The 72,089-nt window shown below is 36.8% G+C and overlaps 1 pseudogene; it reads left to right on the top strand.

Moving 5' to 3' along the window:
* Positions 1-28,821: 28,821 nt before the first annotated feature.
* On the top strand, positions 28,822-40,663 carry LOC132212703 (52 kDa repressor of the inhibitor of the protein kinase-like; annotated as a pseudogene).
* The last annotated feature ends 31,426 nt before the right edge of the window (positions 40,664-72,089 follow it).

Raw genomic sequence — 72,089 nt, forward strand, 5'->3', positions numbered from 1 at the left:
TGTGGCCATATTGTGAAGGATTTTATAGTCCAAGTATTTGTATTTATATACTAAATCATTTTTCTTTTCTGTTTTGGTATCTTATGAGATTGCTGAAGGAAACGGTGTCAACAGTGTGACGGGTGGATCTTACAGGGAAGAGAGTAGAGCATGTTGGTTGACGTCAGCCAAGGGAGCTGTGCTAATTGTACAGGGGAGGGTATTGGTTAAAACAGCAAACACAAGTCTGGTGTTATGGAATACAAGACCTGCCTAATAAAATGTACCTTATGATCAAACCTCCACACCCAAGTGGAACTTTTGTGATACACAAAGTAAACAGAGAAATAAACATTAAAAAAAACCCATTAACATTTAACATGAAAAGAAAATTAAACCTGTCTCAAAAGCCCTAGCCTTTTCAGCTCTGGCCAAATGCTCAGACAAGATAGTATATAAATGTGGAAACCATTCGGTTTCTATAATCAAAGGAAGCTATTATCCTCAAAGCAGTAACTTCAGGGAGACATAAGCAGAAGCCTCCCTTTGAGTCACTTACTCCCCAAGAGTGAATAGCCTGGATTTCTGACAGGTATCAGGGAGAGGCTTCCTAAAGTGGGAAAGGACAGTGGGGAGTGAATGGCCTCAGGCTGTGAGAACAGAAGCCTGAGCGTAGAGGCAGAAATTTGTATATTTGCATCAACTTTTAAACTTTTTATCTTCGAAACATAACGTTTGTTCTATGTCTTTGACTTCCTCCCCCTGTTTGTTTGTTTGTTTGTTTGTTTGTTTATTGATTGATTGATTACCAGCACAGATGTGGTGACATTTTGCCTATTCTGTTCTGCTAGAGAAATGTTATGTCAAGTCTCTAGATCACATCCAGAGAGAAGTGGCAAGGTTATAAAATACATAGCCATCCACTCACTTAATTAGAGGTTAATTATATGGTTCCCTCAACCACCAGAGAGAAACATATCCATTGATCCTACCCAAGTGCTAAGTGAGATATTCTTTGAAAGCAGGTAAGACTTACAGGTGATTAACTTACATGACACTAAAGAAGCAGCATATTGCCCTGACTGGTTTGGCTCGGTGGATAGAGCGTTGGCCTGTGGACTGAAGGGTCCCGGGTTTGATTCCCGTCAAGGGCATGTACCTTGGTTGCGGGCACATCCCCAGTGGGGGGTTTGCAGGAGGCAGCTGATCGATGCTTCTCTCTCATTGATGTTTCTAACTCTCTATCCCTCTCCCTTCCTCTCTGTAAAAAATCAATAAAATAATTTTTTTTAAAAAAAGAAGCAGCATGTTATACTCAGCAATGCAAAGATAAATTTGGGTTAAGTAAAATTACACTCATCACTGTATCCCAGGATCCGGCAGAGTGCCTGACACATAGTAGGGACTCATACGTTTCTGTTGTACGAATAAATGAACTAAGTCACAGTATCTAATCTGTTATGAGAATTGATTGATTATACTTAAACATATCTGAAGTGAGTCTTGGCACTACTCTTTTCTAACCTCTCATTAGGTTTAGTCAAATGGCTTCAACATTTCAGTCTAACATTATCTGCCAAGATGAAATTTTATATGGGAATTTAAAGAAATAAAATGTAAAGCAGTACTTTTGTTATTGAAAGAGATTAGGGAACTAAATATGAGCATATTCCTTGCCTTAATTCTGCCACACCAGACATAGGTTTCCCGGGGGTGGGGAAGTAACTTGAAAGCTAATGTTCGAGCAATATCTATTGTAAGTAGATCATCTTCCTTTTGTACTGTCTAATATTTTCAGATTTTCTTATTCACAGATCATAGTCTTAAATTCAGAACCTTCCCTCCACCTTCTCTTATCAGTTTCTTTTAGCTTTACACTTCAGTGAGGACATGAACACATACTTAGTGTTTTCTTCTTTTTTTTTCTTTTTTCTTTATTGATTAAGGTATTACATATGTGTCCTTATCTCTCCATGGCCCCCCACTCCCCCTCTCATGCCCTCACCCCCTAGTGTCTGTGTCCATTGGTTAGGCTTTGAATGCATACAGGTCCTTTGGTTGATCTCTCCCCCTCACCCTCACCCTCCCCTACCTTCCCTCTGAGGTTTGACAGTCTGATCGATGCTTCTCTGTCTCTGTATCTATTTTTGTTCATTAGTTTATGTTGTTCATTATATTCCACAAATGAGTGAGATCATGTGATATTTATCTTTCTCTGACTGGCTTATTTCGCTGAAAATAATGCTCTCCAGTTCCATCCATGCTGTTGCAAATGCTGGAGATCCTTCCTTTTAACAGCAGCGTAGTATTCCATCATGTAGATGTAACACTAATTTTTAATCCACTCATCTGCTGATGGGCACTTAGACTATTTCCAAATCTTAGCTATTGTAAATTGTGCTGCTATGAACATAGGGGTGCATATATCCTTTCTGATTGGTGTTTCTGGTTTCTTGGGATACATTCCTAGAAGTGGGATCACTGGGTCAAATGGGAGTTCCGTTTTTAGTTTTTTGAGGAAACGCCATACTGTTATCCACAGTGGCTGCACCAGTCTGCATTCCCACCAGCAGTGCACAAGGGTTCCTTTTTCTCCACATCCTGCACTTGTCTTTGTTGATTTGTTGATGATAGCCAATCTGACAGGTGTGAGATGGTACCTCACTGTCGTTTTGATTTGCATTTCTCGGATGATTAGTTACTTGGAGCATGTTTTCATATGTCTCTTGGCCTTCTGTCTGCCCTCTTTCGAAAAGTATTTATTTAGGTCCTTTGCCCATTTTTTGATTGAATTATTTATCTTCCTTTTATTAAGTTGTATGAGTTCCCTGTAAATGTTGGAGATTAAACCCTTGTCGGAGATAACATTGGCAAATATGTTCTTCCATGCAGTGGTCTTTCTTGTTGGTTTTTTTTTTTTTATGGTGTCTTTTGCTGTGCAGAAGATTTTTATTTTGATGTAGTCCCATTTGTTTATTTTCTCTTTAGTTTCCATTGCCCTAGGACAGTGATGGCGAACCTTTTGAGCTCAGCATGTCAGCATTTTGAAAAATCCTAACTTAACTCTGGTGCCATGTCACATATAGAAATTTTTTGATATTTGCAACCATAGTAAAACAAAGAATTATATTTTTGATACTTATTTTATATATTTAAATGCCATTTAACAAAGAAAAATCAACTTAAAAAATGAGTTCGCGTTTCACCTCTGACAAGCGTGTCATAGGTTCGCCATCACTGCCCTAGGAGCTGTATCGGTGAAGATATTGCTTCGGCATATGTCTGAGATTTTACTGCCTGGATTCCTCTAATACTTTTATGGTTTCCCATATTATGTTTAAGTCCTTTATCCATTTTGAGTTTATTTTTGTGTATGGTGTAAGTTGGTGGTCTAGTTTCATTTTTTTGCGTGTGTTTTAAATAAACTTCCAACAAGGTGAGTCAATTTGCAAATGAGAAACATAGCTATGGTTTCATTCATCATCCATTATGACAAATAGCTGAGTTCTTACTAATTTATCATCATAATCAATTTTATAGCTTTATTGTACTATACTTGACACAATAAAGTGCCCCTATTTAAAGTGTACAGTTGGATGAGATTTAGCATATGTATTCATCTATGAACCATATGCTAAGGTATATATCCATCACCTTCGTACATTTCCTTGTGATCTCTTATAATCTCCCTTCCTGCCAAACCATGGTCCCCAGGCAAACACTGGTCTGTCTTCAGTCTTTTAAAGTAATTGCTTTTTCTAGAAATTGATATGAATGGGAGGATGCAGTATGCACTATATTTTTGTACAGTTTTTTTCATCACCGTTTTTTTTAAGATTCACCTAACTTGTTTAGTGTAGAAATAGTCTGTTACTTTAAATTATTGAGTAGTGGTGCATTGTATGGCTATAGTATCTAGTATACATGCACTACTTAACAAGGAGGATACCTTCTGAGAAATGCGTAATTAGGAGATTTAGTTGTTGCGTTAACACATAGCTAGGTGTATAATATGCTACCTGGCATAGCCCATTGCTTTTAGACTACATACCTGTACAGCATGTTGTTGTATTGAATACTATAGTCAATTCTAACACAGTGGCAAGTATTTGTGTAACGTATTGTGCTACAATGTTATGACATCTATGAAGTCACAAGGCCCTAGGAATTTTTCAGGTTCATTATAGTCGTAGAGGACTGTTCTCATGTATGTAGTCCATCATTAATTGAAATATCTGTTGTAGGGAACATAGCTATAATCTGTGTCTTTTGTTAAAGTTATCCATGGGTATTTCAGTTTTTGATTATTTAATTATATTCTTTTGCCATTTCAATCCTTATTGTTAATTGCTAGCATATAGATATAAAGTTGATTTTTGTGCATTGATCTTGTATTCTGAAACCTTTATAAACTCACTTATTAGATCTAAGTGTCTGGTAGATTCTTTGGGACTTTTATAAAGATGACCATATTGTCTGAATATAAATATGCTTTTATATCTTTATTTTCAACCTGTGTATTTTTCTTTTTCCTGCCTATTGTCAGTATTTCTTTGTTAAACATGCTACTGATTAAAGTGTTGGTTTTTTTCATGGATTCCCTTTATGATGTTGAGGAAGTATTTTTCTGTTTCTATTTTGCTGAGAATTTTTTTAAAATACATTTTATTGGTTTTTTTACAGAGAGGTAGGGAGAGGGATAGAGAGTTAGAAACATCGATGAGAGAGAAACATCGATTAGCTGCCTCCTGCACACCCCCAACTGGGGGGGTGCCTGCAACCAAGGTACATGCCCTTGACCAGAATCGAACCTGGGACCCTTCAGTCCGTAGACCGACACTCTATCCACTGAGCCAAACCAGTTAGGGCTTGCTGAGAATTTTTATCATGAATGGATATGTTTTTATTAAATACGCTCTTAATGGATCCTTTGTAACAGCTATCCTAAACCCTATTAGACTTGATTCATTTTTTAAAATTTTGTTTTATTGCTTAAAGTATTACAAAGAGTATTACATATGTCTCCTTTTTCCCCCCTTGTCCTTCCCCCGGCTTCCCCTATCCCCCAGTGTCTTGTGTCCATTGGTTATGCTTATATGCATGCATACAAGTCCTTCGGTTGATCTGATGCATTTTATTTTTAAACACATATTCTGTACTTCCCTTTCACTATCTGGAAATGAAACATAAGTTTACATACATGATTAGGAGTCCATAGTGATAATGGAAAGGAGAAATAAAGGGTGAGCAATTAAGAGTGAAATAATTTCATTTATATTATTGATGTTTGGGCTATACTATTATAGTGTAAATAGGAATTTATATTATAAATTCCTAATAAAATAATCAGTTTGCATTTACAATAGAATGTCTCTAATGGGTCAGCTACTAATACAGATTTATCAGATTGCAACTTAAAAAGCATGAGCAGTATTCCCATGTAGGTAATATAATTATACCTAGTGGCATAGAACTATAGGTTAAAATAGTTTTCCTATGTTTAATCTTTTTTAATTTAGGCACAGGTTACTTTGTGGAAAGTCAGTGTATACTCAAAAGGTGAAAAATGCTCTGTGCTCACAGGCCACAGAACATGCCGTGTTACTCAGGTAACAATGTATTTTGATGCCAGGCCAGAAACTCAAAGCCATAGAGGGTATGCAGTCTTCTTTGTTGTGCAAGACTGTCCTGCACATTGCAATACTCTTCTGATCCTCTGGACTAACATGTTCGTGTTGCCCTACATCATTCCGATAACCAAGACGCACTGCCCTCCAGGTTTTCAAATCCTCTCTAGGAGGGCGTACTGTTTCTGTGGATAATCACTGGCAAAAAGTTTAGATAAAAATTACAGTTGAACCTATGGTACTCAATTAGCCTGTTTTAATAGTTTCTTCAAAGTTCAAAATTAACAAATGGCGTTTGGAGAAGATTATTTATAGATATAACACAGTTTGCTATATATTCTCATCTACTATGTTTAGAAAATTATTGTAAATATTTATGTATTAGCCTCATGAGTGTAAGTGAATTATCCCCTTTAGGGATCCTAATAAATTTTTAATAATTTAAAGAAAAGTATGTGTTTTGATACTTAATGTTAAAACAACTGTCTCTTGTGAAGTAATACAAAATTGCCCCAGTACTAGTTGTTTTTGTTTGACAGTAAGAAAGTAGATTTTAAAAATAGCAAAACAGTACTTAGTTTCTTCTCTATAATTAATAGACTGTAATGTTGTAAATGCACATTTTTGAAATATAATTTTAAAATCAAGCTTTTGTTAAATGTGATGAGCTCACATATTCTCTTCATAAACTATCTTTTAAGACATGATTTGTATCTATTCAGAAGTCTGGTCCCATATGCAAACTCAGAATGACCAGGCTCTGTTATATAACTTTCCCCATAAGGGCAATGTGACCTCCCTTTGCTCTCTTCTGGATATTTCTTTTTATTTCTAGGTTGAAAAAATAATTAAGTTTTTAATAGTGAATCATTTAGGGGTTTGTTTGAGTTTGATGATAGATTTTAATAGAATTAACATTTAAATATTAAAAAATCGCACATGATTACAGAATTATACAATATCCTAACATAAAATACATTATTAATTTTTAACTAAAATATGAAGGATTCTTACACCATAGGGACATTAAATACATTTGAGCTTAAAGTGTGGGAATAGATTTTTTTTTTGATTGTCTTAAATTTTACATATGTCTCCTTTTCCCCCAGTTGACCCCCCCTCCCCTCGACCATTCCCACCCCGGGCAAGCCCCCACCACTCCAGTGTCTGTGTCCATTGGTTATGCTAGTAAATCTATCCCAGAGGCCTAAAGCTTCCAAGTGCTAGATTTTGCAGGGAGGTTTACCTTGTAGGAAATAAAATAATAACTTAATATATGTGTATAAACTTTTCAAAGTGAAATTCTAGGGAAACCTAATAGACTGCAAGTATAATAGAATATGCTGGGAAAATGCAATTAAAAACACTGTGGTCGTCAAGTATGCAAATATGCCCATCTGTTGAACAAACCCTTGGGATAACATGGAATTGAAGAAGAGAAGCGAATTATTTTTCAGGCATTCCTGTCAGAAGTCATGCATTTTCAGCCTAACTAAAGAATGGAGCACCTTCAAAAGATTCTTAACTTTCCTTTTGCTGTTCCAGGCAGGTAGTTACTAGAGTCACTGTGATTGAGAACAAATATAGACCCTGATAATCTGGAAGACACTAGAATAATATTACAGGTATAAACCAGTCTACTAACATGGGATGTCCCTACTTATCCATTAAGAGGCATTATTCTGGGGCATTTTTTAAATTGAATTTTCAAGAGCAACAGTTCATTTATTACTTAAGTATACATGTATTGTTGAGATGCATTTGCTGTTATATAATCAGCTAGGGGCCCAGTGTATGAAATTCGTGCATGGGTGTGTGTGTGTCCCTCAGCCCAGCCTGCACCCTCTCCAATCCAGGACCCCTCGAGAGATGTCCGAGGGATGTCCCACAGGGATCTGGCTTAAACGGCCAGTCGGACATCCCTTTCACAATTCAGGACTGTTGGCTCCCAACCACTTGCCTGCCTGCTTGCCTGATTGCCCCTAGCCGCTTCTGCCTGCCAGCCTGATCACCCCCTAGCTACTCCCCTGCCAGCCTGATCGATGCCTAACTGCCCTCCCCTGATGGCCTGGTCACCCACAACTGCCCTTCCCTGCCAGCCTGGTCACCCCTAACTTCCCTCCCTTGCTAGCCTGGTCACCCCAACTGCCCTCCTCTGCTGGCCTGGTCACCCCCAACTGCCCTCCCCTGCTGGCCTGGTTACCCCTAACTTCCCTCCCTTGCCAGCCTGGTCACCCCAACACCCCTCCTCTGCAGGCCTGGTCCCCCCCAACTGCCCTCCCCTGCTGGCCTGATCGCCCACAACTACCCTCCCCTGCTGGCCATCTTTGACCACATGGGGGCGGCCATCTTGTGTGTTGGAGTGATGGCCAATTTGCATATTACTCTTTATTTTATAGGATAAAGTAAGCCACATGTGGATAGGAGGGTTTAATGACAAGTGATTTTTCTCACATATAGGGCATGGTATGAAATGCTAAGAGCTCATGAATGTTGACTACTAGACCCAGCTGGTGTTTGCCTCCTTTGGTAGTTCTCTTTAGTGCCTGCTTTTATTTTTCTGCTGGAGTCCAGAAATAGGCTTAAGTGATATCACCAAGTGTCTTCTGATTTTATATTTCTCCACATGTGAAAGTTAATGGTCAAATGGGATACATTAACCTTCCTTGTCCAACCCATTTTGACATGAGCAACAAGCCATACTTTTTAATTCACTGAATTTCTCCTTGTAAATTAGCACTTACATGGTTATCATTGAAGTAAAACATGTTCACTGTTAAAATAGAGAATACAAGAGAGAAAAAGCAAGAGATAGATAGAAAATTAAAATTATTGATAATCTCAATACAAAATATATATTTTAACTAGTCTATAATATTTAACTCTAAATGCTTTTCTACATATACATGTCTATCCATATATCTATGTCTATTTCTCTCTCTCTCTCTCTCTCTCTCTCTCTCTCTCTCTCTCTCTCTATATATATATATATATATATATATACCTATACACATAATACATATATTTTATTAAAATATTTGAATGATCTAATTGTAACTATTATAATCTTGTTTTCATAAATAGATATCAAAGGATCCATTAAATGAAAGTTTCAGACTTTCAAATGTGAGTTATTTGGTTAAACTCTATATAGAAATCTATAGTGATAATTAAAGTATATTTTAGTTTAACCCTTATTATTGCTAAGAGATAAGCAATCAGTATTTACTCCATTCTCCACTGGACACCATCTTGATCCAAGAAGTACTAGTAAAAGAAAATATTTTGATCATGCATTTATTTAAAGACTAGTTAAGCACAATTTAAATAATTTATCAAAATACTCAGAAAAAAATTTTATTTAACAACAATTATAAGTTTGAAATCCAGTGGAAATTTTCAGTAATTTATGTCTTCAATTAAATTTCTTGAGTGATTGTGTAAAATGTTCCTTGTTTCTTGTTTATAATTTTTGTTACTAAATTTTTTAACAAGTTTGAGAAATTTACAATCTGTAAACATAAAGTCCTCTGAGGACTTAATTCCCTGGCCTAGATCAACAAGCAAAAAATAAAATTACCTGTCAGGTATAATCTGGATGGTGGGAAAAATATATATGTCAAGGCAAAAAAAAAAAAGCTTGGTTGTTTTGGGACCAGCCACATCTCCTGGAACATTCCCACAATATGTGTTCTGGATATCCCTTTGTGTGGTTTTTGTAGGTTCTTTTACAAAATAATTATATAAGACAATTATTTGCAGATTGAGGGGGATTTTCATTTACTTTAGAGTTAATATATTTTCTCAGTGGAAAGTATGCATTGTCTCTAGCAAAGAGACTCGTAGGCAGATGTTACCCAACACATTTAGGTGTTAACAGTTTGGTGCTTTATGAGAACGACACATCCCACAGCAGACATTCAGTGAGGACTGCTGGTCTGGACAAAGCTCCCACTTCATATGTGGTCTTTTTCCTCAAGGAAGTTATTTCTCAGGCCTTTAAAAATAATGATGCATGCTTTCATTCAGTTTCTATTTATTATTATTATTATTATTATTATTATTATTATTATTATTACTAACTAGAGGCCCGTTGCATGGATTGGGGCACTGGTGGGGTCCCTCGGCCTGGCCTGTGCCTTCTCACGATCTGGGATGCATTGGGCAATGTTGGAAAGCAAATTTCGGCCTAATCCCCGCAGGCTTTCCTTCTGCCCCCTTTCCTTTGAGATTCATCAGTCTGTGCATGTTTCCATGCCTGTGGTTTCCACTCCTGTGTTGAGTGTCTGCCCCCTGGTGGTCAGTGCACATCACAGCTACCGGCCGGTTGGTCTGCCAGTCACTTAGGCTTTTATATGTATTACTATTGAAGGATTGAACATTATATTCTCTTTTGACTTTATTGTTATATTTTTAAGTGTTGAAAACTTTCTATGTCTCAGAGTTACCCTGGAAATACAATGATTAGCAAGATAGAAAAAAAAACACTACACTATAGTAGCTTTGCTTTTTTTTATATAGTGACCTCTAAATTTCAAATGTCGAGTGCAGGGGAATTTGAATGAACCTGACAACAAAGGGGTGCTGGGACACTCCCATTTTGTTTGTCCATTAGATGCTGGTTCTACCTCACAGGTTCAGTATACTTCAACAACCTTAACCCATGTGTTACCAGAGTTACGATAACGCGTGCCATTCTTTTTGCTTAGTCTAGTCCAGTACAGAAATCTGTAGTGATGATTAAAGTGAAGTCCCTGCAGTATCAACATCACATAAGGATTTGATAAAAAGGCAAATATTGGGGTCCCACATTAGTCCTACTGAATCCCTGAGGGTGGGGCTTGTAATCTCTATGTTAACAACCTTGCCAAACAAATGATTCTAATGCATGCTGATTTTGAGAACCATTTTTAGCCTGTACTAAAAATTAACATTGCCTTGATCACAATCTATAATGGATTCTAATAACACAGTGGATATTTCCTAATTCTCCAGTCAATTGAACGTTGAGGCTCTAAAGACCTTTATTTCAATGAAGAAATTATGTCGCTACCTACATTATGTTTGCTGCACTGATAATTTTTGCATCAAAAAATCATGTAATATCCACCAGTACTCATTTGTTACAGAGGAAGTATCGAACTCACTCTCATCACACTTACAGTTTGCCTTCTCAGAGTGAGAGATCCATTCAGGGTCTTCCAGAGGCCTGGGAAAGTTACTCCAACCATCTTAAAGTTCCAAGATGGAGGAATCTCTGAATGGGAACCCTGAATTTTACTGAGGTTGCAGAGGGCAGGAGCACTGGGGGACTGGTTGAAAGAGGTGAATGGATTGAGAAGTACAGATTGGTAGTTACAAAATCGTCATGGGAATGTAAAGTACAGGACAGGAAATATAGTCAGTATAGTTGTAATAACTAAGTATGGTGCCAGATGGGAACTGGAAACATCAGGGGGCACACTTTGTTAATTATTTGATTAGCTAACCACTATGCTGTACACCTGAAACTAATACAAAAAATATTGAATAAACTGTAATTGAAAAAATTAAAAAAATAAGTTATAAAAATTAAAAAACAACAATTTAAGTGATCTAAACACTTAAGCAGCAAAACACCTTCTATATTTCACTGGTAATAATAGTTAATCTCTAAGTACAAAATAACACTGTGAAAATGGATCATGTCTTAATTAAATCTTTTAATTCCTTGTATAGACATTGAGTTTTATTCTGTGGAAGATAAAGGGTTAGATTCATTTAGTAATTAATAATTTTTAAGTCCCTATTATGAGCAGGTGAACATGCAAGTGGCTATAAAGTTAATTAATATGGCATTATCAGTGTCTTCAAGAACTTAGAGTTTAGTAGCGGATATGAAATATGCATGCATAGCTCAATAATGTGGGCAAAGTGATACATTTCATATGGGCAGTGTATGAACTATGTGACTTCGAAGGCAGGAGAAAACTCTGAGCTGGACCTTCTAAGTCGCCTTATGCTGCAGGGGCCATTTGAACTAAGGCCATTCTGCCTAAAGATGGAGTTGCATTTTGAGGGGCATTACAGACTGGAGAAGGGCTTTCAGGGAGAGGATAGGGAATAAGCAAAGGACGGGAGGGATTAAAGCCAAGCAGTCTGTGTTTGGAAAGAATCGAGGAATGAGGTTCTATGAAATAGAAATTCATGTCTGAAATAGTTGGATATATGCCTCAAAACTAGTTTTGAGGCCTTTGATAACAATAATAAGGAAAAACAGTAGAAATTTATGGACTCTTCAGAGTTTTGAAAGGCAAGGCCAGTAAGACAAATACACACACACACACACACACAACACACACACACACACATTGTTCTTATGTACAATGGATTAGAAGAGAAAGAAATTTAAGTCAGGGCGAATAATTAATTCTGGTCTAAGGAAGAAGAATAGACCCTGAGCCAGACAAGGAAGAGGCTTGGGTGAGGGGTTAGGGAGGGCTGTATAAGGCAGAGTCACTGAGGTAGCCTTCAAAGCTTGGAACAGACTGGGGAATCTTAGAGGGAAGGGGGGGAGGAGGAGGAAGAGATTAACCAAGGAATTTATATGCATATCTGAATTGCCCATGGACACAGACAATAGGGTGGTGAGGGCCTGGGGCAGGAACCCGGGGTTGAGGGGTGGGGGTAATAGGCAAAAAGGGGAAATGACTTGTAATACTCTCAACAATAAAGATTTAAAAAAAAATAAGGTAAAAAAACGTTAATGTGACTGAAGCTTGGGAGACTGGGGGAAATTAAAGGACACTTGGGAACTGCCACTTTGGTGTCCATTAATGCTATGTGTTCCCAAAACTGAATCTCTCTCCAGATGGGTTTTTAGTTACTAATCCATTCCTTTATTCATCAGCTGTATGTTAAAACCCACTATATGCCCACTGAGCACCCCTGACACAGCAGTGAGGAGAGCCTTAGATCCTACCTTCATGGTGCTTACATTCTAGATGGTTGTTAAGAAAGAGGGAAGTTAGAACATCCATACAGGCATTACTTCAGTTAAATGTAAAATATTTGATTTGTGTCTGAGACCTCTGTCTAGTAGAGCCACCCATTTTTGGTAGGAGATATTGATTCAAATTATGCTATTCTTTAATTTTCAGTATTTAAAAATAGTTCATGTATTAGGTTTTTAACCATACTCATTCCAAGACTAAATCTGATATCATCTGAAAATTTTATCTTAAAATATCCCAGTGCTCTTTCATATTTGTAACAGAACTAATAAGGTCTATATACGAAACTGTCGATTTTTATGGGCAGCAGAATACGACTTGGCAAGTAAAATATAATGAAAAAAATCTGTCCATTTCTTGGTAAATTATTGCTCAAAACTTGGCTTTCTTGAACAAAAATAAATGTTCTTATTTCATTTTATGTGATTTTTTTTAAAGGAAAGAAACCAAAAAGGAAGAGACAGAGATCTCAAGCTGTCGGGCTTGGAAATTTTGGCAGAGATTTTTTTTCTCTGAAAATAATTTGTTGGATGAGAATTCAAAACATCTGCCTCGTTAGCCCTATTCAGACATCCATAATGCTGCCTCAGAAGACACAAAATAGTGAAGGGCCAGGCTTATCCTACTGGGAAAAGCATTTGAAATGCTGGCATGGACGCAGAGCAAATTCTGGTGACTCCTGTGCACATTCAAACCACTCACTTTCATTCTTAGACCTCAATCACTATCATTTCTATGGAACCCACAGAATGCTCGGCATTGATATGCAAACGAATGCACCAGCAGTAGCTACAGTATTTATTTTCCATGTGCTTTGCAAGCCAGAGTTCTGAAAGACTCCCGCAATTTAATACACTGCACCTTCAGTGAATTCACCTGAAAACGTCAACCGGCTTCACCTACCCGAGAGTAGATTGTAGAGACCTTGACATATTCCCGAGGATTGTTTTAAGTTAGTTAAATGGCACTGAGGATTTTTTTTTTTAAATTGACAAAATGGTAGCGAGGCAGAATAGAGTGTTTGAAATCTTTGTTTCTATTTATGCTCTTTCAAATCACATAAAACGTATGGCATGGTTGACATTTGAGCTGTAAGATCCAATGGAACAGGTTGGCCCTGTTTTGTGTGAGCTGACTTTCCGTTTTAGAAGAGCAATTACATTGTCTCTCTGGTGCAGACTACTCCCCTTGCCTATTGGCCTGTTATACTCTTCCAAGAGTAATGAAAATTGAAATGGGATAGAGATTATGATAATGGAACTAAAAAGGAGGGGAAGCAGAAGGAATTTACTCTTTTTCTATTTCCCTTCTCCCAATTCTTAATATAATTAGAAGACTCTGGAGATGTGAACATTTTTATAATCTATGCAAAACGCCATCTGCTGGGAGCATATTTCGTAAACCTGCAAGGCCTGGATCTGAGAAAAAAAAAGAATTTGGTAAAAGTCATTCTTTGTTGTACTGTTTATTCCTGAAGTGCCAGACTTTTCTATGGTGTCCCAGCTCTGCTTCTAAGAAAGTAAATGGGAAGCGTGAAACATCTAGAAAGAGGTTTGATGTCATACAGCCCCGCTGTCTTCCTTTGTTTTTACTAATGCTCTAGAGAAGAGTATTATTTCTGGATCAGTGGATCATTCCAGTTATCTCATTAAGAACATTTTTCCTTATGATTGCCAAATAAGAACACATTGGGTAACTGAAAGATTAACCAAAGGTCATTCATTCAGCCAGCATTTATCAGGCAGTTTGATTGAGGATCCGGAGGGAAACATCTAGGCACACACATGCATGTGCAAATGTGCACACCTGCACCTACAGTCCCCCACCCACCCACACACCAATTCTGCTCTTCAAGAACTTGCTAGCTTGCCTTGGCTGAGTGGCTCAGTTAGTTGGAGCGTCATTCCATACTCCAAAAAGTTGTGGTTTGATTCTAATCAGGACTCATACCCAGGTTGCAGGTTCGTTCTCCCATCAGAGCATGCATGGGAGGCAACGGATCAATGTTTCTCTCTCACATCACTCTCTCTCTCTCTCTCTCTCTCTCTCTCTCTCTCTCTCCCCCCCCCTTACTCTCTCTCTCTCTCAAATCCATTTAAAACAAAACAAAACACAAAAAACATATCTTCTGGTAAGGATTAAAAAAAATATAAGAACTCACAACCTAGCTTAGCAGAGAGTATATAATGCCCTGAAACTTATAACCAGAGTGATAACCTGTTATATGCCCTTTTATACTTAGCTTTGATTTTTGTAGTCATTAAACTTTTGCATCTTTTTCTACCTTACCCAACCTCTATTTAATTATCCTTTTCATTTTTTCTTTTTTCTCTGAGTGCATTTCCCCTCATAGGCTCTCTCTCTCCTACTTGCTATTGGTCTTGCTTCATTTTCTCCTTTCTCTTCTTTATCTCTTCTTGTCTCAATTATATATTTTTTTTCTTTTTCACTGTACATGAAACTGTTTGTATCTAAGTTACACCATTTTAGGAAATAAAATAATTCAAGTTAGATTCCACTCTTACTTTTGATTTATCATTGATGTTCTACAGGGACTTTAAGACTAACCAGATTTAGCTTTGAAAGCTTCTCCAGCTTCCAAAGTATTCTCTGTCTTTCTTGGACTTTTTGTAAGGCGAATCACTAGCAGCCCCAAGACTCTTTGTAATCTTCCTAGAGAACTAAGGACACCTAGCAGGTTAGATCTCCGATTACCAGGAAGACACATGGCAGCCTGGAGTTACTAGCATGAATATGCGAAATAACCTTTTAGTTCTAGAATCACTATAGGCTGAACAGTGCCCTTCCACCACTGACCCCAATAAGTAAAAATGATAGAAACTGAGAGTTTTTGTTAAAATTTGGTACACATATTGAAAATGGTTTCGTATCCTATCGTTTAATTTAAAAACACAATAGGATAAACATTTAAAGAGCAACCAAAAACATGTTTTGGATTTCAAAGCTGAAAATAACCTGGCTCCCCTCAGTATGTAGAACTTGTTGGTGAGATGGAAAAGCTTAAACCTCGCCCGAAGAGCTCTACATCTCTCTCTCAGGTCCCAGTGCTCCCTGAAGGTTTGTATGACTAGAACCATGTTATTGGCAGGAAAGAGAAAGATCGGAGAGGTTCTCAAGGTTACAAATCATATTAGTTTTCTAGGGCTGCCATAACAAAGCACTGCCAAGTGGTGTCTTAAACAACAGAAATGTTTTGTCACATAGTTCTGGCGGCCCGAAGCTTGAGATCAAGGTGTTGGCAGGGTTGCTCCCTTCTGAGGGCTGTGAGGGAGGATCTGTTCCAAACCCCACCCTGGCTTGCTTGTTTGCTGGAATCTTTCATATTGCTAAGCATCACCCTGCCTCAGCCTTCATCTTCACACGGTGGTCTTTGTGTGCATGCCTGTGTCCAGACTTCCCCTTTTAAGACAACAGTCATATTGTCTTGTGGTCTCAAGACATCCAGCATCACCTCATTTTAACTAATTAAAATTTGCAGCAACTCTACTTTCAATAAGGTCACATCCTGTGGTATTGGGAGTTAGGCACTCAATGTGAATTTCGGAGGACACCATAAATTCCCAAACACCCGTTAAAAAGTCCAGTGTAGTAGACGCGGTTACACTGAAGACCTTGTCACGTAGCAGAGAGGGAAAGCATCCAAGCGCTTGTATCTCTAGCTGCACACACTTATGAGTCTCACCTCAAGAGTACTGCCCATCAAGACTTTGACTAATGCTCCAGTTTATAAATGAAAGCCATTATTATTGAGAGCATGACTTGAGAATTGAAATGCATTTTTATGGTATAAAACAGGTCACCAGCCATGGGTAAACCTAAAGTGTACACCAGTAAATCAGTTAGGCAATATTAAAGCTTATGGAGTGCAATTAAAAACATCTGTCTTTTTTTGATATCACAGTCATTGCTTAAAACTAGTTACTACTGATCTCATATATTTTCAGAACATCAAGCTTTATTCTCAGTCTTTCTGAAATGTCAACTTCTGAGGAAATGTGTAAAGAACAATGTTTTGTTACTGTGTTAATATCCCCACTGTAGTCATTATTTAGTTGTTATAGCTCAAAAATAGTCTGATGCAAATATAAAGTTAACAGCCATTTAATTTGGAAATATATATTAGAAGCCCAGTGCACAGGGGTGAGGGGCCGGGGGTCCTCTCAGCACAGCCTGCACCCTCTCCAATCGGGCCTAAACTGGCAGCCGGACATCCCTCTCACATATCTCCCTGATTAGCCAACGGGAAGGGTAGCGGATGTACGCTAGTTACCATGTTTCTCTTTTATTAGATAGGATATGTGCATGTGTATATTATGTATATATTATGTAAATGCATGTGTGTTATACATAAAGAATTTATGTATTGTATGCATTTATATATTATATATCTATACATGATAAAACTTACAATGTTTATATATAAAACATAAACTACATATAAATATATATAAAATATATAATATAGATTTTATATAAAAAGAATATAATTTATAGAATATATATATTCTCTTTAGTTTTAAATGATTTTTATTGTTTTTTAATCACCTTTTAATCAAAAAGAAATGCAGAGTTGATTATAGGGCTGATGAAAAATTCTACCTCTAAAAAACTGTGACAAATAGGTAGCTGAGGACAGATATTGACTGTGTTCTAAGAGTAGCTCTAATGGATTTTGATATATTTGAAAAGTCACTTTCTACCAAACATGGTTTGCTTCATGGTTAGAGCTAATTATAGTTGTTGAAGTTCTATGACAAAGCAATAGACTAATGTACATTATTATCCAGGTAACAATCAATACTAAACCTAAAGGGTGGCTATGTTGAGTGTTTAATATAAACAAATATGCTGTGGATGTGGGAACACACCTTCTCCATTCTGAATGTGTCTTCCCTAATTGACTTAATGTGAAAACAAAATATCCAGGCATTAGCAGGAAAGCTTCCTTGAGGTTTAATGTGGGATAAGAACCCATTACTTGAATGGCAGTTTCCATAGCGGGACAGAGCTCATCTCTTCCTTGTGAATGAGTCATCTTCCAAGATTTCAGTTGAAAGCAAGTTATTTTGGACTTGTGAAATTTTTTTTCTATTTTTTTTTTTGTTTGTTTGTTTTAGATGTAGATTTAGTAGTTGTTTTGAGGAACACAAAATCTTATTTAATTACAGCGAGTCTAGAAGTATAGCAAATGTCCACCTATGTTACAACCAGAATTTTTGTTCTGCCCTTTAGGTGGTTATAGCAACATAAACAATTCCCAGACTTCCCTGAATGACCCGGAAGGGTTTACACTATTTCTGGATGGTGGAGATTGGATGATATGTAGGGAGAAGTCTTGTAAGTTCTCAACCATGCAGGCCGAAACAAGTCAAAAATTAACTCTGGCCTGAAGCAGAAAAAGGAATGCCCACTTCTCATTTATCCATTCATTTCCCAGACATACTAAGAAGCACAGATGAAAGAGAAACAAGCTACTAAACAAACAAAAACCAGAGATCATCTTTTCCCTGAAGTGGCTGAGATCTAGGAGGAGGAAAGAGGATAATGAGCAGCACAACACTGAGTGCTAACACTGAGTGTAAGGTGTGCACAGGACTCCCAGGCAACATGGAGACAAGCACCTTCCTTTTTTTTTTAAACTATATTTTATTGATTTTTTTTTTTTTTTTTTTTTTTTTTTTTTACAGAGAGGAAGGGAAAGGGACAGAGAGTTAGAAACATAGATGAGAGAGAAATACCGATCAGCTGCCTCCTGCACACCTCCCACTGGGGATGTCCCTGCAACCAAGGCACATGCCCTTGACCAGAATCGAACATGGGACCCTTGAGTCCACAGGCTGACGCTCTATCCACTGAGCCAAACCGGGTAGGGCGACAAGCACCTTTCTTATTCTGGAAGTGGAGAGTCATGCTTCAAGTAAAGAGAGCGTGATCTTTGAACCAAATCTCGGAGAGCTTTACCCCTGAGGGATTGTACAATAATTTATTGAGGAGAAAAATAATGTACTTTAATCATAACATTAAATCAACTTTGATATAAATATGAAATTGGTCATAAAACCGATTTAAATTATTTGTCAGGCTCGTCTGAGGAGTATTGGACCATTGATGTATTTATGTGTGTAATGTCTTACAACATGTTTTTAATCCAACTTCATTCTTGACCCGTTATTACTTCAGTGACTTTGTGGAAGCTATAAGTTTCTATCATACCATTTTTCTGTGGACTACTTCTAGAAATTTCCCTTATTTGTCTTTACGCGTATTTCTTTTTGTTTAATTGCTTTGAGATAGAGAGAGAGAGAGAGAGAAAAATCAATGTGAGAGAGAAACATTCATTGGTTGCCTCCTGCATGTGACCTGACTGGGGATCTAACCTGCAACCTGGGTATGTGCCCTCACAAGGAATCAAACCCACCACCTTTTTGTATGTAAGATGAGGGTCCAACCAACTGAGCCACACCAGCCAAGGCAAAATTTCACTTTTTTTTTCTAGTCAGACTAGACCAGAGATGATGATGATAGTAAATACAACCTGAATAAAAGATTTCCCCATGAAAACATCTCTGCAGATATGATGGAAACATTTTGACAAGTAAAAACATTAGCTTTCATCTTGTAACATTTCCTATAAATTTCTCATGGTTGTCTGTATTGAGCTTGATAACACATGAAAAATAAAAAGAGATGTTATCATTGCCTATTTGCTGATTTGACAAAGTTTTGACAGGTTGGCCAAGTGTTTGTATGTTTTATCATTTTTCCAAAACACACTCTATATTATTGATATCTATTTCTTATTCTAACTTATTTTTATTTATTTATTTCAAATATATGAACTATAAGAAATACACTGTAAGACATATTCCATTAATAATTGGAGGGGGTAGTAATAAATATTATGAGTGATTAGATATATTGTAGTGGGGAAAATCGTAGGTTAGAGTTTTAGCTACCAATCACACCCCTAACCCTGTACAAACATGCCTTTTATCTCATGCTGACAAATGTCACTGGATAATTTTTCCATCTGTAAAAGAGGAACAGGGCTGACTCCATGGGCATTTAATGTCTGAGTGGAAATGAAATGTGCTCTGGTCCAACTCCTACAGCCTCCCGGCTTCCTGGACTCTGGGATGGCTTCTGAGCTGCCTCATCTGTACTCACCCCCTCATTCTGTGGCCCCTGCTATGTAACTGCTGCCACTTTCTACCTCTGATGGCAACTGAAGGGAGATCCAAGTTCCCATAACTGCCCTCTTTTCTAAAAGGGCATCCAGGAATGGGTGCCGGGCAGGGAGGGGTTGAGCATGTACTTAATAGTGTTTCAGAGCAGGGCATGGCTGTGGGCTGGCAGCAAGAGTAAACAATCAGCAGGTGATTGACAGGGACTTCTCACCTACTCTTATCCAGGCACCAAGTGCATTCTATGCAGAGGTTACAATCCTTTTGAAGTCATCAGCCCACCATGGCTTCCAGTGTCAAACAAGTGAAAAGGGACATGGACTTCTCCGTCCCAGCTGGAGCACCACATTTTCATTTTGACCTGAAACGCACAAATTATGGTGCAGGCCCTGAATGGAAATCATGCAAAACTTAAACAGTGGTTGGAATTAAATAAAATACATATACAATACTTAGCGTAATGACTGGTATGAAAGAGGTTCTTAGCAAAGTTACCATTCTTCCCAAAGTCATTCCTTTACTTATTTGCTTCCATTAATACATTAGCCAGATCTGTATTAAACGTGTATAATTCTTTTATTCCAATCTACTCAAACTCATTCCCATATGTTGCCTAAATTGAAAATCATAAACATTAGCTCTTAAAAGGGGATATTATTTATTAAATTTGGTTAATACCTAAGATACTATGTGTACTGGCTAATAATGCCGGATTTTGTAATCAAAGAAAACACAGTGATTTCAAGAGAAACATCAAAAGTGCTGTATTCACAGTAATGTCCATCGCTAGCTACACATTTCCCCCATCTTTCAGGTAATTTGTGGATACTGTCCCTATAGAACTTTTCTTGTTTTGAGGCAAACCATTCAGAGACCCAATTTTCCACTTCTTTGTACGTTTTGAAGTGCTGCTCAGAAAGTGCATGCGCCATCGATCAGAACAAGTGGTAATCTGAAGGAGTAAGGTCTGGTGAATACAGCACCTGGGTTAATACTTCCCAGGCAAGGTCTTTTAATGTGTCTTTAACTGGTTTTGAAGTGTGTGATGGTGCATCATCATGAAGCAAAATTTCTTTGCTATGTCTTCTGGAACATACTGGTCATTTCATGATCAAAGCGTGGTTCAAATTGATTATTTGTTGTCGGTAGTGATCAGTATTAACGGTTTCATCTGGTTTTAAAAGCTCATAATACACCACACCTTCCTGATCCCACCAAATACAGAGCAGTGTCTTCTTTCTGAAGTGATTTGGCCTTGCAGTCGATGTTGATGGTTGACCTGGACCAACCCATGATTTTGTGCATTTGGGATTCTCAAAATAAATCCACTTTTCATCTCCAGTCACAATTCGATGCCAAAAAGACTTCCTTTCGTGCCGTTGAAGCAACATTTTACTGATGACTTTTTGGTTTTCCATTTGTCTTTCATTTAGTGATGTGGCACCTATTTTCCTTCCTTTAAAATCTTTCCCATTGTTTGTAAACGATTGGAAATTGTTTGCTGAGCAATATTTAATCTTTCTGCAAGTTGTTTTTGACTTTGACACACATCTTCATCCAATAATGCTTGTAATTGTTGGTCTTCAAACTTTTTTGGTTGACCTGGGCATTCTTTGTCTTTCACATCAAAATCATCACTTTTAAAGCATTTAAACCAGTGTTCACAAGCATTTTGAGATAGACCATGTTCACCATAAGCTTCCCGAAGAATTCAGCAGCACTTGCCCTAGCCGGCTTGGCTCAGTGGATAGAGCATCAGCCTGCAGACCGATGGGTCCCAGGTTCGATTCCGGCCGAGGACACATGCCTGGGTTGCAGGCTCGATCCCCAGTAGGGGTTGTGCAGGAGGCAGCCGATCAATGATCCTCTCTCATCATTGATGTTTCTATCTCTCTCTCCTTCTCCCTTCCTCTCTGAAATCAGTAAAGAAAGATATTTTTTTAAAAAAAATTCAGCAGCACTTTTCTTCAAAATAAATTAATGAATTATAATTTCCCACAAATGCTCTTTTTTTGGCACGTAATTCGACATTTTTAAAGTGTAAAAATATCTATGATGTTAACACCTTCAGCAGATTTGACATATGAAGTTTTGAAGCTTGTTGTCATTACAACAAAATAGCATACATATCAATATATATCTATATCTATATCTATATATATATATATATATATATATACATATATATATATATCAACATATGTGTAACGCCATGTATTGAAAAAAATCCACATTATTAACTGGTACACCTAGTACACTTAAGAAATACTTGCCATGGTGGCATTTCTCCTCAGTATGAATATGACAGTACATGAGTAGAATGGTGTTACTCTTGGACCATGTTGTTCACTGCTTCTAGACCCTCATATTCGATTCCTTTTACAAAGGAATAATGAAATAATTGCATTAGGTATTAATGAAACCAACCAAATAGGAAGGTTGATGTCCCAACAATCTCTGTCCATGGATGTCTATTCTTTTCATGCTCCATACCCTAGCCAGCAAAGTGGTGCTTGCCTATGGAATTCCCATAGCTCTTACAACAGAAACACAAGCTCACTAGTCATTAATTGGCTATCTCTGAAGACAGTCATTAGAAGTGGACTTCCAATTAATATGACTTCTTTTATCATGCTTAGGAAGGCTACCTATATTAAACCTGGGAAACAAATTATGGTGGTCAGCACTTTAGACCTGTATAAAGTAGCTTGTTTTGCTGTATCAGTATATGTAAAATTTATAACCATATAAAATCAAATTATTGTGTGTTTTTTTACAAAGGAAGTTTTATGAAATGTCTATTCATTATACAGTAATATTAAAATTCAATTATATGTGACTCAATCTGTTTTGAAAATAAAAAGACGAAGTTGAAATTAACATTTTTATGACCCTGCTGTTATAGATTCATGCTATAGGATAGTTACAGTATTCCCTCTAAAATGAAACTATCAATATTATATGAAAAAAGTGGTTAAATAACTTTAGATTTTAAAATATCACAAATGGAAAGGCATGGCATGATTTTTGATTATTTGATGAAGGTTGAAGGAGAGAAAATTACATGGTAATCTAAACTATGCTGCCTTATAGAATTTTAAAGTTTGATCCTGTCTCTTATTTACAATAGACAATGGTAAATTCTGGAATTAATTAGACATTGGTATGGATCTGTCCTCTGACACTCATAATCCATATAACTGAACTGAACACACGTGAAAAATCTTTATTTAAATAACTTATCTGTCATATATACCTCAGAGGAGTTTTATAAGTGGGATAATGTAGAGAGTTCTTGGTATCATGTGCATTCAACAAATAGAATAAAGTATCAGATTCTTCTTCTTAATATTTTTATTGGTTTTATTACTCCCAAGAGGTATCTAAAGCCACATTATACACTTACCATTATATGAGGATTTTGCCATCTATTGTTGCCTGCTTCAGAAGGTCTGATTTAACTTAGAGTAACATTCAAATCAAACGAATAATATTAGCCATATGCTAATAAGTTCTGGAGTAAGAAGATTCTTACGCAAAACTGTTATAAAATCTAAATCAGCGTGTACTTAGTGTGATTAAGACCAGTGCGGATGGATTAAATAGTTTATATTCGCTTTTAGCTCTTTATAGGATTTGCAAGAACATAGGAGCTGGTTATTATTACAAATAAATTCCAATTTGCTGTTGCATATCCTATCTAGGTTTTTTATTGTTTGTTTAAGGAATAAATTGGATTAACTGCTATAATAACCAAAACTTACAATTTAAGAACACCAGGTGGTTATACTTTTCAGTCTAGTATTAGTTTAGTGCTGGGATATGGACCCATAAAGAACAAGGGGGATGGGAAATAAAAAAGGGCATTTTACAAAGAAGAAATAGACTAGAAAGAGATAAGCCACATTTGGAAAATAAATGAGGAAAAGAAGGAAACAAAAGCAAACAAAATAATTGAATGGAGGAGAAATATTTTTTTAAAAGAATAAAAATGAGTCCTGGCTGGTGTTGCTCAGTGGTAGAGGGTCGGTTCATACACAGTAGGATCATGGGTTCAGTTCCAGGTCAAGGGCACATACTTGGGTTGCAGGTGCCAACCCCTTCTCTCCCATCAGGGTGCTTTCTGGATGCAGCCAATAGATGTGTCTCTCTCACATCGATGCTTCCCTCTCTCTCTCTCCCTCCCTCTCTTTCACTCTCTCTAAAATTCAGTGGAAAAAATATCCTTGGGCGAGAATTAACAGCAACAACAAAGAAATAAATAAAAATGAGCCTCTTTTCTTCCTACAATTGCTTCTTTTCTCTGTCCAGTCTCAGATTTTAATTATTCTCCCTCTGGCCTGGTATATAACCCCGATACTTCCTTTTCGACGTCTTCTACCCTTTCCAAGCCAGGACAAAACAACCAAATACAAACATATAAAAACAGCACATTTTCACCTTTCCTTGAGATTTTCCAAAGCTTGGTGAATAGTGTTCTAATGGAAGGAAGTATCCTTCCTCCCCTCTCTTCCTTTCCTTTCCTAAATGGCAAGTTTATTGTTATGTCAGAGCACAAACTTACCAAGTGTTTTGTACATTGCAGAAGTACACCTATTAGGAACTGGATAAAGTCATTTCACTTTGTTTTTTAAAATATTAGATTCTTTCTTTCTTTCTTTCTTTCTTTCTTTCTTTCTTTCTTTCTTTCTTTCTTTCTTTCTTTCTTTCTTTCTTTCTTTTTAGAGAAGAAGGAAGAGGGAGAGAGAGAGAGAGAGATCAATGATGAGAGAGAATCATTTATCAGCTGCCTCCTGCATGCCCCACACTGGGGATTGAGCCCACAACCTGCACATGTGCCCTTGACCTGAATCGAACGTGTGACCCTTCAGTCTGCAGACCGGTGCTCTATCCACTGAGCCAAACTGGTTAGGGCTCACTTTTTTTTTTTTAACTCATATTTGCCTTTTCCTGGATGAGTTCTTTAGGTAAATCTCCTATGGTTTCTATGCATTGGATTTTTACAAAATAAATTAAAAATATTAATACAGTTTGGTAAGAATGATATGCCATAATTAATAGGAAAATATATTCTAAATTGTAAGATATTTTAAAATGAATATCATTACATTAAAATGCTTGACAGCCAGCTTTATTGAAACAAAATAAAGACTGATATTGAACATATAGAATGCTATTAAAATGCTTAGAAAAATTAGGTAAAGGTGACCAAAATTATTGTTTGATTTGTTTTTGTTTTACAAACAGGATGAAAGTTCCATTAATATTATGATACACATAGATTTATAATTACTCTATTTAAACAAAGTATAGCAAATATATTTCTATAAGACTATTCCTTTGTCATATATGAATTTTTCATAGCTTAAAAGTTGTCACAGATACGAGGAAAAAGTCTGAGTTATAAATAACTTAGTACAAATATTTTCTGATCTATTTAACTCTCAAAATAGTCAATTCCAGTAATAAAAGGAAAATAGATGATTTTACAAGCTGTGGTTTTATGCATTGTGATAATGGGAAATTTACACTTCTCTAACCTGAAAGTTAGTAGGTTTTTTTTTCTCTCACAAATTTATGTCTCTGCTATAAATAATGTTTGATTTGTTAGAGAGCACTGTTGTCATCTCTACTTGTGTAGGATTTTCCAAGTTTAATATAAAAAGAACATTTATAGATGAAAGTAATCAAAGTGTTTATGGTCTTACTACTCAATATTTGCTTTCAAAATTGCTGGTATTATACAGATATACCAGGTGGGAGGTGAGATAAAGAAAAAATAACTGTATGGCAATCATGAACACTGGATTAATAACTTAGTTGTTATATATTGCTTTATAAAGATTAGAAAAAATCAGTTTAAAAGGAATGTAGTTGTATTTAATGTTTCTTAAAAACATATCTATTTATACACAGCAGAAGGGAGCAATCCCTTAACTCTAATATAAAAAAATTATATGCAGTATTACTCTTAATGTATTCAGAAAAATAAATGTATACCAGTGGACTTGGGGACTCTAAGGAATAGTAGATGAATAATAAATTGTTTATTACTATTTCAGAACTGTAGAAAAACCTTACAAACTTGGTGTTCAACATGTTCACTTTTTTTTTTTTATAAATTTTATTGATTTTTTACAGAGAGGAAAGGAGAGAGATAGATAGTTAGAAACATCGATGAGAGAGAAACATCCATCAGCTGCCTCCTGCACATCTCCTACTGGGGATGTGCCCGCAACCCAGGTACATGCCCTTGACCGGAATCGAACCCGGGATCTTTCGGTCCGCAGGCTGATGCTCTATCCACTGAGCCAAACCGGTTTCGGCAACATGTTCACTTTTATCGACAAGGAAATGATAATGAAAATCAGGAGCTTAAAAACTCTCCTAGAGGAAAAGATTGTTCTGGAATCCATGTTTTATAGACTTCTCTAAATATTCTTCCCACAATGTACAACTTGAGTATACAGTGCAATTCCTTTCTCTTTTTTGCATATTTATGGTATGTATACTAGTATTCATGGGCCATGCATGAAATGTGGGTCCCTAAGGTATGGATAAATTATTCCACTTGAGAACAAGAAATAAAAGCAATAGAGTTTAAAAATCATGAGAGAAGAAGCACAATGCAAATAAAAAATAGAGCATTGGTATGGCTAAGACTGCTTTTAAATCAGTAAGTTTAAAAGTTTAAATCTCGCTATTAACTCTCTTAAGAGGAAAAATTATTAAATTTATCATGATGCCTAAGTCCCAAAAGTCTCTTATATTTAAATGAGTTAAAGTTTCAATAGAAACCATATGATCATATATAGAAAAATAATCATTAGAGAAAGACTGGAGTTGAAAGTTTTCCCTTCACTAAATATAGACTTATATTTAACTTTAAGTTTATACTATTAAAAGATACAGTTTCAGTGAACCTTACATTGTACATTTAAAAAATGATTTCACATAAAAATAGGCAGAATGTGAGGTGAGTTGGGTTACAGTAACTTTTGGGTCAGGTGATCTGTTTTGGGCTTTCCCATTTATCAATTTTATTTCAAGAAGATATATTCAGAATCAAACCTAAACATAGGACAATCAAACTTCTAGGAGCTGATAATGCAAAGAAAAATTAAGACTGAATCCCTCAAGGAATTAATAAGTGGTGTGTGTGTGTGTGTGTGTGTGGTATGTGTGTGTGTGTGTGTGTGTGTGTGTGTGTGTGTGTGTCGGACCTCCCATTTGTGAATTCTTTGATTTAAAGAATCATACCCATTTGTGGGAGAAATAGCAAATGTAACAAAATACTCATTTGAGTTTTGCATGTTTGTGTCCAAAGTCACTGATAGGGAAATATTTTGCCAATGTCTTTTCCTGACGAGTTTCGACTCTGTGATTACATTGGCTTGCACATCTTATTAAATCAATGTGGAGGGAAAGAACATAGCATCTCAGATGCCCTCTAACTCTTCTTACTTTTAACATTGTACCTGCTCTTTGTAGTGCCTTTGTGTGTACTGTTTTTTTTTCCTTTTTAAATATATTTCAATAAATAAATTATTTGTTTATTTTGCCCACTGCTTCCTTGTGGTCTAAACCTTCTCGCTTATTTCCTAAGTGCTCACCAATGCTTGGGTGTTGTGCCATACTTCAAAATTATGTAAAATCTAAATGCCCCTTCAATGTATAAATTCAATAGAAAGGAAACTTAGAGTATCAGACAATAAATGTTTATGTGCATATATGAACACACACATATAAATATAATTATATGTGTTTGTGTATTTAATAGTGTGTATAGCATAATTATATAATATATTTTATAGTAATATGGCATAAAAATATAGACACTGCACCATTATTGTTTCTATGAAGTTCCAGAATATTTTATGTCTTAGGCAGTTGCAAGATGGATCTAACTTGGAGTTTACTAGTTATTTGGTCAATTTTTTCTCAGTGTTTACTTTATTATCATTATTATTTTTTTATTTCTTTAAGAGAAAGAGAGAGAGACATTGATTTGTTGTTTCACTTATCCATGCATTCATTGGTTGATTCTTGTATGTACCCTGATTGGGAATCAAACCTGAAATCTTGTAGAATTGGGATGGTGCGCCAACCAACTGAGCTACCTGATCAGGCCAGTGTTTACTTTTTCAGAATTAATAAAAACTGAACTCTAGAGTCACACTGTCTGAATGCTCTTTGTGTTTCCACCAATTACTCCTGATGTAAATTTAGGTGAGTGACTTCAAGTATTAGGCTTTCACTTTCCGAATCTATAAAATGGACATAATTTCAATAAATAGTTGAATTATTAACATATGCAAAATCAATAATTGTGTTTGTCATGTTGTAAACATTCAATAAATGCTATTAATTTATTGTCATTATTAATTATTTTACTTGGAATATAAAAATATGCTCCAGTATTTAATTTGTTTGGCCAGTGGCCAGTTGTATTATAATTTATTATTCAGTACACTTACAAATAGGAGAAATCTTAAAGTCAATATTTAAATTAGTGATTGCTAATGCTAAAGTACATTTTTATTTCTTTATATTGAAATACTATTTAAGATAAATACAAGTCAAAAAGGACACATGTAGATTATATAAAATTATCTTCCAATAAAATGTTCAGTGGATATGAACCATTTTGTTTTGATTTTAGTTTATTTCTACTTTCTTCAGTTGTTTTAAAATTACAAGATGCAAATAAAATGGGAGTTTACAGTAAATGTAGAGAACTATATAATTCCAAGTGTCTTTAGAAGCATTTTGATATTATTTAATTTGTTTGGTCAGTGGCTTTACACTACCTAGATTATTTGATAAGTAGAGTTTCCCTCAACTCTAAAATTCTGTGCTTGTTTTCAAAGAATAAGAAAAGCCAAATCTTTGGGATCTAGAGCAAGATCCACAGGTAAAATATCTTCTTGGCCTAAAGGGTAAAATAAAGAATAAAGAATGTAGGAAAATAGAGAAGATGTAGTAAAGAATAACTAGGGGTTGTAAGCAGTGTATGCCATGCCTATCAGTGTGGACATTCATTCACTTGATGTTTTAGATGCCAGATACTGTGGCAACCTGGAATATGTAACTCTAGGTGTGGAGAGTGTATGAAAGTACAATATTATCTGTCTAAACCCCAACAAAATATTAGTTGTTTATATTCTCTTCAACCAAAACACTATTATAGTCTGAAAAGTAAATACTCTAGTTTATAAAGAACAGTTTTTCTAAATAAAGTTTAAAGAAATGTAGATCAAATAAAGATGAAATGCCCTCCAGCTTATCTTCATGCATTTTTACTGATAATTCATTAAAAACCATTGGGAATCTTTTGGTTCTATGTATGTTTTCATAATTATGAGAATCATTTATGATACTTCATAAATAATGTAAAGGCTTTTTCTACATATCTAGAATATTGAGTTTATATTGTTTAAAGGTTGAGGCTTTATTGCAAGTTTTTAGTATGTTTTCAGTAGTAGTTACCCAATAATTTTATTGAATAAAAGCCATGTTTTTGTTTCTGTAAATTCCTGGTGGACCCGGAGTATATGAATAGGTGTAATCCAGAATTATGTAAAACCTTCTCATTTTTGTGCATAATTTCACCACACAGTTTCATCAAAGCTTAAGAAAAATATCAATGCTGCCAGACGACCCAAATGTAAAATTTTAAAGTTAATTGTTGACAATAATGTGCAGTGAATTTGTAATTAATTTAAAGTTCCTAAACACAGGTAAATGGAGCAGGAGAAGAAATCCAAGACGTGAAATATCCAAACAATAGTAATTAGTTCATGAATGCTCTAGAGTTGAGTAGATTAAATCAAATTGTCCTATTTAGAATAAAGACATTTATGCTAAATGGTATGCCCAAGAAAAAACAAGATATGAATAATTTGGAGACCATGTCTAGACTCCTTCTAAAATGACAACCTAACTTATCTTTAGTAAATATTTAGAAATAAATTTATGTTGAATATTGCTGTATATTTCTTTATCCTCCTTTGAAATTGAAAAGTATCGCTTTTGCATATTTTTATCTTTTTTTGCACATATCTTTTGTTCTTTTATGAAAGATCTTTTTGGATATATTTTGGGAAACTTTTTTTTAACCTTGTGGTTTTAGAGAATAGATTGATTTGTGTTTCAAATCCCAGGGTAATAAAAGTGTCACAATTCTTACACTGACTGTTGGAGTCTCATTTTGCATGCTGGAGTTTATAAGCAGTGCACATCACATCTCATCTGGAATAATGACATAGTTGAGAAAATGGAAAGTTGAATCCCAGACTGATAAAAACATGGTCTTCAAGTCTTAGAATTTTCTGCCATGGGCCAATCCTGGACTAACACACTACACCATTACCAATGGCTACCTTGCTACTGACAGGATAGCTCATGTGTGACGGGGTTGCCGTGACTATGAGGAGGTCATTGGAGTATTCTTGGCCAGGTTGAGTCCTAGGAGTCAACCAGACGTACGTGATTGTTTAAATTGATTTTGTATTTATATGTTCCATTATTCTAAAAACACTGACCCAGTGCTTATCCTGTAACCTCCCTTATGCTAAAATTAAGGCTTCAGACTGGTGAGCACTGTGCCTCCTCTCAAGATGCTTTCAATCTGGTGTACGAGATGCATAAGAAAAAAATTACACAATGTCAATCAAGTGTTTTGTGTGTTTTTTCCAAGTCACGGTGAGATCACAGTAAAAGAGAAATTTAGTTTTGAGAATAGGTGGAGTGGTAAAAGCCAGAAAATAGGAAAACAGGGTGGTGTTTTTAAAGGATTCTTGGAGGAGTTAAGATTGATTAGAACACTACCAATAACTTAGCAAGAAGGATGGGTATAATATCTTAATCCTATTTGCATCATGATCTTTATAATAAGGTATATTTGAATAATATTCTGTGAAGATCCAATGAACTGTAAAATAAATGAAAGTTTGTTACTTCTTTGTAGATTCTTGAGGAATATTGTCTGCTTGGTTCATAGGATATGCCTCTCTCCAGATTGTGTATTAAGACATGGCTCTTTTGCCACATTAAAATGATTCTTTGTTTCTAATAAAAAGACCATTCTGGTTTTACTAAATAAGGGAAGTGAAGTGTAGTTCTTAAAAGTTGATTTAGCAAAAGTTTACAAACTGTAGTAAAGTCATTAAAATACTAGATAGAGATTTGGAATTACTTGTTCTTTTATTTAAAAAACTACATAATTAACATTTTTTAATTGAAGGTTGTTTTTTAGAATTTGCCTGACTAATAAAAAATACAGAACCCATTTAGGAAAACCTTTTCTAAAAGTTTGCTGCACAATTTGCAGAAGCCTTCCATCCCACTTATTTACCCTGAAGGAGTTAACGCTGCATAAATAGGCCTCTCCTTCCTCCTAGAATGTAAATTACGTATATTTCTTTGCCGGCACAGAAGTCAGAAAGGGGTAAACTCTATTAATGTCAGTGATTTCAGCATCAATACAAATTAGCTCCCACATCTCAGGCGGCTGGGAAAAGAGTTTCAGACAGACTCATATGTAAGGGACATTGCTGTAAGAGCAGGCGCAAATTAATATTTGCAACAGGAACTCATAATGTTAATGTTTAGAAAATGTGCTGTAAAATTAGGGGTAGACTATTTGAAATGGATTTTTATCTTAAATTACTTTCACTGTAAATCTTTACCCAGTATTGAGAGTTTTATTTATTGGAGAATTCACTTGAACAGTGTAGTTTGAGTTTTCTTACACATCATCCATTTTTTCCCACTTGAGAGATAAATGAAGATGCCTATTGGACCTCTCTTCACCCTTTCCTAAGATATCATTATTTGGAAACATCTTTGATTAAGTAGTCCAGTTTCTGGTACAGATTTTAATTTGAGCTTTAATTTTTCACGTGGTATCCTAGTTCGTTATTGAGCACAAGGTTAGTGGGAAAATAAAACAAAATGCAGCAGTATTTTTTATTAACTTTTAACATTCTCTTTGTATATGGTAAACTATGTCAAATGAAGTATTCTTACTATATTGTTTAACACCAAGATTTGGCTGTTAGCACATTGTATTTTAGGAATAACCTTATTGTTTTCATAATGAATATGCGACTATTATAAATGATTCCAACAACACGGAAAAGAACAAGAAAATATGTTATAAATCTCTAAGAATCCCTATCCAGAAATAATCAGCGAGTTTGCACCATAATCATCATTCCAGACATTTCTGTATGTATATAGACAAACTAATTATTCTGTGAATAGATCCAGACTACATACTCTGGTGTGATTCTAGTGGTTCACTTTAATGCAAAGTTGTTCACACCATATCTCTAAAAGTGATTGGCTTTGCTTAATTAAAGCCTTATAAAATGGCTTTTCTATTGGATAAAGTTTATCAAATTCATTCCCCAATTAAAATAAATAAAAGCTTGAAACTTAAAAGTAAAATATTAAACTGCTTCCTTAAGGGACATAACACATTTTAAGATCTTAATTATTTAACCAACATTTTAAAAATAAAGGTGGAGGAGAACCAAGATGGCGGCATAGGTTAACGCCGGAGTTTGCTGCTTTGAACAACTACTTCAAAAGTGAAACCAAAAAACGGAAGGGACATCACCCAGAACCACAGGAACGCTGGCTGAGTGGAAGTCCTACAACTAGGAGGAAAGAGAAACGCACACGGACACTCAGAGGAGGCGCAGTGCTGAAGTCAAATTCTGAGGTGCGGAGTGCGCGGAGCAGGCTGGCGGCGGAGGGCGCGGTTGTTGTTTTCAATCGGGAGGGAGTCGCAGACTCTGAGCACCAGATCCGGGCGAGTCTTTAGGAACCCAGACTCAAACGGGAGAAGCAGGACTGTCTGGCTTCGGTCAGAGCGAGTGCAGCTTTCTCTCCAAGCTTTGCAGCGGGTGCTGGGACTCAGAGAGGCAGAGCCCCTGGGGACAGGACTGAGAGCCGCCATAACTGCTCTCTCCGGCCCACCCTGTTGATCCTGTGCGACCCGCCCCGCCCAAGCCCTGCACAGAGGCATTTGCCAGATAGCCTCAGGCAAAGGCTAGATTAGCACCTCCCTAGAGGACAGAAGTTCTCTCACTGCTGACACAGCTGATTCTCATAGCCACTTGGCCTGGAGGTCAAACCCTCCCTGGAATTAGCTACAACAATCAAGATTTATCTATAAGACTGCGAACAAAGACCACTAGGGGGTGCACCAAGGAAGCATAACAAAATGCGGAGACAAAGAAACAGGACAAAATTGTCAATGGAAGAAATAGAGTTCAGAACCACACTTTTAAGGTCTCTTAAGAACTGTTTAGAAGCTGCCGATAAACTTAATGAGATCTACACGAAAACTAATAAGACCCTCGATCTTATATTGGGGAACCAACTAGAAATTAAGCACACACACAGACTGAAATAACGAATATTATACAGACGCCCGACAGCAGACAAGAGGAGCGCAAGAATCAAGTCAATGATTTGAAATGCGAGGAAGCAAAAAACATCCAACCGGAAAAGCAAAATGAAAAAAGAATCCAAAAATGCGAGGATAGTGTAAGGAGCCTCTGGGACAGCTTCAAGCGTACCAACATCAGAATTATAGGGATGCCAGAAGATGAGAGAGTGCAAGATATTGAAAACCTATTTGAAGAAATAATGACAGAAAACTTCCCCCACCTGGTGAAAGAAATGGACTTACAGGTCCAAGAAGCTCGGAGAACCCCAAACAAAAGGAATCCAAAGAGGACCACACCAAGACACATCATCATTAAAATGCCAAGAGCAAAAGATAAAGAGAGAATCTTAAAAACAGCAAGAGAAAGAAACTCAGTTACCTACAAGGGAATACCCATACGACTGTCAGCTGATTTCTCAACAGAAACTTTGCAGGCCAGAAGGGAGTGGCAAGAAATATTCAAAGTGATGAATACCAAGAACCTACAACCAAGATTACTTTATCCAGCAAAGCTATCATTCAGAATTGAAGGTCAGATAAAGAGCTTCACAGATAAGGAAAAGCTAAAGGAGTTCATCACCACCAAACCAGGATTATATGAAATGCTGAAAGGTATCCTTTAAGAAGAGGAAGAGGAAGAAAAAGGTAAAGATACAAATTATGAACAACAAATATGCATCTATCAACAAGTGAATCTAAGAATCAAGTGAATAAATAATCTGATGAACAGAATGAACTGTTGATTATAATAGAATCAGGGACATAGAAAGGGAATGGACTGACTATTCTTGGGGGGGAAAGGGGTGTGGGAGATGTGGGAAGAGACTGGACAAAAATCGTGCACCTATGGATGAGGACAGTGGGTGGGGAGTGAGGGCGGAGGGTGGGGCGGGAACTGGGAGGAGGGGAGTTATGGGGGGGGGGAAAGGAACAAATGTAATAATCTGAACAATAAAGATTTAATTAAAAAAAATAAATAAAAATAAAAATAAAGGTGACCGAACTTTTGCTTTCAAACGTCTTGAGTTGTGACTGTTAAGAGAAGAGTAGGTACAGGGATAGGGAAGTTCAGAGAAGACCTCAGTTACTGTTTGGGTTTTCTGTTTGTTGCTTGTCTGCCTGCTTTACATATCTATTCCACTGTTAATATTTTTAAAAATCTGCTTTGCAAATACCTTCTATGTAAGAAGAGTGTTCAGAGTTATGCAAAGGGTACTTCCAGGAGTACCAACTCCCTGTTTTCCTTTGTGTATAATGAAAACAAATCATTTCTGGCCACAATAGAAAGTAGCACCTCAGAACCAAAATCAAAACAAAACCAACCAAACAAAAACCCACAGAACTGGTACATCTTGACTTGGTCATACAATAAACCTTATAAACATGAACATCCATGAACATAGTCAGCTTTTCACACCACTTGACTGCTACTAGGGAACCATTTCTGCTTAAAAAATAAGTTTCCAAGGACCAATAAAGGATCTTGGAAGCTCTTTATGCTGCTCTACTTTCTTGGTTATACCATTTTCTGCCATCTATACTGCCCTTGAATCCCCTTCCTAAATGGATACCTGTATTGGCTAATCCCACTGACCTAGACATATAATATGTCAATATTATGATTTCTTATGTGATGGCTACTATTAAGATTTGAGTTGATCTGACCAGGAGACTTAGGATATGTAATGCAATGCCTTTGCCATTTTTCTCATTGATCAGAGAAGGCAATTAGACTCTGTCAAGTACTAACTCAGATGAATCGGTAGTGACCTCCTGCTGTGCTCTTTTGAGAAGTATTTTGATGCATTTTCATGGCTAAATGGAAAGAGTACTGTGATCAATTTTCAGTGTTTGCTATGGTGGAAAAAGGTTAACAGAAATACACTTGCCTTCTGTTTACACCCCTGTTCCAGGTCCTCTGCTTTGTGGGGCTCACACTGCCCTCGCTAACCTGCTTTGAAGTTTGAAGAATGAGGTTGGGTTGAGCTTCTAATTTGTTTTCAGATCTTAGAAACTAACTTTTGTGGAGTGTGTGTGTGTGTGTGTGCGCGCGCGCGCACTTGTGTATGTGCATGTATATGTTGGCTTGGAAGGGAATAGTAAAATACAGTGCCAACACAAGATAAGCCAATAGCAGAGTATAACTTAAATTCAACCCATTTAAATGATTTTCAAAAGCAAATGAAATTTGTATTGACATTTGGAATAAAGCAAAGAAAAAGCTGGTGGAAAGCCAGTTTCAGTAATGAAAAATCTTTCAATGCCACATAATAACAAAAATAATAGGTAATAGAAATAAGGAACAAGACAGTCAAGTAATTGAGGAAGGAAAGGCAACCCTATGTTATGATAGTTATTTTCCAAGTTGTACTAATACAGTTGTGTGGCCATTAATAATAAAGAAGAAATAACTGTGTTGTGAATGTGTCCTCGATGTTTATTTTGTTACCTAAAAAGAATGAACAGTGGGAGGAAAGAATGTGAAGCTGTTGCTGGAATGAACACAGAAATTGGGTGAATGACTTTCATCCCTCTAATGAACAAGATGACTGGAGCATTTTATAATGAAATAGAGGAAGAGGCAGAAATATTACATTTGTAAGTCAAGTCACCGCTTTCAAGAATTTAGGAATTAATAAACCACAGTTGGAGTACATTTATTCCTCATATTTCTAAATCCATCAGGAAAAAATCAAGGAAGCTCTATTTTGTACAGAAATAAGTTGAGTATTTGAATAAATTTATAATATTTGTGAATTTAAAGAGTAAACATTGTTATTTGCCTTCAGTTTAGTGTCCTCTTGATTTTGACCCAAACAAATATATATAGTTCATATGTTAAATAATAGCTTATTCTAATTAGCATATATAAAGTAGATTTCTAATAATTTATACATCAATAATAAATATTTATAGTATATAACAGTGATGGCGAACCTTTTGAGCTCGGCGTGTCAGCATTTTGAAAAACCCTAACTTAACTCTGTTGCTGTCTCACATATAGAAATTTTTTGATCTTTGCAGCCATAGTAAAACAAAGATTTATATTTATGATATTTATTTTATATATTTAAATACAATTTAACAAAGAAAAATCAACCAAAAAAATGAGTTCGCGTGTCAGAGGTTTGCCATCACTGGTATATAATTTAACCATAATTAATTGATCACTTACATTTGTTTTAATTTTTATTATGGATGAAAAGATTATATATGATCTATATGTACAGCTCAAAGAAAAATAATTTAAAAAAATCCCTCAATACCTACAACTCAGTAGAAGAAATAAGATATGAGTATCTTTGAAGCTCTCTGTGTCTTTCCTTCTATCTGCAGCCCTCCTTAGGGCTGGAACTAATGTGAAGCAGTGACTCACATTCTTCAGACCCAAAATTTAAGGTGGCACCAAAAAGTTCAGTAATCAATATAAGTAATATTTAATGCAACATAGTAGCATAAGCAAAATTTATGAGAAACATGCTATGATGAAAAACATGCCAACATTTTAAATAGATGGTTTCAGTAAAAATATAAATTAAAAAGAAAAAAAGTCAGTAATGTGATGGTTTCTTTACTTATTTTTTCCCGTGAAATTTGTAATAATTATGCTTTAAGTTTCTTTAGAGAAGTTTTCTCAATCTCGGCACTATTGACATTTAGGTTAGAAAATTCTTTGTGGCATAGGCTGTGCTATGTCTTGACTAGTAGAATGTTTAGCAGCATCCCTGACTTCTATTATGTTTTGAAACTGACATAATGAGGACTATGCTATATATACTTTTCTTCAATTTTATTTTTCTTTTACTTTAAATGGTGTCTTTAAATTCATGCATGTTGGTATGTGTAGTATTAAACGTATATGCCTCAATTTAGCTAGACTTCTAATATTGACAGACAATTGGATTGTTTCCATTATGTACTACAAACAAGGCTACTTTGGACATTATTGAGGCATATTTGCAAACATGTCCTAGGGTTTATACCTACGTATATATATGTATGTGTCCATGATATAAATAGCTAGATAATATCAAGTTATTTTTTCAAAGTTGTTATTTTAGTTTTCATTCTCATAGGCACTATAGGAGTCATTTATTGTTTTATATTCTTGAATTAATTTTGTTAGACTTCGCAAAATTATGCCAATCTGATGGGTTTTTAAAATGTATCTCATTGGATTAAACACATATGCCCCTGATGTCTGATGAAGGTGAATATCTTTTCATCTTTTAGTGCCCATCCTTATTTCTTTTTCTGTAAAGTGTCGAATGTGCTGAACGTATACCATATTTATTGAGCTTGTCACTTTTTTCATTACAAGTTTTTTGGCACTTTGTTCCTTTGTCCTATCTTCAGTTCGGGAGGTTTGATGCTGCAGTTTTATTAATCTTTTTTCTGATTCTCATGTGTGGTGCTTTATTCCCTCCTCTGTTTTGTGATTTTTGATGATGATAACTATCTTAGAGTTATTGTGGTGATTAAATCAGAAGATATTTGCATAAATGATGATACTATGATTACATGGTAAATGCTCGATTACTGTCATTTTCCTTCCAACTTCATCAGTACTAGCTTTAAAACATATTTCTTTTATCATGAATGCTATATTTATATGTTTAAGGAATTTTAAGGTGTCTATACTAAACATATTTTTAGAAATCCCATTTATTCAGTGTTTTAATAGGATTTATTCTCTATTGTAAACAAGACAAGTTACAATTTTAGTATTTGACATCAACAAATGTCTGGTTAATGTTTTTGAAAACAAGGTGAGTTTAAAGTAGAAAAGCTTCACGCATGGGGATGTTCTAAAACATCTTTTTCATTTATGACCCATGCACTGGTGATGTTTCTACCCTTTGCCTCAGATGTACTCTGGAATTTTAAGGTACAAAAGGTTTTTGTGCATGGATGCTAGACAACTTTTAGGAAGGGCAGGATATGCTGTGAGAACAGAGTGTGGAATCAACCTTTACCCACATTGTGCACCGCACAATTCCATTTTCCGTCCAAAACATCTCATCTAGCCTGCCTTGCCAAGCCAGCTGGCCGGGCTCCCCTCCCAGCCCTGAGGGGCAGGTGGGCTGCCTTGAGGAGGCGGGGAGGGGAGCGCTGGGCCCGCCCGTGGGCGGGCGATGATGTTGGACTTATGCGCGGCCCCCACTGCAGCGGGAGAGCACGCAGTCGGATCTGGCCTTTTTCAGGTTCCCGAGGGACCCGGCCAGACGCCAGGAGTGGGTGGAACATTGTAGGAGCGCAGATTATCAACCACCTGATCCACTAAGTAAATGTTATTGATAATGGGCCAAACACTGTGAGACCGCTTTGATCTGTAGAACTAGTCCTTATAGGACAGTTCTTCGAGATAATGCAATACCAACAATATTTGATCGTCATCTGAACAATCCCCATAGTAGACACAGAAAACGAATAGAAGAATTGAATGAAGAGGAAGTCAGGACACTGAAACAGAAAACAATTGACAGAACTGCTGAGCAGGAACAAAAACATAAATCAACAACAGCAATGCTCGGAACTCCAATACAGAAGCGGGTGAAGAACAGGATGAAGACATTTTACCTTTAACCCTTGAAGAGAAGGAAAACAAAGAATACTTACAATCTTTATTTGAAATTTTGATTCTTATGGGAAAACAAAACATACCTCTCTAGATGGACATGAAGCTGATGGAATGCCAAAAGGTTTCTTTACTCCTGATAACTTTCAGGCGCTGTTGGAGCGCCTGATAAATTCTGGTGAAGAGGTTCTGAGAAAGCGCTTTGAGACAACAGCAGTCAACACACTGTTCTGTTCAAAAGCACAGCAGAAGCAGGTGCTAGAGATCTGCGAGAGCTGCATTCCAGAAGAAACGCTCAGGGAAGTGAGAGACATTTCTTTTCGGTTACCACTGACAAGGTAGTGGACATAGCAGGGGAAGAGCACCTGCTCGTGTAGGTGAGGTTTATTGACGAAGCTCATAACCTGAGAGAGGAATTTGTGGGTTTCCTGCCTTAGGAAGCTGGTGCCGAAACTTTGGCTATGAAATTTCACACTGCGATACGTGAGAAGTGGGGATTAAACATGGAATATTGTCGTGGCCAGGCTTACATTGTGTCCAGTGGATTTTCTTCCAAAATGAAAGTTGTTGCTTCTAGACTTTTGGAGAAATATCCCCAAGCTGTCTACACACGCTGCTCTTCCTGTGCCTTAAATATGTGGTTGGCAAAATCAGTGCCTGTTATGGGAGTGTCTGTTGCATTAGGAACAATTGAGGAAGTTTGTTCTTTTTTCCATCAATCACCATCCATCACTGCTTTTAGAGCTTGACAATGTAATTTCTGTCCTCTTTCAGAACAATGAAGAAAGGGGTAAAGAACCAAAGGAAATTTGCCATTCTCAGTGGACAGGCAGGCATGATGCTTTTGAAATTTTAGTGGACCTCCTACAAGCACTTGTTTTATGTTGAGATGGTATAAATAATGAGACGAGACAAATATCAGATGGAGTAACTGTATAGCCGGCCGAGCATGTGTACTCTGTAGTACAGTAACAGATTTTGATTTCGTTGTCACCATTGTCGTTCTTAAAAATGTTCTGTCTTTTACAAGAGCCTTTGGGAAAAATCTGCAGGGTCAGACCTCTGATGTCTTCTTTGCAGACAGTAGCTTGACTACAGTGTTGCATTTGCTAAATGAAGTGATGGAAAATATTGAAGTTTATCATGACTTTTGGTTTGAGGAAGCCACCATTTGGCAACTAAACCTGATATTCAGATGAAGCTCCCTGGGCAATTCTGCAGAGCTCAGCAAGGGAACCCGGAGTCTCAGCCAACCTCCATAGTTACTATAGAGAAGCTCTAAGTGGAGCACATTATTCGGGAACTGAATGATACATTCTCAGAACAGCACCTCAAAGCTCTTAAATGCTGATCTCTGGTCCCCTGTCATGGGACAGCTCAAATTCATACATCGGAGGAGCACCATGCTGACATGTACAGAAGCACCTTACCCAATCCTGATACGCTCTCAGCTGAGCCGCATTGTGGGAGAATCAAGTAGAAACACAGAGGAAAATATAGAGAGCTTCCATCCACCATTTCTGAAACCCTCCACCTGCCAGACATCAAGTTTTTTACCTAGTGTTTAGACATTGCTGAAGGTCCTATGTATTCTCCCTATGATGAAGGTTGAGAATGAACGCTATGAAAATGGGCGAAAGCGTCTCAAAGCATACCTGAGGGACACTTTGACAGACCAAAGATCAAGTAACTTAGCTTTGCTTAACGTACATTTTGATATAAAACATGATTTGGATCTAATGGTGGAAACATATATCAAACTCTATACAACGAAGTCAGAGCTTCCTACAGATAATTCCAAAACTGTCGAAAATACCTGAGAGGCGTTTAAAATGGGTCTTCTCTTATATTTGATATTGAAAAAACATTAAAAAATTTGAAAACATAGAACAGCTATAAGATATATGTAGGGCACTTAATCATCGGATATCTTGAGTACATTAGCCATTGATCTTGACTGTTTAAATGGCCCATTGGAACTGTAATGCTTTGGAGAGCTAACTGTTCTTCCAGAGGGTGGCATTGAAAGTGCCATGATGCACTTCTGCGTGGTCTCTGCTAATGGCACTTTGGAATTGTTTTATTTAAGGCATTTTAGACATAACATTTATTATCACTGTGGATCCAGTTGTTGGGTATTGAGTTACCAGTTCTTTAAAGAAATAAATTTTGAGAAGGTGTGGGAGGAATATGTTTCATAAAATTTTACAATGAAGCTCATGACTAATCTTTGAATAGCAGGAGTTTTAAGTTTACTATTAAAAATCTGTAATGAACAGTTAAGTTACCAGATAGTGAAAGAAACATGAGCTTGCCAAACAAGGATTTCAGTGTAGATTCTGTCTTTATTTGATAATCTTAAGCAAGTTACTGTTCAACATTGAAGGAAGAACTTGCCATTGTTCCACATCTGGGTGTTGCTGTTTACATTCCTTTGCTGAGCCTATATCTTCATAAGCTTTTTAGCAAGTATATGTTGAACACTTCTGTTTCATGGTCAAGACAGGATCAGAGGTCATGGATACTGACAACAGATTGGTCTGTTTTATTCTGTCTTTTTCCATGATTATATCTACTGCCTCATCTTGATTTATAAGCAAAACCTAGACAACCTACAAAAATGTGTTTTGCAGTTTATTTAGGAATAATACAAAAATGTTGCTGTTATTTTGTACAGTTTATTTCAACATAAATAAAACGTAAATTTGTTTTAAAAAAAAAATCTCATCTAGCACTTGGCCATTTCCCTCCAGTACTCCAAAGCTCAAACTTTTACAGCCATTCCTGGGAATAAAAAACAGGATGGGAGTCCTTTTAGAGGGAGGCATCTGAACCGGGCCCTTTCAGGCACAATGTAAGAATATTCACACTACTCTCGTCCCCACAGCAAGAGAGTCCATCTAATGTATTAGGCATGTGTTGGCAAAGAAACTAATAAGAAAAAGGATAATGGAGAAATCTTGGTACAGAAATGTCGCTTTCTAACAACTCCATCTGATTTATGATTCTTCCTAAAACCAGCTCTGTTGCAGGACTGAAGGATCTTTTATAGTCAGGCCCTGCATTAGGTGATCAATGTGTGAATGGAGAGCCACGGCCAGAACCAATTTTCCTAAATAGAAGCAAATTTTCCAGTAAGGAGGAACAGGCCATGAAGGAGGTAGCAGGATCGGTAGATGGGACTTTCTATCGGTCCCTGTCTTGCTATCGGTAGATGGGACTTTCCGTATTTTTCTAGACCAATTTAGCAACATAATTTATAGACTGAAATGCAACTATCCCATAGGTGCAAATGGAAGTCAAAACAAAGTTCGCTGATAAAAGTCCTTCCAATTAAAAACATAAAGGTACAGTCATAAAGAGTCAATGGGGACAAATGAGGGGCATCTGTAATACTTTCAACAATAAAGATATGTTTTTAAAAGCACACCTTTTATACATCTGCAAGGCCATTGATGGAACTGGTGCAGGTGTGTTTTACAGCTGCTGGTGGACGATTGTGGGGTTGAAGTAGGGAAATAGGGAGCCATACAGAGAGTAGGCCGCAAACAAACACTTAGGGAATAAAGACATGCTATGAAACCTCTGTAATATCAAGTATACAAATATCTACACTAATAAAAGAGAAACATGCCAATTGGTGTCACTCCGCTAGGCCCACCAACTTATCAGAGTGACTATGCAAATTTACCCAACAAAATGGTGGTTAATTTTCATACACAGGCTCGGAGTGAAGACTGAAGACTGAAGAGGCTTGGCTTCTCTGCTGTGGCCGGACCAAAGGCCTGGGTCCCAGGTGCCGGAGGAAAACTGGTGCCAGCAGCCAGGGGAAGGAAGGCCTATTGCGTGAATCTCCATGTAATGGGCTTCTAGTGATAAAAATAAAAGGGATAACTTAAGGAATCCTTAGGTATATGGAAGGAGATGTTATGATATAAGATATCAGAGTTTTACCTGTATTTTGGTAATGACAAAATGTTTAGACACAATACTTAGTCTTACGGAAGATTTGCAGCCCCATAAGCTAATTTCAGACAACTTGGTGTTTCAATGACATTCTTAAAATATACTTTCAGGACACAAATTTAGTGTTATGTATTTTTTGAAGTATATAGAAACCTACTTGCTATTCTTAATGCTAGAATAGTGTGTTCAGAGGCTTATGGGTTTAGAAATACTTTGATAGTGCCATCTAGTGAATACAATACAGAAATCCAAGGGAAAAGAAATCTGTTTTGTTCAAAATATAGATATACGGTAACATTTTTCATGACATGAAGAATGTATCTCTCTATGGTACCAAAAATGTATTATCCCTTGAAAACTCGTGTAGCTTTCACATGCCTTTCTTTGTTATGCATTTAATAGGTTTTTAAAAGCCAAACAACACTATAAATGGTAACTATTATACAGCAGTGGTTGTGCTTATGCATTGTGCAGAATTTTAGTAATAACTTCATTGCATTCCTGAGAGAGCTGTCTGAGATAAATAGCTCTGTCATACATATCTGCTGGCATTCCTTAATATTCTCAGACATGCAATAACTCAACCATGTGGGAAGGGACGAGTAAGTTACAAAAGTAGGCTTGTTGGTCCTGTGGGCAAAGCCTTCTAGGGCGCTCAACTTCAACTCTGTCTGCCTCTTGACATGAACAAGATTGTAAAATGCTTTGAACAGAGGCTATCGGTGGTGCCCTGGATGACAGGAAGAGGACAACAGTATCTACCCAGAAAATAATGAAGGAGTTCCAAATGCTTGTTTTTCATGCAGTAGTGAGTAACAGTATGCCTATGTATTGGCTTTGATTCAAGGAAGTTATGAGGATGAGTGCTAAAACTCTCCTGGTAAAATCCAGGGGTCCCTATGGAAAATAAATAGCGAAATAAGTTTCAATTTGATCTTTAATGTCATTTCATACTGTCCTGATCATAACTATCAGACATAATCTATTTTTGTTGGTCTGACAGCCTTTTTCATTATCATGTACCTCTCATAGAAGATTTTTGGCCATACATTTATGCTTAGCCGCTACTCACTGATACATTAAGATACCCTGATATCAATTTCCATGTGTTCTATTCTTCCATGGCCTCCTTTATTCAGCCAGTTGTTGCCTTTGCCTACACAAACAAGTTACACTTATATTAATCTATGAAGGCTACTTGATCAGTGGCTTATGGCCATATTAAGTGAGTGTCAGAGCTGTCAAAACCTTGGAAGTTATCACCCAGAGAACAGTACCAAGTGCAAATTAAATACTGGCTATGAGATAGAAGAGGAAAGGTCATCCCCCTGGACACTGTCCTGTAAATCATCTTCAGCCTTGCTTTGCAACGTCCACTCCCTAAATTACATCTTAAGGTGCAATAAAAGCACCTGCCAAAGGTGGCCGGCTACATCTTTGACAAGTGGCTCTGTGTGTTCTGCATCATCTGGATGGGCAGAGAGGGAGGGAGGAAGAGAAGATGTGGTGAAGCTTTTTCTTTCAGCATATTTATGAGTGACATTTGCCTGTGGTACTCACTGCTTCATCCAGAATCTTCCGCTCAAGAACTGCAGGTCCCGGGTCAGCACTACATGACCAGCTACATATCTGGAGTTTAGAAAATCATCTTTGAAGGAGTTTAGGCTACGTCATGCATGAAATTTTTCATTATTATAGATTTGTCCTCAAATGCATTTGCCCTTGAACATGCATTATTTATCTTTGCTTGGGAACTTCAAGCCCTTGCCTTTGAAGCACTCTTCAGGCACTTAATCAAAGGCAGTAATTTCTGTTACTATGAACTTCTGTTTCTTCCACAGATGTCATTATAATAAAAATGAAGGAAATAAAAGAAATTACTCACCCCAAGGCATCAGCTGTTTCCATTTCTCATTTTCACGGTTCTCCCCTTTTCCTTAGATATATTAAATATAAAGATAATTATATTCATAAAGTAGTTACAAGAGTGCATTCTGTGTCTTTCAAATAAATTATGTCATTAAATTTTGCCATGTGTACCCTGTTTGTCATTCTTTTGATTTGCTGGGTATATAGGTCAGTTTTATGGAGTAATCTACTTTGTTTAGGATTAGCTCTGAACTTATAAATCTGAAAAAAAAAATATATCACACACCAGTTCAACCACTCACCCCAGAATGAATGTTAATATTGAGAGTCTCTAAATATCATCTTACAGTTCCATGAACAATTCAATTGATGCCTGATAGATAATGGAAACGGGTGAAAAATATGCAGGATGGCCTCTCTTCTTGGCATTCCCCCCACTTCCCAAGAGTTGGAAGGTTTACGCAGTAGATTTTTAACTGGTTGACATAGTGTCTACAAGATGAAACCTTAATTATTAATTTATAAATAATAGTTTGTCTCCTTATATTCTGGATACCTAGTTAAATACCTGAATAAATTTTATGTTATCTCTCTATCTCTTCTCACTTTTACCTGAGCCATCCAACTTTTTCTCTCTCTCTCAATTCTATGGCTTTGTGAAGCAAGCCATATAGCTGGGATTCACTTACGGGTATTACTCTCCTAACTGCCAATTTATAAATTCTCAATAATGTAAGTTGTAATGTAAGTTGAGTTCAACCACTCACCCCAGGATGAGAGTTTGTAGTTTTCACAATTATATTTTAATGAGTGACATAAAGGTCCTCTAAATTGGTAATTCACTTAAAATTACATTTTTTAGAAATTAATATTCCTTATTCTATTAGAATTTTTGCATATTTTGCATAGACACATTTGTTCACTTTTTTAAATCTTATTCTTAGTACAGATTTACTAAACTGAGGATTTGAAAGTTAGATTGATTCTTGATACAGAATGTTACATTGCTTTCAAGGAAAATTATACTTATTTGCCCTACTCAAAATAAAAGTGCCAGATTTACCTCATCATTTCTGATCTTTACTATTTTCTAATTTAGAAGAAGTAAACTAACAGGTTACATTTTTGTTTTCATTTTTCTGACTGATGTGCTAAATAATTAGTTCAGAATTTCATGTCTGAATTTTTTATTGTTCATTGTCTTTAGAGGACACCTGTTTCTTTTTTCTTTAAATAAGTAAAATAAATGAAAGATATGAGATCAAAGGCACTGTGTAGTACTTTAAAATTAAATCCCAATAAAATCACATAGTACAAAAAATAAACTCTGATAGAAGCGTTATAACAACTTAAAAATATAACTGAGCAACTAAGGATTAACTGCCAATCAATGTTATTGAATCCAGTTTTATGTGAGAATGCAACAGCACAAGGGGAACAATGAATTGATCAGACTACCCTAATGGCCCATTATCAAATTGCCTAAGTGAAGAAAGTTAATTGCCACTAATCTGAGCAGAATTTAAACTTGAGAATGGAAAGCATTGATCATCAGAGTCTCATAAGAAGCCTTTCAAGTTTTTTTTTTAATTAAAAAAATTGGTGTTATAAATTGGGTATAAACTGCTAATCAATTGATCTGTGTTGTGATAGGTTTCGCTGTCTAGATCCTTCACTTTTATCTGAATACTTGCTATTATTATGTAATCTGTAAAGGTAGACTCCATACTTAAAGCAGTGCTATCTATCTTCTTGGCATATTGTTTGCAAGGAACTTCATAAATAATATTTTAGTCATACAGTTTCGAGTGGAAGAAAAATATCAGGAACAGGAGAACCCATAAAACTTTTAAACACGAAAGTCAGGTCATTCCTAAGAAAAGCAGGTAACACTAAGTAGTGTTCACAATTTGGAAAACTAAAATTTTGCTCTTCATATCACTTTGTTTTGACACCTCTTTTAGTGCTCAAGGCGTCTGCTGCATAATGCATACAGGGTCTGGTAGGATAAAAGCTGCCTATATTCTTCACAGCTGGTGGAATGTGCCAGGGTGCCTTGCCATCATCTGCCCACACTTAATTAATAAGCATCTGCTTCCTTTTAATACTTACTCAAAATGCTTAATTTTTTATTCTTGATTTTCTACTTATTTCTACTAATAAAGGAATAGTTTCTCTATTGGATTCCTTCTCAAACAGCTTATATTGACAAACATTCAGGGCATGTTTATTAAACCAATATGGGGAAACAGACAAAGCCAAAGAGATCTGTTGTGTTACAGATTAAAAGATGAAATCACTTTTGGGTATAATGACATTGAATGGGATTGTATTTTAAGTGTTCACAATTTCTGTTCCTGTTCAAGTGGCTTTAGATTTTTATTACACTGCCAGATGCGGTGTATCAGAAAAATACAGTTTGTGATAAATTATAAGATAACACAATTCTTACCCAGAGAAGATTTTAACAGCAAAACCCACATTAAATTGGTTTTGTGGTTGTTGCTCCTGGGAATCAGGGAGTTGACAGCCTGGAGCTATATTTGAGCTAATGATTGACAACTTCTGATTCTCTGTTTGAGTTGTGTATATGTGCAATGGGGAAGATGTTAATAATACAAAGTTTCTCCAAGGAAGCAATTCCAAATGCATGGAGATTGATTTATTGTTCATTGTAGCAACATAGGTCATTAAAAAAATTTAACCAGGTATTTTTTGCCTCCATACAAAAATGTAGAAGACTTTTTTGTTAATGTTTGCTAATTTGCGGAATATTTTTCATTTGTACCCACTCTCCTGAATCAAGACATTGTCAGCCACTAAATTAAGTACAGATTATTATTATCACAGAGAAAAGGAGAAGCTATAAAGGACAAAGTGGTGGCTCTTTATCAAAAACTAAATATGCAAAATTCTATTTTAGAACTAAATATACAGTCTATGTCAAGTAATGTTTTAAATGAGATACTACTTATATAAGACCAGCATTCCTATTTGGTTAAAACTGAGTTTTCATGATATTGTTTATAACTGAACAATATGGAAGTCTGATAAAAATTTTATATTCTTAAAATCTAATGGCATGCCATAATCTTGTAGTTGTGGGTTTTCCCTGAGTTCCTAGTCTCTACCAACCTCAGGCCCACCTATTCTTTCTATCTTTAGTACCTTGTTCCAAATCTATGTATTAACTAATGACTTCTAAGTGTGTGTACCCAACTAGAACTCTCTTCTGTGATCAGGACCTAAACACATCAAACTACCCAGTAGATAATACTCTCCGGATATTACATACATCTTAACCTATGCACCTAAAACTCACGTCATTATCTTTGCTTTACAAAATTCCCCCGTGCATCCACCTTAGTTAATTGATTTATAACTCTCCATGGTTTCACAGAAGTTTTAGAGCTGTTCTTGTAGCTTCACTTTCTTACCTGATACATCCAAAGGTTTTCTAACTTCTGTTAATTTTAACTTCAATAACATATTTTTTATTCTTGTCTTTCTATTCCATTGGTTTTCACAAAGACTATTTCAATAGCCTCAAACCTAGATCTGTCCTACTTCCCTCTCACCCGCTATTTATTACCCATAGTGTGATTTTCTAAGAGGTCTACTGTGAGGTGGCTTTGCTTTAGAATTCTAGGTGATTGCCCAGTACCTTCAGAAAAAAAAAAAGGCTCACGTGCCTTGGCATGGGCCTGAGAACTAGAACTACCCTTTCCAGTCTGGCATGTACTAACATCTCCTGTGCCCTATTCTACCACTTGGCTTTCATGACATTTGCACCTCAGAAAAAAAAAGACCCCTTCTTTGTCTAACATGCTGTGATATTTCATTTATTCTTATTTGACTTTACCTATACTACTTCTATTCCAAGGAATGCTATCGACTCTTGTCTGTTTGCAAATCTGTACTTTCTCTTCAAGACACAATCACAGCTTTGTATGCTCTGTGATGCCTTCCTGGTGTCTCTGTCACTTACACTTTTTGTTAATCATATAGCTATTAGTGGAAGTATTGATTTATGTATGTCTTCCTTAGTAGTTTAGAAGTTTGTTGCATGGATCTGATTCATCTTTGTTTCCTCAGCACCTAGGCCAGGAAAGGCCTGGGTAATTCAACTGTTGTTTCTTGAAGGAGAGAGCAAATCATGAATAATGCAAGTTAGCCTCTTTTATAAAGTATGCAATTACGTTTCCCTTCAGGTCATTATAAAGTGTTTAAAAATTCTAGATAGGTACTGTCATACACACTGGTGACTATATACTTATTATTTGTGCTGAAACATGAATTTTGTTTCAGTTAAATAGATAAACAAAAATGTGACCACAGAAAATGTTTTACAGATGTGTTATTTTAAAATAATCTGACTTTTCTAAATTCTCAGTGTGTATTTATACTATTTAAAGTTCTTATATATTTTCAGTTTTAGAAAATAAACTTTTTTGGGAAAAAAATCTTTCAGGATAATTCTCAGGCCATAGATAAGCAAAGTTTAATATTAAAAATTTTACAAACTTGATCACACTTGTAGTTCCAGGTCCAGAGAATGTAGAAAGAAAGAAAGAAAGAAAGAAAGAAAGAAAGAAAGAAAGAAAGAAAGAAAGAAAGAAAGAAAGAAAGAAAGAAAGAAAGAAAGAAAGAAAGAAGCATATGAGTAATGGGCTCTGTAAAACAAGTGCAAAGCTTCTTAAAAATAATGCAAAGCTTTCATTACTTGTTAGAAGAAAAATACAGTTGTGACATTCAAAGTAATACTTGATACCTAGCAGTTCATTATTGAAAGCATTGTTCAGTAAAGGAATGATTTTAGGGATGGAGCTTCACAGTGTCTAGGTTTAATAACAAATAATTTTGGAGACAATCCCTGGACTTGTTGAATAACTGTATTACACTCACTACATTAAGGAGAGAAAATAGTTTATTTGACATCTACAGACTTGCTTAAATTTGATGATAGATTTTCTGATAAAATTAAATGTATTACATGATAATTTTGCTGAATATACACTTCATTCTTCTTAGGTTGCAGAAATTTTTGCAACCAGTTCTTCTTCCAGTAATACAGTCTTGAGCAGTCATCTTTTTTAGGTTGTCATCAATCTTGCCTTTGTCATAGTCGTGTACAACATTCCTTGACTGGAAAAAAAAATTTGAGTCTAAACTTATAAATCAGAACAAATGATATGTTCTCCGTATTTGTTGTACTAAAACTAGATGCATCTGCTTATTCAACAAATACAGGTGGGGCCAAAGTAGGTTGATAGTTGTTTATATAGAAAAATAATAAAGTAATTAAGAAATAATAATATAAGCATAAACTCTGTTTCCTGTACTACAGCTGTAAACTTACTTTGTCCCACCCTGTATTTAACACTAGCCAACTTGAGGGCAAACTCCAATTGAGGCACTGGAAACAGTAGGGAATGAGGTCCTTTCTTAGGTGGAATGATAAATCAGTTTGCATGTGTCTAGCTTTTTTTTTGGCAGTATTTTAAAAGGGCATGGTGTGGAAGGGATACTCCAAGACTCAGTTGGTTCTGTAGGGTATATACAATGGGACAAAGAGAAAATCCAAACAGATGTTCATGTAGAAGGAAAGTATTTATGTAGCTGCTGTGCATCCTGGGAAAGAAGAGGTCATGCGGCGGAGCAGGGAAGAAGATTCGAATCTCACAGAGGTCAAGCCCTGCAAAACGGGGCATGGGGAGGTCCAGGAGACCTAGAAGGCCAGAGATTCAGCAGTGATTGCACAAACTGGCATGTTGGAGATGTGCTTCCCTCGTCTACAAACATTTTTTTCTTTCTTTACTATTTAGGATCGGGGGAAGAGGAGGATGCATTTGGGTTCACAGATTCTTGTCATAAAATTCTACACACAATTGAGGTAGGGATAGAAATGATAAGATTACCTTAAACTTAGCCTCTGTAGATTTTTCTTTACTCTTTATAATTTATGAGTTAGCAAAATAACAATGCAATCTAATAACTTAAGGTGAACTCATCTATTTTCATTATATGTTATTACCAGGCTAGACGAGACATTAATAATATGGAATGGTTCTGTTCTGTCACAGATGTATACAAAAGCAATATTTTTTCCATTTGAAGTACGTGCATGCACTAAAGATGATTGTTCATAGTGAGAGGCAGAATCAGCCCCCGAGTATGGATATGTATTCCTTAACCTGGTCAATAACTGATAGAATCCTTTATCCACAGAACACGTCTAGCCTCTTATCTATGAACAATTGGCTGTCAATAAAAGTGGTTTTCAAATCACAAGATGGTAAGAATCATGGATGAAGCATTTTAAGATATAAATTCCTTAACCTCTACTTTACCAAAACCTTCACCAAGGGTCCTGGCATGTAGCCAGACTTGACAAACCTAGTATAAAATACCAATAAAGCTGACATGAGCAGATGTTAGGTTTATTTCCTTGTGAACTCCAGGAAAGCTAGTTAATTTTAAAACAGCCTTTAATTTACTCGTCAATGACTTATTGAGTGATTCCTAGGTGCCAGTACCTAGCTGTCAGGCAAAGACTAACAACATATAAACTCTTCCTTCCAGAAGCTCACAGTCAACATATAGAAACTGGAAGACAGTCAGGAGGAACTAGAATTTTCAGTAACTTACTTGGATTTGATTCAACAATATCCCTTTGCTATAGTATATTAAGCAAATTAAAAATCATTATCCAAACTATCACTAAGTATATAGAGAGGTATATGAATACATTTCATTTCATAGTGGTTGAAAATTATTTCTCTCTTTTAGGTTTTGGGTTAGATTGCCTGTAGAAGATTAAAACATGTCCTACATTACCATATATTAACCCATATTTACTTGTCACTGGTGTGCACATATACCCACATAAATTCTTATAAATTGCTAACCAGGTGCTATAGGATTCAAAGCACCCCTCAATACAGCCCCTTTAACTCCCCAATGGCAACTAGAATCATGCATTAAAGGGTAATTTGAAAAAGAATACATGTTGTAAAAAGAAATATGTCATCCTAAAAGCTAAAGAAAAAGATGCTGTATTGTCTCTTCATTTTATTTAGCATTATTTCTAAAGTCAGCCCCATACTAACTGTGGCATCTGGAAATGGAAAGGGGATCTTAGAGGTTTACCTAGATTCAACTCCCAATTCCAAAAGCTGGAATCGGTTCAATAACATGATTGGCATATGGTCAGAAGCCTCTGTTTGAAACTTCTGGTTGTAAGGGGGGCTCTGTTAGGTCTGATCAAATAATGAAATCAATATATGCTCCCCCCCACCCGCCAGGAAACTGACCTTCATTTTTCAGCTGACGTTCTCTCTAGCTTAGACCACATTCCATTTGCTAAGACCAGTAACTTTCCCCTCTGGACTTGCCCAGGATCTCGACCAGCCCAGAGAATTCCTCCCCTTCCCCCAAAAAACCTGCCTAGAGTCCTTTAAAATCTCTGGCTCCCCATCCCTGGGTTCTGGTGTTATTTGGAGCCTCAACCCATCTGGTTTCCATATGATCTAATAAATCTATAATTCTTTACCACTTTTGGCCTCATGCGTTCCTCCTTCAGTGACCCTAATAGGCTCCGAATTTTTAAGAAAATTGAAGATGCTATGACTAGATTATTGGAGCATTCTTTTTGTAATGAGCCAAACACTTTTTGTAAACTTTACCTGGGGAGGCTGTGGTCTTGTTTTTAAAGCATATACTTCATTACATTCCCTTGCATATGAAAGCTGAAGAAATTTGAGGACAGGTATCATTTCCTCATGCATCTTTTCTTTCCCACTCAGAGTCCTTTCTTTATTTGAAAACACATCTACTTTTCTCACTGTCTATTTTTTTCTGTCATGGATGCTTATCATTTAGTCAAAATCTGTCAGAAAACATCTGCCCAGCAATTGTATGTCAGCATCGCTCCCCCTTGGAAGGAGAGCCATTTACTCTCCAGGCTTACATTTTAAATATTATCTGCATCTGGAAATGAGGGAAATGGCATCTGTAACTTCCAAGGTGGTTGTGAATCAAATGAGATGACCTGTGAAGAGCCCCTACCTGTTGCCTGACATTTCATGGGTTCTCACTATTGTTATTTCCTGTGTTCTACCTGTGATTTGAAGATAAATAATAGTGACTGATGCCTAAAATTTTCTTGATAAAATAGAAAACAGAGGTGGGCAAAATCCTGTGAGTAATGTTAAACTGTCCATAAATATTCATTGGTCGTTTATAAGGTTCTGCTCTTATTACATGTAGATTGATTGTGAGGGGTGGGAACAGTAAAATATATATATATGATAAATATAATATGTTACAAGCACTAATTATACACTAAATAATTATGGTAAAAAATAGAGCATCTGAGACCATAATTGTGTATAGAAAATATACAAGGAGATATGTAATATAAGATAAATACCAGTTTAAATAGTATAGTGAGCAGTACATCTGTTCTTAAGAAGTTCTAGACCTAACCTCAGCTATAAAATAAAAGAGGATTTGAAAAACTGAGGAAAGAGGGGAAAAAAACATGAAGGAAAGAAGTTAGAAGGAATAGAGAAGAGGAAAAAATGGTGTAGATATCTGTGTGTGAGTGTGTGTGTGTGTAGCTATCTTATTTCAACATAATAGATTGTCTTCATTTAACTCCAAACTATATTTTGCTAAAAATGAACCAAAGGGATAACTGTGAAAAATAGTGACCCTTATGCATCTTTAACATGCATTTTTATTCTTAAATTATTAAAAAATTATACTTGAACATAAATCTCATGTTGCACATTACATTTAAAATTATAATATCCAAACTAATTTTGGAAAGAAAGATATTGTCATAGGCTAAAAAAATTGATATTGGATATAATGCATTCATATCATTTACTTTTGCTATTCCAACATCCATTTTTGTACCTTTGAGATCTAAAGAGGCATATTAATCTACTGGAGAATAGATGTATTGTTAAGTAAACCTCTCCAGTTGTTTATCTGCTTCCAAAGTTTTGATTAAGCACCATCAGTGAAAATGAAATTTCATTTCATCCTTTCTATGCTTCCTTTGTCCTTGCCTCTAACAGTCCTGTAATGGATTCTGCCTCTCATTTTTTTCCAATTATGCCTACAATGCTAATGCCTTTAGGCATCAAATGTCCTGTGAATCTTTTCTGACCCACCTCTTCAGGCAGTCATTACAACGTTCAGCTTCTATTACTGTACTCCATTTGTTAGAGCTGATCATACTTAGCCATTGGCTGTAAGGTGCTGCTTACCTCTGTCTTCCTCTCAGGCACTGTCATTCATGCCTGACCATTCATTCCTTTTGTTCACAGCTTATAATCTGATCAATTAGAAGTACTGTGCTTCAAATTATCATATTGTACCTATTCTTTCCTCGACTCTACGTAGTACATTCATGGGAAATGCCTTTCTGCTCTCATTCATTCTTTTTGTTGGTTTTACTTGCATGAAGTTAATTCTTCCAAATATTTTTATCTTTAAGAAAAATAGTATGTATCAATACAAAATGAGATTAAGTGTTAATTTTCACATAAGCTGTTCATTAAACAAAAGATTTTTTCTTCTATTCAAGTCAGTAATTTTAAAAAATTGGATAGAAGATCCAAATAATTTTAAAAGATTGAAATATCCATAATTGGGTAATAAGTAATTCCAGTCTTAAGATTGTTTGTTGAGGTCCAGAAGTATAGCTTCTATTTCCTAGAAATTTTAAGTTGTATTTTATTGACGTAAGATGTCTCAAAGATTATCTGTATGATATTTTTGGGATTTTCTTACTGTGTTCTTCTCACTAGTTATTGCTTCTCTGTCTACTTTTCCTCTATGCCTTCTTCAGAGACCCATTCCTATGGTGGCCCATTGGGCCTCTCATGAAAAGTGCTTTTCCATGTCTCAATTTACCACTTGATCTACCCCAAAACATTGATGCCTCTATTCTTTCTGAAGCTTCTCCCAAAGCAAATACTATCAATTGGTGAAATGCATTTTTAAAACCCTGTATCTGTCTGTGTCTAATTGTGTCGTGCAGGAAGATCACTGATACTCTCAAAGGGCTGATTTCTTCAGTATAACATCAAAGCCATCCCATAGCCTTTGTATCCTGGAGATATATTTCCCTGTAAGAAATGGAGCGTGAATTTGTCTAAAGAAAAAACTGTGATGAAATTAGGGAGAGAGTAATGCCTCCTGTGGAATTAATTGTTCAAAGTTTTTCATGCCCTGTAAGGAAAAGGGATGTTATTCTATGAAAGGGAATAATGTCATATTTCTGTACTGTCAGAATCCACTCATATTCTCAATTTATATGGCTGCTATCATATTTTAAACCTGGTTTAATTCCCACCCAGTTTCCCAATGACTAGATTTGTAATTAGATTCCATGTTTTATCCAAAGCAAAAATAACTCACTCTAGATAGAATATATCAAAGAAAAACAGTCAGGCTAGGGCCCAATGGTGAAATGGGCAGTCATTTAACGTCAAACTACCAGCTTTTTGACAATACATCACACATTTAATTTCCGTTCGCGCGCACGCGAGTGTGTGTGTGTGTGTATGTGTGTGTGTGTGTGTTTTCTTACTTTTTAACCATAATGTGAAGTTGTGTACCATAATGTATTATATTCAGGTTATTCAGTTGAATATTTATCAATTTTATATGTAGTTTTCCTTTAAGGTATTTACTGGGCTTGTAGTACAAATTTGATACTAATGTGTCACCGTATTGCCATGGATTAAAATGTTCAGTTTTTTCTTATAGAAGTCGATAAGACACTAAAATAGTGATGGCGAACCTTTTGAGCTCGGCATGTCAGCATTTTGAAAAACCCTAACTTAACTCTGGTGCCATGTCACATATAGAAATTTTTAGATATTTGAAACCATAGTAAAACAAAGATTTATATTTTTGATATTTATTTTATATATTTAAACTAGAGTCCCGGTGCACAAAAATTTGGGCACTGGGGGGGGGGGGAGTGGTCCCTCAGCCCGGCCTGTGCCCTTTCTCAGTCTGGGACTCCTCAGGGGATGACCACCTGCTGGCTGAGGCCTAAGATAGCAATCAGACATCCCCCTTTGGCAGCCTGGCAGCCCTCGGGAGATGTCCACTTGCCAGCGGGGAACAGGCCTACGCTGCAGTAGGACATCCTTAGTGCTGCTGAGGAGGCAGGGAGAGGCTCCCACCACCACTGCTGTACTGGCAGCCATCATCCTGGCCTGTGGCTGAGCAGAGCTCCCCCATGTGGGAGCACATTGACCACCAGAGGGCAGCTCCTGCATCGAGCGTCTGCCCCCTGGTGGTCAGTGTGTGTCATAGTTCCCAGTCATTCCCAGTCTTTCTGCTGTTAGGGTCAGTTTGCATATCACCCTTTTACTCTATAGGATAGAGGCCTGGTGCACGGTTGGGGGCCGGCTGGTTTGCCCTGAATGGTGTCCTGGATCAGGGTGGGGATCCCACTTGGGTGCCTAGCCAGCCTGGGTGAGGGGTTGATGGCTGTTTTCAGGCTGCCCACACCCCCTTCAGGGTGGTGGTCCCCACTGGGGTGCCTGGCCAGCCTGGATGAGGGGAGGGCTGTTTTCAGTCAGGCCAAGCCTGCAACTGAAGCTCCCAATCTCTCCTTTTTTTTTTTTTCTGGTGTTTATTTACCTTCTGTAATTGAAACATTGCGGCTCCAACTCCGAGGCCAACTGGCTGAAAGCAGGTATCTGGGGTTTGTTTAGCTTCTATAATTGCAACATTGTTGCTTAGACTGGAGCTCAGAGCCTGGCAGTGTAGGTGGGGTACCTTGGCTTCCTCCATCACTGGAGCAAGCAAGCCTCATGTTCGCTTCAGCTGCCTGGCTGCCGGCTGCCATCTTGGTTGGCAGTTAATTTGCATATTGCCCTGATTAGCCAATGGGAAGCGTAGTGGAGGTATGGTTAATTACCATTTTTGTCTATTATTAGATAGGATGTCATTTAACAAAAAAATATCAACCAAAAAAATGAGTCTGCGTGTCACCTCTGACACGTGTGTCATAGGTTCGCTATCACTGCACTAAAAGGTTACCCAGATTCTACATAGAGAGGTGCAAGGTAACATTTTGTATTTGAGGACTATTTAGGTCACCTGAGGATGGCTTTAAGAGTATTAGTAGCAGCATGTAACACGTATAGTGCTTATTTTGTGCCAAGCATGCTCTAAACATGTTATACATGTTAACTAATTTCACCCCCAAAATGGAACTCTGAGTGAGCTGCTCTTACAGCTCTGTTTTCCTGTGAGGAAACTGAGGCACAGAAGGGCTGAATGACTTTTCCTGGGTTCCGGGTAGTACATCAGGGAGCCAGGGTGAATGAATGTGTCTGTCATGTATATTTTCCAGAACCCTGAGCAAAAGATATGATTGTAAAATGTGGATTATTTATCATTGCTCTAAATTGTTACTAGCAGATGCCATAAATAGCTTGAGTTCTCTACAGAGGGACTAAATAAGGCCTGATCTTGTATAAAAGCAATTTGAAACAAAAAAAGGTATATAGAAACTAGAATGAACTTACAAAGTGGTACCTGACCAAATTTATGTTGACAAGACCTAATTAGCAATAAGAAATCTAAATGGCTTTTGAATAAATTAGTTTATATTTTTATTTTCTTGTACACTCAAAGTATGTAGCTCTCTAAAGTTCTGAGTATGTCAAATTTATTTTAGACTTCTCAGTATTAATGAGTGAACTATCAAATTACTAGTTAATCCTATTTGAATATTATAACTCAAATTTGTAATCTACATAACTTATATTGTAAAATATTGATTTAATGGCAGAATTGCTAACCTAGGGTATATGAACCTGAACTGTATTTTTGAAAAGACAGTGTTTTTCCACCACATCCTTTCACCCAAGCCCAGATTATTTCTCTTCATAGTGTTTTCAAAGACATTAAAGATCTTATAACTCATTATATTTTAATCTTTAGACTGAGTTTATAAAAGAGGTAAATTTTGAATCTCAGCTAACTAAGGCTACACAATAGCTTACCCTTATATATTTGCATGTCATGATTATGAAAGCATTTTTGCATTCAGTAAAATTAATCCTTTACATACATATTTCATTTACTTTTGGTAATTATTTAGACTCATGAAAACTACTACAGTCAGATAAAACATCTTTTCATCTCTTCATAGAGTTCTTTCTAGCCTTTCTGTAGTCAATCCCCGCTCCACTCCCAGCCTTTGGCAACCACTGATCTGATTTCTATCACTGGATTGCCTTTTCAACAGTGTCCAAAAAATGGAAGCATACATTAGGTAGCCCTTTGTGTCTGCCTACTTTCATTTCACACAGTGCTTTTGAGATTCATCCATGTCATTGAACACATAAGTAGTTTGTCCCATTTCATTTCTGAGTAGAAATTTATTTTATAGAATCTAACTTAATTTTGATAACTAAATTATTATCCCCCCCCCCTATTCCCTATTGGCTTCTTTACTGCTCTCTGTTTTATCTTTTTGTTATCACACCTATCACGTAAATGATCTTCAATTATTTTTGGTGCAAGGCAAAGCATAAATGGTTGGATGATGGAGTGATAAAGTAGACCATAGAGGAAAATTGACCTTATAACAAGCATTTATAACACAACTAGGGGCCCAGTGCACAAATTCGTGCACGTTGAAAGGCACTGTGGGCTTCGAGGCTACTGTGGGCACAGGGCTGGGTCTCGGCCCATCCTCCATGCCCCCACCGGCCCCCCTCTCCCCTGTCTGCTGGCAGCCCCGCTCCTGCTGCCACCACCCCCATGTGCTGACGGCGTTGGCCCCGCTTGCACCCACTGACAGCGTGGAGTGATTTGGGCTGGTGCTGCCAGGGGCGCAAGTGGCAGATGCTGCCCCGATCGCCCCTTAAAAGCAGGGGGAGGTAGAGAAGCCCTGAAGGGCAATAGGGGCTGGCAGCCACCACTTGCATCCACTGGCAGCGCTGAGCGACTGGGGCCAGTACAGGGAGCCGGCAGCAGGTGCGAGCACTGGGCAGGACCACAGTGCACGTGGGAGGAAAGAATTTTCAGTAACCACCAGAGGCTCGCTCCACTGACAGCGACCAGAGCCCTGCCTTGGTCTGGTGCCCCCCACTCACCTGCTCCACCATCCCGCCACAGCGGACGCCCGCCAGGTTCTGTACTCTGCAACCTGCTGTTGATGCCTGCCATGTTTTGCGCGTGCCCCCCGGCGGTCAGTGCATGTCATAGCAACCGGTTGTTCAGTTGTTCTGCCGTTTGGTCTATTTGCATATTAGGGTTTCATATATACAGATAAAGGAAAACAGAGTGAGAGAAGTTATTGTATGACCTTAGGCATGTTACTTGACAACTCTCTGACTCACTTTCCTCATTTGAGAAAGGATATTGACTATGCCTACTTATTTACAGATTGCTTGTAGTTTTTTTCTCAGTATCCTCTATCTTCCTCTCCCCTTTTGATAGACCCCACCCCCCAATTTTAGTCTGATAAATGGCCTGCTATAATGCAGACTGTATTTCATAGCCTTGCTGTTACATTTGTCCATGTGACTGTTTTATGACCAATGATATATAGAAACTTCTAGAAGCTTGGGTCTCTTGCATCATATCATTCCTAGACCATCTACCTAGATATTTACTTAATAGCAAAATAAATGTCCCATTGGAAAGGCCTATTCTTTTCTTTTCATCATTCATTGCTGAACTTAAGCTTAAATAATATGACAACTCATTAGAGTTGTGGCTGTGGAGGGAAATGATCCATTATAAAGCATAGAAGAGCGGTTGAAAGACTGTGAGACCTCAATAAATGTCAGCTGTTATTATCAATGGAACCAGAAATATTATTAAAATATAGGAGAGTAATTTAATATGTTCTTTAATGTCCAGATATTTGAAATACTATAACCAATATAAAGTCATGGGGAATTTTTAGAATTAGCTCTACATAGAAAAATAGTTTAAGTGCTCCTTTTAGTATATGTAATGTGACTGATGTGGGAATGAGTTTGGTGCACCTATTCACAGATTGAAATAAAATAAACTTGTGCTAGCACATATCAGTAGCACATGATTTCACCAAAGAATCTAATCTCTCTCAACCTGTTTCTTGATCAGCAAACAATTCTGATTTTCAAGGTTGGTTGTTAAAAATTATATACACATAAAATATACATGTTAATATACATGTATACTAGACTCTCAGTAAATAACAGTTAATCCTGTTGCTATGAATTAATTTATCTGATATTTTTAGAAAATGCTAGGTAATTAGGAAAAATTTTCGGCCAGTCCAGATGAAGAGAATAATTTGAGAAGCACTGGGAAGAAGCAGCAATGAAAATAAAAGTGTAGAGACATGATAGTGATATTGCTTTTATGCTTCCAAAGTTATATTTTTGCTAAATTCTTGCTTTGAATACTTTGTTTGTTGTTATTTTGTTTTAGAGAATTTTTGGCGAAAAAAGCCAAAATGGATTTATGTGAATAGGAGAATTGTCAGTTTGTTTGCCTTTGTTTTACATTTAAGCACAGCAGTAATTGATCATTTTAACAATTATAATCGTACATTTTCTAAAGCTTCTGATTAAATATGTATTCTATGACTTTAGGGATTTTTAAATAGTTTTTAATTTAGCTTTATTTTCTTCTTTAGTGAACACAGTAATGCCAAGCTATTATTTTAAAGTAATAGAAAAATGTTTCTTTTTTATCTAAAAAAAAATCCATAAATTATTTTCCTAAAATTTATTCTAGATACTCTGCATATTATCCAAAATAACAGATTCTCTGCTATAGGAAGAAATACTAATAGAATTTTAAAAAGAAATTCTGTATGTGGTTATTGGCATCCTGAAAGAACTCTTTTCAAATGTATTCATAAACACAGTTTCTTGACATTTTAATGCTAACAACCCTATTCCTGTGTCCTTTCAGAAAATGCTGCTGATGCCCAAATATATCCATATTTTTTATCCTGCTTTACATTTACTTGCTGTAGGATAATTACTATGCTCATGTGATAGTACTTTATTTAATTTTATACCTCTCCTAGGTAATCACCAAGTCCCAGCCTCAATGTACATATAGCCCTTAGATTATAAATATAATTTGGGGGCAGGGCATCTGAGTAGATCATTTCCCCCAGTTCAAATTTTAGAAGTCATAAGTGGAGTAAGCATTTTGCCAAAAAACATTATTAGGTTACTTCAAGGATGAGAGAGAGAGAGAGAGAGAGAGAGAAAGAAAGAAAGAAAGAAAGAAAGAAAGAAAGAAAGAAAGAAAGAAAGAAAGAAAGAAAGAAAGAAAGAAAGAAAGAAAAGAAAGAGAGAGAGAGAGAGAGAGAGAGAGAGAGAGAGAGAGAGAGAGGAAGGAAGGGAGAGAGGGAGGGAGGGAGGGAGGGAGGAAGGAAGGAAGGAAGGAAGGAAGGAAGGAAGGAAGGAAAGAAGAAGGGAGGGAGGGAGGGAGGGAGGGAGGAGAGTCTCCGAAGAATGGAGAATATTTACCAGTGGAGGGATCAATAAAAGAGGGTGTGGGGGGCTGAAGAATATCTCGGAAAATAGCCAAAGCTATTTTTATTGAACATACCTTCTGAATAAGAAACACATACTGACCTATATGGTAATAAGAAGAATTTGAATTTTATGAAAGGGAAAATAATACTAGTAGAAGGTTTGCATGATGCTTTTGGACTCCACTTCCATGGAACTCTGGAGAAATAAGGCAGGTATCTCTCTGCTTAGGAAGACTTAGGCTCTCATCCTTCCTGGAACCATTAAGTGTGGACTTATAGATCCCTGGTGTACCATTTTGCTCTTGTGATTCTGAAATCCTCATTAACATTGTTTTCAGGCTAAGCTTACTCCTCTCTACTGGGATCCTTAGAACATGGTTATGTCCCTGTTGCTGAGCTATTCCCTCCCAAGCATGTGTTTTCATGATCCAAGAAGCAAGGTTAGGATTTGGAAACTGGTAAGGAATGAAGAACACCAGGTTTAATGTCTCAGGTTGTCTTAATTTAATTTATACTTACCCAGTTTGAGAGCACATATCATTTGAATAGTACAGAAATACTTTTCTCTATGCAATATTACTTTCTTCCTATTGAAACTATTAAGTTATTGGTCTATATCAGGCTTTTATATTATTACTAGAGGCCCGGTGCATGAAATTTGTATACTGGGGGAGGTGTCCCTCAGCCCAGCCTGTGCCCTCTCCAATCTGAGACCCCTTGAGGGATGTCTGACTGCCAGTTTAGGCCTGATCCAAGATCAGACATCCCTCTCACAATCCGGGACTGCTGGCGCCCAACCACTTGCCTGTCTGTCTGACTGATTTCCCCTAACCACTTCTGCCTGCCAGACTGATCACCCCCTAACCACTCCCCTGCCAGCCCAATCACCCCCATTTGCCCTCCCCTGATGGCCCGGTCACCCCCAACTGCCCTCCCCTGCCAGCCATCTTGTGGCTCTGGGCACCGCCATCTTTGAGGGTGTGGCAGTCAATTAGCATATTCCCTCCTTATCAGCTGTGGGCACCGCTGTCTTTGAGGGTGGGGCAATAAATTAGAATATTCCCTCCTTATTGGCTGTGGGCACTGCCATCTTTGTGAATATGTGAGGGTCAATTAGCATATTCCCTCTTTATTAGATAGGATATTGGGGGGGTTACATTGTTTATGTGACAAACTGTTTTTCTTTTTTTCTAAATCACAACCTTAACAACACCTTGATTTCACCCCAGTAATACTACTGATTTAGGTTCTGGCCTCCAGAACAGTGAAGGAATAAATTTCGATTGTACTAAACCATACAAGTTGTGGTAATCTGTAAAATAGCCATACAGAACAAATACAGAGTGTTTATATGGTAACATCATAGGACATTACATGTGCTGGATTTATCTAAGGAGACATTCCACAAGTCTTCACTTCCTTCCGGAGTATATATCTGCCAATTAAACAACAACAACAAGAAACAACTTATTCAACCTAAGAGTCATCATTACTCTTTTTTTTCCCCTCAAAGCCTATCTTTAACAAGAAACTGTCTTTTTCTTCTCTACTCAACAAAATAATCAGTTATAATGAAATATGTATTACCAGCCTTGGCAGGTAAAATAATGGTCAAAATGGTTTATCAATCTTAATCTAGTACTCGTTTTGTTACCCACAAAATAATTTATAATAGCTCAACCAACAACTGTAATTAGTTAACTACTACCCTGGACACTGTGGACACAGTTCAGTATATCTTGGTTGACATGCACTTTAATATTTCTACTAGAAACCATTTAGAAAAAGGAATTTAAATGTTCTGAATGAGGTAGAGTAGAAAAGAATAATAAGCAAATAGTTGTAGAAAAGTACTTATCGATAAGTGCTGTGCAGCTGTACATGAAAATTACTGTGGAAACCCTGAAGAATCCACTGAGAGCCCGGGAAAATCAGGAAAGGACTCTTAGAGGAAGTGCCATTGGAGGCAGAACTGGAAGGGTGACCAAGCACCTCAGATCATATTGGTTATATCCTGATGGGCACACAGGGAGAGTATGCACTATGGGAAGCTTCTGTGGGGAATTGTTTTCAGTTCTTACAAAATTACATCTTAGAGTATGTGGCAAGAATGGAGGTTTTGAAGTTACAGATTGTTTTCTCCCACTCATTATGTTCAATTACCTCTGTGATACTTTATTTAAATATTTAAATGTATAAAATATCATTTGCTTCTTTAGTATATATTTAAATTCTATGTTCATATTAGGAGCCATCATGGCAGTCATTAATACACAAAATTATCTCTATTTTTTTTATCAAAGTCTTATAACACTTGTTTTGTAAGAAAGAATAATAAAAGGATATCTATTTTTTGTTTTTAAGGATATAGATTTTCTGCTATAAAAGATTTATGGAAGGGTAGACATTAGATAAAAATTACATTTCAATTTACTCCTGGTCTTTGCCTGTGTAGGTTCCTCAAATGAGGGAAACATCTCAAACCACCCTCCAGATTAGCATGGCTAATAGAAGATAGTAAATCTTCAATATTATGTTACCAATAATCTGAGGTCCAGATTTTCTTAAAATTGCCAACACCCAAAGAATTGAGAGGCAAATTCATATTCAGATGATCCAGTATCCTTTGACATTTTCTCCAACACGGCTCTTCACTCAACTTGGTTTTGTCAACTAAACCAAAAGATCTCATACTGTGTTATTGCTTTTTCCCATTCCCAATGTTAAAATGAGCTGGTTCATTAATTAGATCAACATTTGCTCAGCGACTACTTGATGGCAGGCAGCTAGTCACGGAGAAACTTCACGTCCTCCACAGTACTTGACAGTCTCTACTCTTTGCTTCAAGACTCCTAATCCTTACTCCGTGCTCCATGTTACGTACACCCAGAGTGGTGTTCTCTAAAGTGGTGGTCTGAATGTCACATTGATTTTCCTAACCTGTCAGTCGTTTTTCCATTATACTCAGAATTAAACTCTCTAACATAACTGCCATTACTCTTCTGGTGTCCTCTTTCTTTCCCCTAAGTCCATGTAGTGATCCTCCTCAGAGTGAGCATTCCCCTCCTCTCCCCTCCATGCTCTCCTTTGCTTCCAGGTCTTTGTGTGTGCCCTGCTGTTCCTCTAATGCAGAAGGCTCTGGTTCCCATTCCCTCATGTTTTACCAAATCCCTGCTCATTCCTAGAGTCTCAGTTTATATCTGACTTTCCGAGGAGGAAGTTTCTGACTTCACACTGGTACAGGGATTTATCCCTGCTCTGTATGACTACAGTGCCCTAGATTGCTTCTTCTTCATATTTTTTATACAATTGCCCCTTTGCTTGCCTTGTTTTTGCAGTGACTTCTGTGAGGGCATCATTCATATCTGTCCTGTTGCTTGTTGAAGGAGTTTGCAAAACATGATAAAAAAATTCTCCCCCGAAAATCCTTTCTCAAAGTGATATTACACCTCCTCGTTTTAAGAGGTGAAATCTATTTTTCCACCTTATTGTGTCTGGGCTAGACTTATGACTTGTTTTAACTTATAAAATGCTGCAGAGGGTTAGCCATAAACTTTAAAAGGTATTACAGAATCCAATCTCAACTCTTTCTAACCTGAGACCCTCCAGCGTACAGAACCTGGGCTAGCTTCCTGAAGGACGGAAGACTGATGGAGAGAGACTCAGGCAGCACACACTCCATGCATGTGTGAATGAGACCACCGGAGAATCTCCAGGTAGAGATTAGATGCCAGGTAATTGCTACAGCCTGAGTGACCTCAGGCAAGACCAGTTAGAACTGCTGAACAGATGCTGCAACCTTGCTCCCGCAGATTGTCATTCTTGAATTTAACCATCATTGTAAACTGACTATATTAATGTTGAGATAATTCGATAATTTTTCATCAAATAAACTTTATAATGCTAAAAAAAAACCTGCTGAACAACAGAATGAGGAAATACAATTATTGCTGTTTCAATCCCCTAAGTTGTTAAGATATTTTGCATCAATCAGAAACTGATATAATTGTATTCACAGTGCCTGCCCGGAGTATTCCTGGTACACGGTAGGATAAAAATTTATCCAGCTGTTGCTCACTGCTGCTGAAATTTCTGTCTTCATTTTCTGAATAAAACATTCTCTGCAATGGCAATGGCATTGGACCTAGTGAAGTATGTATTTTCCAAAATCAGCTGTATTACTCTCAAACTTGTGGAAGCAGTTTTATTTGCAAAAATATATTATTTCTCAATATATATTATATAAAATGAAAAAATATGTGAGAAAGAACTAGTTATTTCTTAGAAAATAAAACTGAATGATTAGAAAAGTTTTTAAAAAAGTAAAATGTTTTAAAGATGCTATAAATTAGGTGTGGCCATGGCACCTACAAAGGATTGGGGAAGATCTTGAAAATTTTGAAGAATTCTACATTTAGGTTGATTTACAAGTAATTCTTATCCTTTTTTAAACCAGAACTCCTAGAAAATGTGCTATGGGTGGTGTTTCTGCAAGATGGACAGCTCAAAAGCCTTATTTAAAAAGAAGTCTTGGCTTTACATCAAAGGACTCTGAAGTGAATGTAGACTTTAAAATTAAATGAAATGTTTAAATATGCCAGTATCATGCTTTTATGAGTTCTACTTTAATAAAAATTTTTCAGTTAATCAATCACTTACAATCCCTATCGTGTCATGTAAGATATTTGACTTACACATACATATTCATAAAATGAATGAATGTAAGTTGAGAGAATCAAGGATTAAAGGGCGAATAGCAGCATTTCTGGTGGGGACAAACTGCATAAATGAGGAAAACTTCAGCAGAAAATACCATAGGATTCCAAAATAATGTTACTAATGTGAATTCCCAGAGGGAAGGGGGATTGGTGAAGGCAGCAAAAGATAAAGGGGGGATGAATGGTGATGGAAGGAGACTTGACTTGGGATGATAAACACACAATACAATATATACGTGATGTATTATAGAACTGAATACCTGATATATAATTTTATTTACCAATGTCACCCCAATGAATATGATAAAAATAAATTTTTTAAAAAAAGAAGGGGAAATCAAGACAAAATAATGTTAAATAATGTTGAGCAGCAGGGATATATAAGATGAGGAGAAATAGAATAGTGAAGATGTATCAGAACTCTACTGTAGTCATCTCTCTCTCTCTGTCAAACTAAAGAGTTTAGTATAGATTCGCTAAAAAAGGAAAGCCTTTGCTGATTTTGGGGGAGAAAACAAAATTGACCCTTCCCGGCTGGTGTGGCTCAGTGCTTGAGTATCAGCCCATGAACCAAGAGGTCACAGGTTTGAGTCTCTGTCAGGGTACATACAATACCCAGGTTGTGGGTTCGATTCCAGTAGGGGGCGGACAGGAGGCAGCCAGTTGGTGATTTTTCTCTCTCATTGATATTTATCTCTCTATATCCCTCTTCTTTCCTCTCTTTCTGAAATCAATAAAAACATTAAAAAAAAATAAAACAAGAAAAAAAACCAAACCACAACTAAACTAAATTGACCGTAGTACATTTTAGGAAGGTAATTCTAGCCATGTTGTAAAGCACAAACAGTAGAGTCAGGAGAGACCAGTGGGAGATATTTGCCAAAATACAAGTGAGAGGTGATGAAAACAGTTACAAATAACTGTTTTTATAGGTGTGGTAGAATGGCCCAGGAAAATGGAGGTGCATTTTTCTAAAGCAGAGGAGTCCTGCTGCCCTTGGCCTTCATCCTGCTAGAAACCAGACCGGCCAGACCCCAAGGGCGTAAGTGGCTTAAAGACTTGAGAGAGCTGTGTTCTCAAACTGGTAGCCCTCCAAATTGTATTATCTGACCTGTACAATGCCTTTTAAATGTTTTAGTTCAACCTTAACCCCAAAGCACAGGAAGGAGAGAAGCTTCAGTATTTGAGGGAAGTGTAACAGCTGCCTCTTCTGTATCTTTTGGAAATCTGATGTTAGTGACCATGCAGAATTAGAGACTCATTGCCAGTTAAAACTGGAGATTTGAGGGATCAAGCCTGAGACTCTCAATTCACATTTTTTTAGGAAATCTTTGTGCAAATGCCTAATTGGTGGTATTTTAGAAGTTCCTGATAGAATACAAAGTGAGGATATCCAGGCAATGGTCAGAAAATTAAGTAATATTGGTTAAATCTGAATCTTATAAATTACTTAGAAACCAAAAGCTGTGCTAGATTGCTAGTTTGAAAGGAGAGTGGTAGAAATGACTCATTTACTCAATGAATATATGTGTGTGCATTTGGAAATATATATATATATATATCTCCTATTCTGCATATGGTGCTTTGCTAGATGCTATGGGAGAGAGCAAAATGTAAAAAAAATGCAACATTTTTCACCATGAAAGGGAATTTTAAAAATTAGACAAAGTAAGAACAGTTTTTAAATGGTAATCTATAGATTATTAAAAAGAAATTTATATAAATTGAATCAAACATAATAGAATTTTTTGTGTATTGGTCACCAAAAAAGCAGAATATATTTTCTTTCCTGGTATGGGATGGGGATATTAGGATTGTTACTCTTCTCGGAAACGTTAATAATGTGGATTCTTAAAAATAGCAAGAAGTCAGTGGGTTTGCTAATTATGGAGTTATTTAACATGGATGACAGCAGCTTAGAGTTTTCTTGAGCAGTGGTCTCAGATCTCAAAATATTCTGAAAAGTCTATTGTATCTTGTGACAATAAGCTGGGTATTGTCATATAACAATCTACACACTTGAGAATACTATTTTGTGTAGTGTGCTTAATGTCCCACACTTCCGTGATTCTGGGTACTGCATTTTTATAGCATTTGGTGATTTTATTTTTTCTACCAATGTTATCTGTGGACCAAAAACCTACCTTGGCAAGGCCAGTCATTTTAGAAACCCCACTGAACAAATGGTTCAGCGTTAATTTTGTTTGGGTGAGGACTTGTAAAAGATGACAAATGCATTGTGATATAATAACACCATCCTTTCATCTGTCATATTGTTAAATCAAAGTGCAAGTGTTGCATTAATGTGATAAAACGCTTTCTTCTTACTTTTTCTTTTTGTCAGTTAAGAATGAAGATCAAATGGAAATAAATTGGACCTGAGTAAACAAGATTACAGAAATGTTTACTCTATAGACCAATAAATTAAAAGCAAAAGGATTGATCATATATCTTTGAAGTCCCAAATTATGAGGAGAATTCTAATGATACCTTGCACACAGGTCAGCTGCTGGAGAGTAGTGGACTCTCAGGCTGGACTTAGTTATGCTGAGCTTTTCTGAGAGTCTCGCTCTTCACTCCCAAATTCCCATCACTGACAAGGGCTGTTCTTTCTTCCAGCACCTCTGTCTGTCAGCATTCTACATGTTTGTTGGACAAAAGAAATGGTTACCACTACACTGAAAACCTGAGCCATTAGTATGGAGAAGTAGTGTTCAAATGTTGACAAGTAAATCGACCTGGCAGAAATTCCTCTGGAAATTCTCACCTTTTATGCTAAATCATTTTCTTAAACATTTGCCATCCCCACAGGGAATAGACATGGCAGATTTTATCAATTATTGTATTATATTCTGATAGAATGTTATAATGCTTCATGGGTAATGAGTTTGTTCATAACCCACATTTGTGGATTCTATGAGCAGCAACAACAACAAAGAAAGAAAAATCCTGGTTCTACCGTGAATTCTTCTTAATAGATTAATTATCATCTGCAATGTTGATATGAAAAGATTTATCATCTGATTAACTGACATTTAAAAAGCATGAGCTTTAGAGTCAAATTAGCATATGTTCTAACCATTATCTGGAACATATTAGCCATACAACCTTAGGCAAATTATTAAATCACCCAAAGGTGATTGTAAAACTCAAAACCATTCCATAAGGCATGTATGAAGATTAACTGAGATAATTGATATATATGAAGTGCCTAGACTACAGCTTACGGCAAAAGAGGGAACATGTAATTATCTTTCTCTTTTTTCCTTCAGAAGACTTCTCAAAGCAGAAAGTAAATTTTCCATTGTCACAGAAGATTATGCATTGTCCCAAAGTGGAAAATATCATTAAAAGCATTGCTTCACATGCTCAATATTTTTTCTTATCTTTTTGGTCTGAATAATATCCTGAAAATTGAAAATCATCTTGTGTTTTCTTTCATTAAATGTAGTAAGTTGTAGTAAATCAGAGTTCACAAACAGCTAGGACATCATAGAGAAAATGGACAAATTTTATGAAGATTCAGAGTGAGATCACCTTTAATGCTGTTCTGGTAATAGTGTTATGAAATAGCTAGTAGAGATAGAAAGCAAAATCCTTTACCGCTTTCCATCTGTTCGTATACCATTAATCTCCTTGTCTTGGAAAATATGGTCTCTGCTTTTATACACAGTAGGTTATGAATGAGGCAACTATTTTCAACATTACTGTTGGGGTTATAGACCTTCATTCTATGCACTTTAGTTCTCACTGCCTTCAGGTGTGATACCTAGAAAGGATAGCTGGAAAGAGCTATCTCAGATTATGAAGTATCTGCTCTTATGTCAGATAGGATGTCAAGGGTCTCACATGCCTTCGCCTCTTTGATACTCAGAAAACCTCAAATTTGTCATTTTGTCATTCTCTGGCCTTGCCTTCATACCTCAGTTCTTTTATAAATCAGAAAAAAACGTGAAAGCAACATGGAGAATGGGGAGAGAAACTGAGAGAATTCACCAGGGAAAGGGATGGATGTGCTTGTACCTCATAACACTATGCCTTTCAGTTCACTACTGCATTACTCACCAATGGAGCACACATTTACCAAGCGTCCACCTATGCCCTACGCACTATGCTAGGAGCTGGGGTTTTACACAGAAGTGCCCCCTAATTCTTGTCTTAGAGTTCTAGAGTCAAGGTTAGTGGATTATAACTAGGATTTCTTTTTTATTTAAACCAGTGAGTTATCTCATTATTAAAATGTTTTGGAATCATTCTTTTATCTTTGTGATTTTTTTTCCTTTGTAGTAGAATAACTTTAGTTCTAAAGGAGCTTTGAAAGTGACATACCCATGGATGTGACTAGCTGTGTTAAATTGTGAAAAGTATGAATTAAAAATATTTGCAGATACTCAGAATTATTACATGTAAGTAAAAATTAATATATTTCTTTTGAAAACTCAGTTATCTCCCCATTACTATTCACAGTTTTTCTACTTTACAATATGCTTGTGCATTGCATTGTTTGCTTACTAGTTTATTTATAGAGAAAATGAAAATGCTGGTTTTCTTGGAACTTTATGTTTGACATTTTCTTTTAAAAAATAACTTTACAGTTTCTTGTCTGTGTCTACCCTTTGACTCTTCACTTACTCTTTCATTTTTTTATCTCTCCTTTTTTTTCCTTTTGTTATTTCATACCCATTCTAGATGCTGGGCAGCTCTGAATCCTTGAGGGAAGGCATAGAAACAAATGAATACACTTAAACAGTTGCAACATTTTCTTTGCTCATATTAACTTCTGTTTTAAATAATTTCTAATGCTGATTTGTTCATTTTATCTTAAACACAATGTAGAAGGATCCATTTTTAAAACATTATGAGTTTCTGACCACTTTGAGCATTAAAAGACATGCAATCCTAATTTTCTTCCTTTTTCATTTGAATACTTCAGTTGCTCAAAGATTATAAGAATGGATTGATCATGAACCTAGTTCATGGAACATTGTCATCATCCATCTATGGAAGGCAATTCTTATTATTGTCATGTGTTTTTCCTCTTCCCTTGTTCTCTATCCCAGTCCTAAACAGTACCCACTCTAATCTACACTAATAAAAGAGAAAAATGGTAATTGGTGTACGACGATACCCTTTTCATTGGCTAATCAGGGCTATATGCAAATTAACTGCCAACTAAGATTGGCAGTTAACTGCCAACTAAGATTGGCAGTTAACTGCCAACTAAGATTGGCAGTTAACTGCCAACTAAGATTGGCAGTTAACTGCCAACAAGATGGCGGTTAATTTGCATATGTAGGCACAATGCAGGGAGGCAAAAGGGAAAGCAGGAAGAAGCCCCCTGCCACTGACAGTGATCGGAAACCCAGGGGGGAGCTAAGAACTGGGGGGCAGGGCAAAGGCGGCCCTGGGGCCGCCTTTGCCCTGCCCCCCAGCCATGATCGGAGAATCAGGCGCCTTTGCCGCCCTGGCCAGTGATAGCAGGAAGTAGGGGTGGAGCCAGCGATGGGAGCTGGACACGGTCGAAGCTGGCAGTCCCAGGAGCTAGGGGTCCCTTGCCTGGGCCTAAAGCGGAGCCCACGATCGCGGGGCCGCTGCAGCTGCGGGTCCCCGCTGCCCGAGCCGGACGCTTCAGCCAGAGGCCTTAGGCCTGGGCAGGGGCGGAGCCTGCAACCGCGGGGAGCTGGGGGTCCCCTGCCCAGACCTGACACCTCTGCCGGAGGCCTCAGGCCTGGTCAAGGGGCCGATCCGGTGATTGGTGATCGGAGGGTGATGAGGGTCAACGCCTGAGGGCTCCCAGTATGTGAGAGGGGGCAGGCTGGGCTGAGGGACACTCCCCCCCCAGTGCACGAATTTCGTGCACCGGGCCCCTAGTATATTTAATATAACTCATCTGTATTCAGCAATGATAAAATGTTTGAAATTTTTAAAATAAAATGCAGACTAAGAATGGAGTGCTCACTATGTGCTAAGATCTGATCTCAAAATATGGTATAATTAAAACCCAAACAATGCTAAACCAAAAATATTGCTATTATTATTTTTATCACCACAGTTATTTCATTTTACCATTTTTGATATAGACATCAAGAGATTAAAAAACCCAGCCAAGCTCAGAAGCTAATATATGGGAAATACAGCATATGAACCCAAATA

The sequence above is a fragment of the Myotis daubentonii genome, chromosome 11 (genome assembly GCF_963259705.1).
Source record: "Myotis daubentonii chromosome 11, mMyoDau2.1, whole genome shotgun sequence".
Taxonomy (NCBI): Eukaryota; Metazoa; Chordata; class Mammalia; order Chiroptera; family Vespertilionidae; genus Myotis; species Myotis daubentonii.